This window comes from Papaver somniferum, chromosome 7 (assembly GCF_003573695.1).
Source record: "Papaver somniferum cultivar HN1 chromosome 7, ASM357369v1, whole genome shotgun sequence".
NCBI lineage: Eukaryota > Viridiplantae > Streptophyta > Magnoliopsida > Ranunculales > Papaveraceae > Papaver > Papaver somniferum.
Window position 1 is genome coordinate 51,558,328 of NC_039364.1, and position 71,283 is coordinate 51,629,610.

At 38.0% G+C, this 71,283-nt stretch overlaps 7 protein-coding genes and 1 long non-coding RNA gene across 9 annotated transcripts; 3 read left to right on the plus strand and 5 right to left on the minus strand.

Moving 5' to 3' along the window:
- Positions 1–11,135: 11,135 nt before the first annotated feature.
- On the minus strand, positions 11,136–11,714 carry LOC113294630 (trigger factor-like). The gene is made up of 2 exons (XM_026543014.1): positions 11,504–11,714; positions 11,136–11,398 (listed from the first exon to the last, which is right to left on the minus strand). Exons 1-2 carry the CDS (start codon positions 11,712–11,714, stop codon positions 11,136–11,138), a joined length of 474 nt encoding a protein of 157 aa, XP_026398799.1.
- Positions 11,715–25,938: 14,224 nt separating this feature from the next.
- On the minus strand, positions 25,939–30,259 carry LOC113297281 (ATP-dependent Clp protease proteolytic subunit-related protein 4, chloroplastic-like). The gene is made up of 7 exons (XM_026545715.1): positions 29,939–30,259; positions 29,128–29,331; positions 28,545–28,600; positions 28,146–28,272; positions 27,930–28,007; positions 26,545–26,658; positions 25,939–26,424 (listed from the first exon to the last, which is right to left on the minus strand). The coding sequence occupies exons 1-7, from the start codon at positions 30,188–30,190 to the stop codon at positions 26,353–26,355; spliced, it is 903 nt and encodes a 300-aa protein (XP_026401500.1). The 5' UTR covers positions 30,191–30,259; the 3' UTR covers positions 25,939–26,352.
- Positions 30,260–30,378: 119 nt separating this feature from the next.
- On the plus strand, positions 30,379–32,627 carry LOC113297280 (U6 snRNA phosphodiesterase-like). Its single transcript, XM_026545714.1, has 6 exons — positions 30,379–30,655; positions 30,766–30,849; positions 31,645–31,894; positions 31,990–32,086; positions 32,168–32,233; positions 32,381–32,627. Exons 1-6 carry the CDS (start codon positions 30,433–30,435, stop codon positions 32,567–32,569), a joined length of 909 nt encoding a protein of 302 aa, XP_026401499.1. The 5' UTR covers positions 30,379–30,432; the 3' UTR covers positions 32,570–32,627.
- A 529-nt stretch (positions 32,628–33,156) lies between these two features.
- Positions 33,157–35,278, minus strand: LOC113294631 (ankyrin repeat-containing protein BDA1-like). The gene is made up of 3 exons (XM_026543016.1): positions 34,426–35,278; positions 34,302–34,315; positions 33,157–34,177 (listed from the first exon to the last, which is right to left on the minus strand). Exons 1-3 carry the CDS (start codon positions 34,990–34,992, stop codon positions 33,589–33,591), a joined length of 1,170 nt encoding a protein of 389 aa, XP_026398801.1. The 5' UTR covers positions 34,993–35,278; the 3' UTR covers positions 33,157–33,588.
- Positions 35,279–35,398: 120 nt separating this feature from the next.
- On the minus strand, positions 35,399–37,546 carry LOC113297284 (ankyrin repeat-containing protein BDA1-like). 2 transcript variants are annotated; one of them, XM_026545718.1, is made up of 3 exons: positions 36,421–37,546; positions 35,755–36,247; positions 35,399–35,638 (listed from the first exon to the last, which is right to left on the minus strand). In XM_026545718.1, exons 1-3 carry the CDS (start codon positions 36,871–36,873, stop codon positions 35,574–35,576), a joined length of 1,011 nt encoding a protein of 336 aa, XP_026401503.1. In that variant the 5' UTR covers positions 36,874–37,546; the 3' UTR covers positions 35,399–35,573. The 2 variants fall into 2 exon arrangements, with proteins under 2 accessions (XP_026401503.1, XP_026401502.1); XM_026545717.1 differs by having other exon boundaries at positions 35,399–36,247.
- Positions 37,547–37,772: 226 nt separating this feature from the next.
- On the minus strand, positions 37,773–41,933 carry LOC113297282. Its single transcript, XM_026545716.1, has 8 exons — positions 41,391–41,933; positions 40,722–40,861; positions 40,482–40,581; positions 40,290–40,388; positions 39,569–39,916; positions 38,983–39,075; positions 38,701–38,907; positions 37,773–38,323 (listed from the first exon to the last, which is right to left on the minus strand). Exons 1-8 carry the CDS (start codon positions 41,760–41,762, stop codon positions 38,057–38,059), a joined length of 1,626 nt encoding a protein of 541 aa, XP_026401501.1. The 5' UTR covers positions 41,763–41,933; the 3' UTR covers positions 37,773–38,056.
- Positions 41,934–50,979: 9,046 nt separating this feature from the next.
- On the plus strand, positions 50,980–53,268 carry LOC113292661. The gene is made up of 3 exons (XR_003331815.1): positions 50,980–52,168; positions 52,359–52,443; positions 52,846–53,268. It is a non-coding gene; the product is annotated as an uncharacterized LOC113292661 (long non-coding RNA).
- Positions 53,269–53,340: 72 nt separating this feature from the next.
- LOC113292662 lies at positions 53,341–56,121 on the plus strand. Its single transcript, XM_026541543.1, has 4 exons — positions 53,341–53,572; positions 53,686–54,846; positions 54,936–55,057; positions 55,551–56,121. Exons 1-4 carry the CDS (start codon positions 53,386–53,388, stop codon positions 55,989–55,991), a joined length of 1,911 nt encoding a protein of 636 aa, XP_026397328.1. The 5' UTR covers positions 53,341–53,385; the 3' UTR covers positions 55,992–56,121.
- Positions 56,122–71,283: the final 15,162 nt, after the last annotated feature.

Consider the following 71,283-nt stretch of genomic DNA (forward strand, 5'->3'; position numbering starts at 1 on the left):
TCAGATCCATACATATGGGTATGCATACATCGATTTGAAGGTAGGGCCTATTCAGTCAAAAGTCAAGTTCCATGTGATCGAACAAGAGTCCGATTATCACATGATACTTGTGCTCCCATGGCTACATGATAACAAGGTTGTCCCTTCCACGTACCATCAATGCATGAAGGCACTACTCAACAACAAGATCGTTCGCATCCCAGCTTCGTCATCTCCTTATGCTCCTGTATACGATGCTGAGTTCCTTGAATCTCAAATGCGCATCCCGGAGCCTCCAAGAAAGGTTTGCAGCATCCCACTTCCATGTTGGAAGGCTATTGAAAAGGTCGCTGACAAGCCATCATCCTCAGATGCTAAGGCGATTAAGTCATCTACTACATCGGTTAAATGCTGTAATGATCAGGTTTCAACTCCAGGATCAAACTTCATAACCAGCCGTGATACGGAGGGGAGGATCGTTTATCGCCGATGGGAAGATTAGCAATTAATCGGGAGAACAATGAAAAGTCTCCCCACCCTGAAGAATTATGTCAGAACGAACCGTCACTCGAAGAAGAGGTTCAAGACTCCCCACGACAATTACAAGACGACACTGACTCTACCATCGATGATCTCGAGACAATCAATATTGGGACTGAGGATGATCCAAGGCCGATCCTGATTAGTTCAGCACTGTCATCAGAGGAGCGGGCGGAGTTGATAAAGCTGTTGAAAGAATATCAAGATGTTTTTGCCTGGACGTATGAGGAAATGCCCAGTCTAGACGACAAACTGGTCACCCACCACCTGCACATTGTTCCTGGCTCCAAATCTGTCAAACAACCTCCTAGGCAATTTAGACACGAAGTCGAGGAGCAAATCAAAGTCGAGATCCAGAAAATACTAGCAGCAGGATTCATCAAGCCTATTCAACATCCAACGTGGATGGCAAATGTTGTTCCTGTCAAGAAGAAAAATGGTCAAATCAGATGTTGCGTCGATTTCAGGAACCTGAATAATGTTGTCCAAAGGATGATTTTCCTCTACCCAACATTGATATGCTCGTCGACGCAACTAGTGGCCACGGTATGTTCTCATTCATGGATGGTTACATAGGATACAACCATATCAAGATGTATGAGCATGACGCCAACAAGATTGCATTCCGTACTCCCATTGGGAACTTCCACTACACTGTGATGCCCTTTGGATTAAAGAATGCAGGTGCCACTTATCAACGAGCCATGACTGCCATATTCCACGACATGATGCACCAACAAGTGGAAGACTACGTCGATGATGTGGTGGTAAAATCGAAGACTCGAACGTCCCATCTCGAAGTCGTGAGACAAGTATTCGAGAGATGCAGAGAATACAAATTAAAGATGAATCCTTTGAAGTGCGCTTTTGGTGTTTCCTCTGGAAAGTTTTTAGGATTCCTAGTCAAAGCCGAAGGAATCAAAGTCGATCCGGACAAGACGAAAGCTATCACCACCATGCCTCCTCCACGCACCGTGAAGGAACTACAGAGTTTTATGGGAAAGGTAAATTATATTCGACGCTTTATTCCTGGATTGTCTCAACTCATTGCCTCATTCACCCCTCTACTGAAGAAAGGAGCAAGTTTCACCTGGACAGCCGTTCAACAAGAAGCCTTCCATAAGATACAGCAGATACTATTGTAACCTGATGTCATGAAGTCTCCAGTACAGGGAAGACCCCTGATTTTTTACACAGCCTCCAGTGACGTTGCTATCGGAGCACTCCTTGCTCAAGAAGACGACGAAGGCATCGAACGACCAATCTACTACTTCAGCCGCACAATGAGAGACGCTCAACTCCGATATCCAAAGGCTGAAAGGGCATGTCTAGCATTAGTACATGCAATTCAGAAGTTCTGGAACTATTTACTGTCCAACCGGGGCGTACTCGTTTCCAAAGCTGATCCTATAAAGTTCTTGCTATCAAAACCAGCCTTGATAGGGAGACCAGAGAAGTGGCTACTCCATATGTCATAATTTGACGTAGCTTGCACGCCACCTAAACCGATCAAAGGCCAAGCAGTTGCATACTTGCTCGTTGTTTTTCCAGGAGAAGATACGACAACATTACACGAGGATGTACCCGGTGAATTTCCATATATCTTAGTTATCAAAGAAGAAACATGGCTTTTATACTTTGATGGATCCTCCATCCCTAGCAATGTCACCGGAGGAGCGGGCATAGTGCTGGTGTCCCCATCTGGTGAAGTTTTCTCACATTCGTTCAAGTTGGATTTCCACTGCACCAACAATTCAGCAGAATATGAAGCCTTCTTATTAGGATTGTCCTTGGCCAAGCAAGAAGGAGCGACACACCTTGAAATAAGAGGAGATTCAAAGTTACTGGTCAATCAGATGAATGGAGCATACTCTCTCAAGGAAATCACGCTCGCTCTATTCCGAACCGAAGATCAGCTACTATTAACTCATTTTGTTGATGCCACGATCGTCCATACTGGACGGACCAACAACAGGCATGCCGACTGCCTAGCAACTCTCGCTTCTAAGCTGCAGTTCGAAGGGGAAAAGAAAAAAAATCACTGTACATAGGCGTACTGTGTCGTCTACCTGGCTCACTCAAGTCGAAGACATTTCAACAGACGATTGGCGAGCACCTATCATTCATGAATTGAGAAGCTCTATTTAAGAAGGCAAAATCAGCCTCAAAGAATTGAAGAATTATTTCTTGCTTTACGGGGCGATGTATTACCGAAACCCTGATGGATCCCTATCACGGTGCCTTGGAAACGACGAAGCGGAAGAACAACTCAAGCGCATACATGAAAAAATTTGTGGACAAACACTAGTAGTAACACTTTACAGAAGGCTTCAGAGGGAAGGATACTATTGGCCTTCCATGGAAGCTCAAGCAAGGGCTCTACAAGGATCTTGTCCCAATTGTTAGACACCTCCCAATCACTTAGAGGTTTTGACAGTCCATAACACTGGGGACTGGAGGTAGCCTTACATCAAACATCTCCGGGACAATGAACTACCAACAAAAAAGAAGCAAGCAGTCAAACTCATTCAGAGATCTAAGAGATTTGTCTTTCTTGACGGGATCTTATACCGCAAAAGCTTTGGTGGGAATTTACTGAGATGTTTAACTGAACATGAAATCCCAACAATTTTGAAGGAAATGTACGATGGAGAACATCAAGGAAAGAGAAAATTATTTCTTCAAGTCCATGAGAAATATTACTGGCCGACCATGGAAGACGATGCAGCTGCATACGTTCAGAGGTGACACCAATGCCAAATCCATGATAATCTTATCCACACTCCTTGTCTCCCGTTGAATTCTGTGAATAGTCCATGGCCCTTCTACAGCTGGGGACTAGATATCATCGGGAAGATCAATCCATAATCTTCAAAGAAACATGAATACATCATCACTGCAACTGAGTATTTAACCAAGTGGGTTGAAGCGATTCCTCTTCGAAGCACCACCAGAGTCACGATTGCAGCCTTCATCAAAGAGCACATGATATGTAGATTCGGTGTTCCTAAACACATTCTTACTGATAATGAAACTCCTTTCTCCAATAAACATGTGACTGAACTGCTCGAGGAATACGACATCAAAAAAATCTTCTCCACATCATATTATCCCCAAGGAAACGGACAAGCGGAGAGCACCAACAAAACTTTGATCTGAATTCTCAGTCGGACAATTCATGACAATCCTCGAACGTGGCATGAACAGCTGTTTATGGCTCTATGGGCTTATCGAACCGCACCAAGGAGCTCAATCGGAACTTCGCCATATTCCCTCGTCTACGGAGCAGACGCCATACTTCCAGCAGAAATCAAAATTCCTTCAGCAAGGATTGCAACATCCAGTGGAGTACAATGGGATGAGGCTGAAGTATCCAAGTCAAGAATCGCTGAACTAGACATGCTCGAGTCAAGGAGGGATAAGGTGGAAAAATACATAGAAACCTACAAACAAAGGATCTCCAGGGCCTACAACAAAATGGTAAGACCTCGAACATTTCAAGTAGGAGATCTGGTATTAAAGACAACAAAGCACATTCAACAAGATATGTCCGCTCACAAGTTCTCTCCGAAATGGGAGGGACCATATGTAGTCATCAAGGCAGTATCCAGTAGGTACTACAGGATCTTAGCTGTGGATGGAGGAGTGGAAGGGAATATAATCAATGGCAAATGGCTCAAAGCCTATTACGCCTGATTCATGAAAGCAATTACCTTTTCATCATTTCAAGCATTTTCAAAAACGTAATTTTCATTCCTCAAAAGAGCGTGCAAATGCTCCTTTGTTCATTAAACATTTCATAAATGAGCAAAATTCCTTCATATCATGATCAGTTATTCCACCTAACCAGAAGCTTAAACCTATTCAAAAACAACAATCATAAATGCTCACTCAGAGCAAACCATCCAACAATGGGTAATCTCTGTAAGCAACCCTGTTAAGCTTCTTCTGAAAACTTTTGGTTTTCGTCCTCAATTCCTGCACCGCCTTCTCAACCCGGGCCGACTCCAAAGCGAGCATCTTATCCTCCTCCGTTTTAAGCAGTGGTCAGAGAAATCGCATCAGCAGCCTCCGCCGCCTTATGAATCTTGATTATCTCGAGCCGATGACGAAGCCATCCTACATTGAACCGAAATGTCTCGCAGTTCGAAATCATCTCATCCCACCTGTGCAATTCCTGATTCTTGACATCTCGCAGGCGTATCTGGTCCATCTCCTCAATGATCGGTAAAAGCCCTGCAACTATAGTTATGAGGGTTGGTAGAAAACCCTTCCACACCGCGGTCGTAGCAATATGTCCATATCTTTTCCAGATCTTGGTGTAAAGAGGCGTGTGACACTTGGGGATGACGGATCCACCAACCACCTCATTGTCCGGGAAATTATTGATTATAGGAGCTTCAAATGATAGTCCAGCTGTTGGATATTCACGAGCGTGAACCTTGTGTTCAATCTCTACGGATTCTGAAGAGTCTTCACCAACTCGGGTACTGTTGTCTTCAACCTCAACCACGGTAATAGACTTTCCACTCCTTCTCTTTCTGGCATCAACGACGACACGAACATCCGCATGTGAAGAAAAGGAAAAGTATTTAATTTTACCGAAATCGAGCATAGTGGAACTGCAAGGGTTGTAAGGGTGCTTACAGATGATCTAGCCTCAGCATAAGATGACATGTACCGGGAAGGAGCTCTAACAGTCCGCTTGGGCCTCGAGTTATGAGATGAAGAATTCTTCTGGTTATCTTGCAACAAATCATTTTCTTATGATCAGATAATCTCGATCAGGCATAGACGAAAAAGGTATACAACTTACTAGGATGAACGCTTCTATTTCACGTTTCGACTGAGGATCATCTCGAGAAGAAATACTACTGCTCGACATAGCGATAACAAGGTATGATCAGAATTTCTCTGCACGATGAAACTGACTCATGAATGGAGGAAATATTCACATAGACGATAGATTCAAAGTCTCGAAGATATATATTAGACACGGTGGAGGTTTATCTTCTACGAACAGTCAGTTCAGTTACGGGATTCGCGGAAACCCTAAGCTTCAAACGAGATCAATACTGAAGACGCGGAGGAAAATAACACACCAGGGACTGACAACGGCATAGTCAGAGAATGGCCACGCAGCTCTCTACACGTCCCGTGTCTCTTAACCGTATTTTGGTACTTCTCACAAGACGAAAATCATCAAAAGAGAGTATGATGGATTCAGGCACATGGACATTGGTCCGTTTCATTCGATCAGAAGGAACCAACATTAATTGTAGTTGCAGGAAATCCTACAACACACCCCTTGTATTATCATGACTAGGATTTCTAGATCTAAACTTATTTGATATGAAAATAAAGATAAAGATAATGAAAATAGAAAATAAGACACAAGATTTACGTGGTTCGATCAATTTGATCTACATCCATGGGGTTAAGTTTTACTATGATTATTTGTAATTACATCTTGATTACATGGAGACTCCATTAATGAGTATTTGGAGCTCTAGGTTCTTGAAGGAGGAAGAAGAAGGAGATAATAATAATAATACAACCAATTCTACTTTCCCTCTCTACAGAATGTATCCTCTCCTAAAGTGTGTCTCTCTTTCTGATTATCTATCCCCTTTCTCTCTCTTGCCTTTCTCTTTATATAGGTGTTTACATAGTGGATGACAGCTAATGTACAGCTAAGATTTCCCCTAATTTCGGATCTGGCTTGCGATGATATCGCAAGCTTACAAATGTTAATTTCGCAGATCTTCTAATCTTCGCAAAGTTATTACATTTTGCTTATGTTTAAGCTAATATCACCTATTGTATCGTTTCTCAAAGGGATCTGCGACATTTTTGTAATGCGTTGTTAAGAATCTCGCGAGCGTATCGTTGTCGCGAAATTCTGATCCTACATCTTGCCTCTTTTTTCTCGAATATTGCTTGAAGAGCGATCTTCGGGAAAAAAAATCCATTGTTGTAGTTGTTGGACAGAGATACGTGTTGTTGGAGTAGTCTTTGATCTTTGTTGATGAAGGAACGAGCGAAAGAATATTAGATTTGAAAAATACGTACTTGCCTCTATTCTTTTGTGAAGTTCCGGAATGTTTCGAAGTAAATAAGAAGTATCATCTTTTGAAGTATGCGAAGTATGAAGTATCCTTGAAGAAGTATAAGAAGCATGAAGTATCCTTGATGAAGTATAAGAAATATTCAATTCTCGAAATGTACGAAGTATCCGTTCTTGAATGAGAATAATAAGTATTGCCTCTATTCATGCGAAATTATTACTCCATTTTTGGTGATTCTTGCCGAGAAGATAAACAACATAAAAAATTTTCTTGGTAATCCATAGTTGCCTCTGTTCTTTATCTATGAGGGTAGAATCTTTGAGAAAATGTTGAATGTGCACATTGTTTCTTCATTCTCATCTTTCCTCTGTTTTATGTTTTGTGCTCATGCGATAGTATAATCTCTTCAAGTTGCTTATAATTGTGCGAAATAATTGAGCGAAATGATCATATCGTTCGGAATAATCACATTCTGCGAGATAATCACATTCTGTAAAATTCTGACATATTCTGTGAAATTCTGACATATTCTGAATAATCCTACGAAATTCTGACACATTCTGCGAAATTCTGAATAATACTGCGAAATTCTGACACATTCTGCGAAATTCTGAATAATCCTGCGAAATTCTGAATAATTCTGCGAAATTTTGAATAATTCTGCGAAATTCTGCGATATTATTGCGAAGTTCTGCAATATTATTCCGTACAGTTTTGTAAAGTACTTGTGCGAATATAATGCTTATTTGATGATTATGTTATGAAATGTGTATGTGATGTTTATGTTATGAAATGCTTATGCAATGCTTTTATGATGTGAGTATGATGTTTCTATGATGAGAATGCTTATCTATTGCAATGTATAGCTAATGTTTGTGTTACTTAGCTCATTTTGCACGCTATAATTGATGTAGCTTTAAATTGCCTCCATTCTCCATTTCTCTGGATTTTTTCTTTAGTTTATGCATTCCTCTTCGTGTAGTTATTGTTCCTCACAAGTTCTTACTTGTGTTTCACCTTTCCTTTTTCCAGCACTATTAGTATCTCATAACAGTATGATCATAGTATCAAGTCTGCGGCATTTCCACTGCCTCAGTTTCATTTCCATATACATATTCGCAAGCTTATTTGCTTACATATAATCATTTTTGCAAGCTTATTTGCTTACTCATCTTCTTATGTGGTCTTATTTTTCCTTCCTAGTTAAAGGTCTTATTTTGCCACCTCTTGTCATTGCGACAAAATCGCAGGACGTTCTTGCACTTTCATGCAAAAACCCATTGATCTTGCCTTAACTTTTTCTTTTGTATTATGGCCTCTTCAGGAATGTTGCGACAATATGATAGGCCTAAATATTCTTGCAAAAATAAAGCCCCATGACATTGCCGTCCTGCGACGAAATTGCAGGACGTCTTGGCACTTTCATGCGAAAACCCATTGATCTCGTATTATCTTTTTCTTTTGTATTATTGCCTCTTCAGGATTGTTGCACAAATATGACAAGCCTTAATACCATTGCGAGTAAAAGGCCTCATGACATTTGCGTCTTAAGACACTTATCAGCTCCCTAATGGAGGGTGCCGTCCTTATCTCCCCCCTGGTTTCCCCTTCAAGGAGGCGTACTTCTACCATACAAGGTTAGCTCATCCCATCCGGTCTTAACAACAACCAGTTGTTTTCGCAGCCTCTTATCCCTTTTACCTATAAGGCTTATGGTTACGAGACTGCACCCTAAGTGGGTTTTTCTTCGGGTCGAGTGCAGTATAAGCCAAAACTTTTCAAGAATGGCAAGGACGCTTCAAACGCCCCTAGCACTCTTGACTCAACCGTGTACCTCGGCGCCTTCATCAGATTCTGCACTCCTTGGGAGAGTCCTTATTACCTTAGTCGCCCAACCTAAGTCATATGCTTAGGCTGAGAATCCAAGGTGCCTCTCCCAGATGGGCTTTATTGACCCCAAATATCCATGACTCAGGTTCCAGGGGCGGTGTAACCTTTTCCCTGAGTCATGCTACAGGTACCCCCTTCTATGACGTACTTTAGGTCTTACATTTGCCTCTTGCGAAATTTTATTCGCGAACTAGGGTGTACGCCATAAAGGTTCGCCCCATTCTAATCTTAGATTTTTATGGATCTTAGATTGTCTCTTGCGAAATTTTTGCGTTTCTTTGTTCTTTTATTCTTTCATTCTCATAATATCATATCATTTGAAGCAAAGTAAATATTCAAGAGAAATTCTAATACATTATAATTCTGAAATCTTTGTAATTCTGCGATTGTTTCGCATTTTGTAAATCAAATCAAAAATCTTTTTATTCTCTACAAAAGAAATATTCTAGAGAAACATATAAATTAAATTTTCTCAGTTTTCTGTAATTTTGAAATCTCGCAATCTTTGTAATTTTGAAGTCTTTGTAATCTTGAAATCTTAGTAATCTTTATAATCTTTGAAATCTTGAAATCTTTGTAATCGTGCGATTGAATCGCTTTTTGTAAATAAAATCAAAAATATTTTTATTCGTTCTTAGTATAAAGTAAAATGTTCAAGGAAGTGGTACTTATCTTTCATGCGAGTCGTTGTTGTTGTCAAAGAAGTGAATAAATGCCTTGAATGTATGAATTTCACGCAGCAAAAAGAAGTGTGAGAAGTGAGACTTGAACCCTTGACCTGCTTCTTGGATTTTTCGCACCATACCAACTGTGCTAAGCCTCTCTTGCGAAATAATCAAAGGTCTTGCGAAGTAATCAAATTCCAACTGTGTAAGAGGAAATTCTGCATAAATTTCGCATAATAGAAATAAACATGCGAGAAGCAAGAATTGATCCCGCGACCTGCTGCTTGCATTCATGCCTCCTGACCAACTGTGCTAACCCTCTCTTGCGAAATAATCAAAGAATGTGCGAAGTAATCGAATATCAACTCTGCGAAATGAATATTTGCGAAGCAAAAATTATTTGGTCACAGGGAGAATCGAACCCATGTCCTCTAGTTGCATACTCCTTCTCTGACCATCTGCGCTACTTGTTGCTTGCGAAAGAAACAAATAATGCTATACTTTATTCCATTTCTTCGCCTTTAGGATTTCAAAAATGTGCGAAAAATTAAGCTTGATGAGGGATTCGAACTCGAGTCTTACAACTCACTCTAGCGAAGCTTGACCAACTGTGCTACCTCTTGTTTGCGCACTAATGAAACAATATTGCGAAATTATTCATTTTTTCGCTATCTGTAAAAAGAAGAAAACTATGCTCGCAGAGAAGTTCGAACTTGCGACCACGAACGTACATATTGTTCTCTTGACCAACTATTCAAGAATCTCTTTGCGAAATAAACGCACAATGTTTTTCTCTTATTCTTTTATTCTCCCATGCAAATGAGAAGAAAATGAAAAATATGTGTCTCTGCGAAATTCGAACTCGTGACCTATTGCTTACTCGCTCCAGCTAAAACCATCTGTGCGAATTTCTGTTTGTGATAAAATTGCAGCATCTGCCTCTTATCTTTTCTTCGTCTTTCCTTAACTTCTTTCACATTTGCCTTCTTCTCCTGAACATGAAAATCTTCCACTGAAACTTCCATTTTCTCCTTAAATTTCACCACAACAACTAATTTTTTCTCTCACTCTTTTCATGTCTTTGAATTGTTGATGATGTTTATTCCCTGAAAGTGTGATTTCTTCCATAAAATTTCCATTTTTGAACCTAAATTTTGTAGATCTAGAAAAATATGAACAGTAGCTAATCTTCATGAAAATTTATTGAATCAACAAGTTACAGGAAGGATAAATCCTTTACTCGTTCCCTGTTTCTAGCGCCAAAAATGTAGTTGCAGGAAATCCTACAACACACCCCTTGTATTATCATGACTAGGATTTCTATATCTAATCTTATTTGATATGAAAATAAAGATAAAGATAATGAAAATAGAAAATAAGACACAAGATTTACGTGGTTCGATCAATTTGATCTACATCCACGGGGTTAAGTTTTACTATGATTATTTGTAATTACATCTTGATTACATGGAGACTCCATTAATGAGTATTTGGATCTCTAGGTTCTTGAAGGAGGAAGAAGAATGAGATAATAATAATACAACCAATTCTACTTTCTCTCTCTACAGAATGTATCCTCTCCTAAAGCGTGTCTCTCTTTCTGATTATCTATCCCCTTTCTCTCTCTTGCCTTTCTCTTTATATAGGTGTTTACATAGTGGATGACAGCTAATGTACAACTAAGATTTCCCCTAAGTTCGGATCTGGCTTGCGATGATATCGCAAGCTTACAAATGTTAATTTCGCAGATCTTCTAATCTTCGTAAAGTTATTACATTTTTCTTATGTTTAAGCTAATATCACCTATTGTATTGTTTCTCAAAGTGCTCTGCGACATTTTTGTAATGCGTTGTTAAGAATTTCGCGAGCGTATCGTTGTCGCGAAATTCTGATCCTACATTAATAAAATATTTATTGTTCAAAAGAAAGTCCTAGAAATGTCTACTACGAAGGATAAAGAACATTTAAATGTTTAAAGAAGATAGAAGTAAATCTACTCGTCAGACTCATCTGAATTGTAAGATTCGTCATCACTGTCCTTCTCGTCATCCGAGTCATCAGATTTGTCATCGATATCTTCCTCTTCATCGGAATCAGCGTCAGGGATGAAGTCTGGACGAGCCTCAGGATCATCATCTGAGTCCGAGTCTTCTTCTGCTTCAGCTTCGGCTTCAATTTGCTTCATGGTCCTCCGAAACTCTCTTTCGTATCGGTCAGGCTTGATATTGCGCTCTGTAAATACCCACGCAGTCTCCTCTTCAGAAACATCAGCATCAGAGTCAGAGGGTACCCCATCAAGGAATTGACGTCTCTCCTCAGCCGCTTGTACTCAGTGCCGGATTCGATCCCTTCTGCGTTGACGATTCTCGGCTTCATCATCTTCAGCCTTCCTCTTCATAAGTTCAGCATAAGTGACCCTGCGATCATTCACGGGTACGCTAGACTTCGCTTCCTCATCATGAGTTGTCTTAGCTTTCGATTTGGCTACAGAAGCTTTGGAATCCTCATCAGAGGAGCTGGAGGAGGAAGAGGAGTAATAATAATCGTAATTGTTGCCGCTGGAAGTTGACATTTTCTGAAACCAGGAGCATAAAATTATCAACATGCAAGTGAATCCATCTGCAAAAATGGTAATTCTTAACTCTTACCTCTTTACGATTCCACTAACGACAGTGATAGTGGTAATCCAAGAGTTAAACACCTCAAAACTCGTTCATTTTTTCAAAACCTGCAAAAGACGAACGAATCTTAGATTTTCATAAAATCATGAACATTTCTACTGCGTGAACATTCACCATGGAATTATGAAAAGCTAAAACAATATCTCATCATAAATAATTGTTTACTTTGAACATTATTCAAAAATCAGTTTTGAAAATATATGTTTACAAAACATGAAATAATAACTCACGTTTTATTTTTAGTGAGTAACAACTCACGCAAAAAAAAAAACTTTTTTCCTTCGTATCGTCGTTCGTCTTTAAAACGAAGGTTTATTTCAATTTTGTGAGAGATCACACCTTATAATATAAAGTTTTGATTTACATGAAATCTCATAAACAAAATTTTATCACTGGACACAAGTTCATGTATAAAAAAAAATTCCTTCATACTATCGCCATTCTCTAAAACGAAGGTTTATTTCGGTTTTGTGAAAACTCACTTCTTTTATGATAAAACTTTGGTTCTTATGAAATCTCATAAACTAAACTTTATCACTGGACCTAGGTCTACATATATTAAAAATATCTCCTAAATCAGGGATTATTGTTATTTTTCAAAACTAACGATCATACGAACATACGTTTTCAAAAAACAAGGGTTTTTCAACAAAACTCCTACTCACCTACACACATATATGATTTCAACATGATCACTTCATGAAACTCATATAAACATCAGCAAAAAAAATCCACACCTGGTCGGCGCCGGCCGGAAGTTGTCCGGCGTGAAATCTTTCTCCTCCTGTTGCTGGCGTGAAGGTGGTGGAGAGGTGATGAAGTTGCTGGTCGTGGAAAAAAAAGGGATTAATTCCCTTTTATATCAATTTTTATTTCCAAAACCTAATTTTACAAGGATTTCCTTATTTGGGTCCGACTCGCGAATCCTAAACGACCAAGGTTCCATCGTCCAAAACAGCGGTTCAACGCCACTTTATGCTCATCAAACGATGCTCTATCATGCCACTGAGAACTTCATTCAAGTCATGGTATGCTCGCACTATCAAAATCCGGTAACGTCTTAACTTACGACTAAGCTCAATTACTTATATTTTTTATGACCGGAAAATCACCATTCAATGCTGACTGGGGAACACGACTTTCCTCACTAAGCAGGGGACTTAATGTAGATGGTGGATTTTCGACAAAGGCTAAAATCGTAAACCCATAATTATACGAACTCCTAATCCAGCAATCAGATGTGAGTATTGAGACACGGGTCTCTCATCGAATCCTCTGACTGAGAATACTTTCTCTCAGAGTACATGCAAATATGTAGTCTGTCGGATGGACAACGGCATATCTCATGAATACTGAACACTTCAGTAATTATTTCTATACAGAATCACGAGATTGACGGCTCCTAGACAGCTTGCTCTGCTAGTATAGAGCGATAACGTCTTCAGGATACAAACAACGAGTTTCCCTAACTATATAAAAGATATGAAGCTCCAGCAAGCTCATGTCAGAATAATTAATGCTCCTAGACAGCTTGCTCTGCTAGTATAGAGCCATAAGTTAATTATTCCTAAATTCTTGGATTCATCCACTGAATTTCCGAAAATATTCAAATATTTTCGCAGTATTTCGTTACTTCAATCTATGGTTCTTCCCAGCAGAATTCCATGGGTAAGTAATAACTATTCAACGCACGGGCATCTGAGCTACCTCTGAGTAAGCTCCGACTCAAAAGGTGCAAGTGTATTCAACGATGATACACTAACAATCACCGCACGAACGAGTATTTCAAAATACGCCGAAACGATGAATCTATGCAAAATAGGAAATAAAATAATAAATAATTAAAATATTGACCAAGGCGCCAAGGGATTGGGCTCATCGACCGGCCGGCCGTGCCGTGGCCAATCCCACGCCAGTTTTATATTTTATCATATTTTTTGTTATTTTCCTTGATCTTATGAAAATCCTTTCATTTGAACAAATATCCTTCGTTTTGAGGAAACTCCTCAGTTTCATGGTGTTTCCTTCGCATCAAGGAAATAATATAAAATTGGGAAAAACATTGTGGGGCCTTGATTACTGGCAAACCGGCCAAGCCTTGATCCCGGCCGGCCCCACACCTCATGGTTTCTCATTATTTTATTATTATTTTCCTAATCTCATGAAAACTCCTTAATCTCATGGTATTTTCACAAAACCATGAAAAATATAATATAAAATTATGGAAACTCGTGGGACCGGCCCCATCCGTCCGGCCATGCCCTAGCCGGCCCCACACGTCCTTATTTTATTATTATTATTATTATTTTAAGGTTTCCTTGATCCCATGAAATTCCTTGATTTCATGGTATTTCTTTCAAATTATGAAAATTCCTTCAAATCAAGGAAAATAATACACAAAAATTACATAAAATTAGGGAAACTTGTGGGACTGGGCCCAAGCCGGCCGGCCATGCCCTAACCGGCCCCACACGCCTTTATTTTATTATTTTAATATTATTTGCTTCCTTGATCCCATGGAAACTCTTTCACTTTAAGGAAACTCCTTAATTTTAACAAACTTCCTTGATTTCATGATATTTTCATAAAATCATGAAAAATATTATAAAATTAGGAAAGGCACCATGGGACCGTGGTCACTAGACGGCAGGCCATGCCTTGGCTCCAGAGGTCCCACGCCTCATATTCCTTCATTTTATAATTATTTTCCTTCATCTCATGAAGTTTCCTCAGTTTCAGCAAAACCCTGATTTCATTGTATTTTCTCAAATGGTTGCTCAAACGCACGCCAGAAAATATCAAAATTCTCAAGACTGAGACGCGGACGTGAGCATGTTACCTTGACCGACCAAGGTTGGCTCTTTGGTTCGCAATGATCCGGTCCCACGTATTTTCATGGTTTGACCTAATTTGCGCAATTGCACGTATTAGGTCCAAGACTCTTACAAATAATTTAAGAATTTCATGAAGTGGTCAGCATTCGATCCAACGACCATCCATGGTTGGTTTCATGACCCCTTGGTTGGTCTCTCACCTCTCCATAATTAATTAGGTTTATCACCTAAGGCTCAGACGAGCATTATATGAAAAATGATTGAACCAGCATTTGATCATCTTTTCACCAACTCTTCAAGGGGTCTTGGTATTTGCTCACGCGAGCATATGGACGCTACATGGTCGACCCACTGTCTCATGTAGCCGTTCCTCCTTCATTCCATGGTTAAATTTTTAATAAACTATCACTCGGTCATCAATTGATCAAATTAAGGTTTCTGAGTCCAAGGATCATAATTCCATATTCGAACGCTAATAATTTTACGACGATCTCATGATCACCATTTTATTATACTCGGTTCAACTACCAGTATTCTAATTAATGTTTTATTTCGGTCACGCTGCCAATAATTCATCAGACGAGCAACACTTGCTCAGATGAGAAATATTTGCTCAAACCAAGGAATATTGGTTCAACTATCAATATTCAACAATTCGTCAAGTGAGCAATACTTGCTCACCTCAACGTGAGAATTATACCTATGTCTCAATAGACACGTTCAATTCATGAGTCTCGGAACATTTTGCAAAATCATGTTCAACTCAGCAAATACATGGACTCATCGTCCCATAAAGTCATGAAGTCAACAACTGGCTAATTAACCACGAGACATCAATCTTGTCACTTGGGGGGATATCAACTAGGGTTTTGGTCTGGCGGTCTACGGCACGTGTGTTCATACACACGATAGAATGTGAGCAAGTCGTGCAATCAGTTGAAGGAGTTAACAAAGTAGTGGATGGAAAATCGATCAAGTCTTCGCACGATGAGCAACTGGTTTCAAACACGATTTCCATTTCCCCACTCTTTGATTCCATCAACTGTCACACTTCATGGGATCATGGTGTCTACAATTCCAGCAATATAAACAAGTCTCTGAAATCATGATTGAATATACAAGAATCTCACGTCAAACAGACAACACGAGATTAACAACTCAACATCTGAGTAATCACTCTCAACAGAGATTCAATCATTCAGAACTTATCTTATTCAGAATACATAACACACCTACAATCTTTGATTACCATTGATTCCACACATTTCTCAGCTTCCCTCTTACAGATCGACCCATCCTCTCTTGTGACCGAATTTACTCTGGAATGGCCATTGTCTTGGTTTAGGCCGGAGTACTACAGATTGATCTCTCGAATTCAAAGCACTCCCTTCTTGTAGTGCATCTGTGTGAGGTTGAACATTTCGCTCGGTTCAAGGAGCCTCCTCCGTACGGTCGTCTCCTTAATTCCGTAAAAACCAGCAAATCGTTTTGCCCCATCTACACCTATCAAATCACCAATTATGGGTTTCACGGTTCTACCAAAACAAGTTCGGTTCTACCTCCATGTGAGTATTGTGCATAGTTACCCTAGTTATCAAAATTTGGTTGACTAGGTACTAGGATCGGTTTCCCACAATATATGGTAACTACATGTATTCGGTTGCACATGTCCATAGGATAGGTTCCCCCAAAACTACAAACTTGTTGCACATGTTCATAGGATCGGTTCCCCCATCTACTAAAAACGTGTTGCACCTATTACAAGGATCGATTCCCTCTTGTAAATTTGTTGCACCTCTTACTAGGATCGGTTCCCCAATGACTAGATAAAAGTTGATATTTACAAGTCATAGATCATACCATCTTGAGTGATTACTTAAGATCGGTTTCACTTATAAAAGTCATACCAATACATAAGTCAGGCCTTGTGAATAGTTTTACCAAGATATATAAACAAGTTTATGAGCGGTTATACTAAACACACATATTGGTAATTCAAAATGGATTTGCAATGAATAACAATACCAATAAGCCTAGCGATTTCCCTTTCGATTCACAAAACAAGTTTATGAACTTACTTCCTTTAAACGAATGTAAAACATTGTTTCCTATGATGAAATCTTCACTCATACCCATACATAATCACAATAGCATTCATATGATCATGTCGATGTCTTATATACAAAGTTTAATGGTTAAGCAATAAACCTCGTATTGTATTCCTTAATACTATGTCTAACTAGAGTATCATACACAACTTCGCAGTTATGTTTTCAATATGCACGACTTGAAAGATACGTTAGGGAAAGAAACAGTCCAAGTCAAATATTACTAACCTCAAGAGGAAGGATGATGTTATCATTGTAGCTTCATACTTCTTCACATTCTTCAAGTCTTCATGCAATACTTGTAAGTCTCATATCCTAACACTTTCAAGCTAACCTATACGAAGTTGACTCTAGTATATAATCGAGCAACTCTTTAAATGAGTTTTGATTCACTAACATATGACAACCAAACTTGACATACCAACGCTTGGTGGGTTCAACCGAGATATGCTCTAACAATCTCCCCATTTGTCAATTTTAGTGACAAAACTCTTATATCAAATGGATAAACAAATTACAAAAGTTCATTATACTCATGCGCTTGATTCCAAGTTCAACATCACAAAACCTGCATTAAATTCAATCCTTAAATGTCGCTGCTGACATTATAATAACAAAGCTAATACTCCCCCGAAAGGTAAGATAAGTAGATTTTCAATCCGCACGTCTTTGTTATATCCATGTAGTTCCTCATAACTATATATCATATGGTATGTGACTCCCCCTTAGTCTATGCTTTCACTCTTTTCGTTAGAATAAACGTTTTAGCACAAATGTCCTTTCCCTTAGTGATATCATCTCACAACAAGTCAATATCACTTGTTTACTCCATATATTTCTCCCCCTTTTGTCACAAAATGACAAAGAAACGAAGAAAAAAAAGGACAAACCGAAAGGATCTTACAAATCTCACAAAGAGAATTTGCAAACCTATAAGAGTTGAGCACGAGGGTTTTACACACCATTTTAGATAACCAATATCAAAACCTAAACTACAAGTAATTTGGTTTTAACATGTTATCTAGGAAACAATTGCCCCAAGAAATTTTCCCTAATAGTTTAGCATATCAAAAATCGACTAAGCACCTTAGTTCTTTTGCTAAACTGATTGTACAAATACAATCGCTTGTTCCATAAGACCAAAATAAAGATCAGAATAAACTTTATTTTTCTCATCAGGCATCTAATTATTCTCAAAAAAAACTTAGACCTTTCACTTTTAAACAAGACAAATACTAGGTTAGTTAACTAGTAATTCTTGTTAAGGCATCCGGTTAGACTTGAATAACCGAAACCTTTACATTTGATAAGTCTAACTAAGATCCGGAAAACTTAGTTTCTCTTATCCGGAAATCAGTTGGACTAAACAAATGATCCTGCAACACTTATGTTAAGCCATAAACAATCCATACAAACCAAATAAATCAACTTGCATAATCATTTATCTTAACCGGAAGCAATTGAAACAAACATAGACATTATAGTACCGGAATTGCACCGAAATTTTGTAAGCCTAAACAATTGATACCAAACAATAACGAAAGATAACAATAGTTTTTCTTAACCGGAAACAATTGAATCACACTGAAACATCCATACACACATAATGGAATCAACATAAATTGTACCGAAATTTTGTTAAGCAAAAGCAATAAGGATAAGAAATAAAATCATGCTTTTCTTAAACAGGAAAACAATTAAACTAACAAGATTGTTACCTCAAATTCCGCATCCTCTTCTCCTTTTTTTCATATCTTTCCGGGGAGAATATCATCATGTTGTCGTCCTCTAGCAAAACAAAAGAACAACAACAACCAACCTTTACCAGAGAAAGGTACGAAAACTAGTGGGATCCTAATAAAATTTCCAAAGAGACACTTCATGACCAAAAGAAAGCACATATCAACTTTTTAGATGCAATCATATAGCCGAAACTAAATGCATTCTTCAAGGAGTTTATAAAGATACAACATAAGCTCTAAAATATTCCACAGCCGCACTCCCCACAAAGATTTGGCAATTAAGCACAAGTTCAATTAAGAACTCTCCCCCATAAAATGTCATTCCCGAGAGAACAACAAGAGCGACCTTACTTTCATAAGAAAATAAGGATTTCTTTGGACATTAACAAATCACATGAAACATGAATTTGTATCCAAAAATCTCAATTAAATTAACCACAAGATAGCCTATGATTAATTTAATCGGAAATGCTCACATAACAGAACTTATGGAGCCGCATAGTATATACATAAAAAAATATGGATCAGGGAAGATCAATACTGCAGAATAAACAAAGATTCATTCTATTATTCATCACTATTTGCACAATGACGTATAATAGACATAATCTTTGTACACAATGGTTCATCCTATCTTCCATCAATATTTGCATAATGACATAATAGGCTTAACTTTTATTTATCAAAATTTCATTCAATCTTTTATCAATACTTGCATATCGACATATGAAAAACTTAACTTTTGACCACGTATGGGACAGTCATCGTTCACAGACGCAAACACATATATCCCATAAAAAGTTGCAATATATAAAACCATAAAGATTAGTACTGCAAAATCATCTTCCAAATGAACTTTAAAATTTAAATAAATAAATCTAAAAAAATTGAAGATGAAAAACGTTGGAGATAGCTATGTATACTCACAAAAATGGCTATTCCAAACCCTAGTTATCCTTCTTAAAACACAAGAATAAATTCTCATAAGAAGTTTCCTAGATATATCAAAAAAAACTCCTATGAAATATTTCACTTACTTTGAATACTCTTCTCATATTCCCTATATTCATCAAGCTCATCTTTGATCAGATCAATCCTGGATTCAAGATTATCCATCTTTTATTCAAGTCTCTTGGAAGAAGATTCAAGTTCACTCTTCAGGGCACGCACCTGTTACAAGATGAGATTCATGGTTAAAGAGAGCTTATCAAAATGAGAGACAGAGGGATTCCCATCAGGGGAGGAATCACGCTTGTCAGAGCACGTCTTACTATCAGAAGAATCAAAGCGAACCTTCTTATAGGGAAAGAGAACAGTCCACACATCATTTTCCTTGATTGAAAGACTTTATGAGGACATGATAGAAGAGAATAATGAAATGTTCACAACAAGGGGAAATCTTCATCTTAAGAAGGAATGAAGATAGGGAATAAAATTTCCAAAAAGACCTTTGACTAAAACCTTAACAGAATTTGGTTATTCCAAGAAAAGGTCTTATAGGGAAAAAACTGTTCATGTATATAAACGACTCTTGACTAAACAAAAAGAAACAAAACCATATTAGGGAAAAAAACAGAAATATTTCATCACAACCTTCTTGAAGATTATGATTCTTGCCCAAGAGAGAAGGACAAGAATCATCTTAAACAAATTACAGATTGTAATTCTCCCAATCCAAAACCGGACTAGGTGACTTCTTACGAGGGGATGATATATTTGTTATTCCTTGTTTGTGTTTTGCCTTCAAGAAAGAAGAGTTACACACATCATTCTTTTCCCTTTTTGTACAGTATCGAATACCTTGTTTGTTGATTTTCGCAAACTATGAATAGCTTTGGAAATCTCTTTTGAAAAGAATGAATATTTCATAGGAGATTTCCTTTGCAACTTGTGAAAACAAGGTTTAACATAGGAGACATATTCTTGATCTTTATTGCATGCAATTTCAAGATGATCCCGATCTTCACACAAGGAGACCAAACTATTTGGTAAGTCCTTGTAGCTCTCCATATCATCCTTTTCAGAGTGATTTAAGAATGACATAGAGTCAAGAGTAATTTGCTGATAATGCGTAAAAGAATTAATCGAAGAAGTTCGATGTTTCTTATTAGTATCACAATTACGAGTGATAGCAACCTCTTGTCTTAAATTAAGCAGTTGACATTCCAGATCTTCAATCTTTTTAATCAAGGCTTTCTTTTCTAGTTGAAACACTTTTGGAGAAGTAATACTGTACATCGTGGAATAATCAGGACTGTTAGGAGGACAAGTGTGATTATCAACAAAGAGGTTAAGAGAACTTTCATAGATATCATCCTCAGGACAGTAGTCAAGAGTAGCCATCCATGCTTTAGTTAACTCACTTAACTCCTCATCAGAACATTTGGAAGTATCATGGATAATTCTATAACACTTGGAACAAGTTTCAAATTCATAGTTTCTCTGAACTTTTTTATCCCTTTTTCTCACTGACTGGGCATTCTTTTGAGACTTTCTTTTATTCTGTCTAAGAGTTCTCTTACGTTGTTGTATAAACAGTGATAGAGTTGAATTAAAGCAATTATCATCCCTTTTATCAATCAATTTAGGACGTCGAGACTTTTTATCAGATGTAACAACATGGTTGCTTAACAAGTGACGTTTTTCTCTTTGGCAAAGTTTAAGATCGAAACTTTTAAGCTTTCCAACAAGAGTATTTCTGGAAAGTGTATCAAGGTTATTTCCCTCAACGATGGCATGCTTCTTAGAACCATATCTATATGGCAGTGATCTGAGAATCTTCATCACAATGTCCTTTTCAGGAATAGTCTTACCCAATGCAAAAGATGCATTAACAATTTCAGACACTTTGTGATTAAACTCATCAAATAAATCTTTATCTACCATACGAAGGTTTTCCAATCAGAATTTAGGTTTTGAAGCCTAGCTTCTTTTTCACAGGTATTCCCTTCAAATACAGTTTTTAAGATATCCCATGCTTCTTTAGACTTTGTGAACGTAGTCACATGATGCTGAAGATCTGGGGTAATGGCATGTATGATAGCATTGAAGCCGTCAGAATTTTGCTTCGCAACAAGGATTTCTTCTGGACTATATCTACCAATATCCTTAGGTATAGATACACCGCCTTTTGTATTGACCGGAGGATCATAAACATTAACAACACGTACCCATGTTTGAAAATCACGAGCTTGAAGAAAAGCACGTACAACGATTTTCCACCACAAGTAGTTTGAGCCATCGAAGACTGGTGGTACGTTTATGGAGGTAGAATTTCTGTCCATAGAGTCAAATCGCTACAAACACAGACTTATAAGGTCTTTAAACGTGTTTGCCTTCTCTGATACCAATTGAAAAAGTGGGGGTCTAACAACCTCACCCAATATTTCGTTTAGCAATCTGTATGGACTAACTCCAATATACTTACAAGAGAATCAACTGGACAGTTAGACTCAATCTTATAGAAAGTATATCAAGGAGTTATATCTCAATCTCTCAATTGAATCCGCAATCAAACAAATAATAATTTGTGAGCCCGATTGAATATAAGAGAGATAACTTGATCCAACCCTTGGTTGTTGATTGAAATTAATTGATCCTTGAACATAAGAGAGATAACTTGAACGGTACCAAAGACCAATGTTCAAGGATCAATCAATTTCAATCAACAACCAAGGTTGGATTTCCAATTGATTGATTCAACGCACAACCTGTGATATTTGAATTATATATCAAAATATAATGCTGAAAAGAAATAATACAGACACCAGAAGTTTTGTTAACGAGTAAACCGCAAATGCAAAAAAATAAACCCCGGGACCTAGTCCAGATTGAACACCACACTGTATTAAGCCGCTATAGACACTAGCCTACTACAAACTAACTTCGGTTTGGGCTATAGATGAACCCCAATCAAGCTGTTGCGCTCCTTATGTCTCTGATCCCATCAAGATACACATACTTGGTTCCCTTAGATGATCTCACCCACAACTAAGAGTTGCTACGACCCAAAGTCGAAGACTTTAATAAACAAATCTGTCTCACACAGAAAAGTCTATAGGAATAGATAAATCTGTCTCCCACAAAAGTACCTACGAGTTTTATTCTGTCTTTTGATAAATCAAGGTGAACAGGAACCAATTGATATACCAGACTTACATTCCCGAAGAACAGCCTAGAAATATCAATCACCTCACAATAATGTTAATCAACTAGCGAAACAAGATATTGTGGAATCACAAACGATGAGACGAAGGTGTTTGTGACTACTTTTCTATCTTGCCTATCGGAGATATAAATCTCAAGACAATCTTATGATTGTACTCAATCACGATAGAAACAGCAAGATCAGATCACGCAACTACAGAGAAAATAGTTGGGTCTGGCTTCACAATCCCAATGAAGTCTTTAAGTCGTTGACCTACAGGGTCTCGAGAGAAACCTAAAGTTAAAGGAGAATCGTCTATAGCTTATACAACTAGTATCACACAGAAGGTGTGGGAATTAGGTTTCCTAGTTTCTAGAGTTCTCCATTATATAGTCTCCAAATCAGGGTTTGCAATCTAAGTTACCTTGGTAACAAAGCATTCAATATTCACTGTTAGATGAAAACATGATTAGATTCAAGGTAATATCTCTCTACCATTAGATCGAACTTAGCTTGTTATACACAAATGAAATGTAACTCCATTTAGGTTTGAGTGACCGTACCTAAACGTGTACACTTAGTTGGTTTAACAATAGTTAACCAATGGTTAGCCATATGAGCACTTTCATATCAACCTTATTCATCTTCATCATAACTAGTTCAAATGACTCAAATGAACTAGTTAGAGAGTTGTTCAATTGTTTAGATCTCATAGAAGTATACAAGACACAATCGAAGCAAAATCGATTTTGATTCACTCGAATCGATTCATGAACATTATAGCCACGGTTTGCAAAGATTGCATTCCTTATTGTATAAATGTTTTAGTTCATGAACAAACCGATTTTAGAAAGTAACCTACCTAAGTATGCGAACAGGTACGCGTACTTAAGTAACCAGATTGAGTTTGGTTTCACTTTCAAACTCCAGCAGAAATTCACGGACGTGAACTTTCCGCTAGTACGCGTACGGGTACGCATACTCTCCTGGATTTCCAACAACCGCCAGTACGCGTACGGGTACGCATACTTTGGGTTCCCGGTTTTGGACTTTTACACAAATGTGAAAACACACTATGTTTATATCCAAAGATGGTTCTAAACTCTCATTTCAATCATTGAAACTTTCTTAGAGAATGTTATATAGTTGTTATTCACAAACTATTTTTCATCAAAGCGATTTTCAAGTTATTGAAATAATTAACATGACTTTCGTCACGAAACTTGGCCAAAGCAAAAGCTTACCAATACATATTTCGAGAAATAGATAAGCGAGATAAACTCGGCTCGAAATACCAAATGTGTATAATCGAAGTCTATATAGCAATACGACTTTTGTCTCAAGATAGGAGATAGAATAGATAGACTTTTGAGTGATAGATAAGTTCAAGTCTCCACATACCTTTTTGTCGATGAAGTTCCACCAGTTCCTTGAGTAGTTCTTCGTCTTTGCATGATGACGCCGTGGAGTCTAGAGCTCAACTACACTTACTATCCTAGTCCGAGACTTAGCTATAAGTAGATTAGAAATCAAAACTTATAGTTTTGGCAACTAAACTTGACATACAAGCTTGAGATAGCAAAGCTTGCAAGTTCGACGGAGCAGTGCTCTAACAGTTAGTATTATTTGGTAGTCTTTGTTATGCAACTGATTATACTAGACCAGACATTGTATATGTTGTTGTATTTCTTCGACGATAAAAAAGACTTCCGGCGGGAATTAGATTTTACTTTCAGTCCTCTCTCTTCACCGAAAATAGAAAAATGGGGGTTGTGCAGGTTCGCCAATAATATTCCTTGCTTGGAACATTATGTTATCATTGAAAGGGTTACGTGGTATCTGAATAGAACCACAAAGCTATGATTATACTACCAAATGAGGTTGAGTTTGTAACTTATAACGAATATTGCTCTTAATTTTAAAACGAGATATTTAGCTACATGAACATTGTGAAGTTTGTAACTTATAATGAATATAGCTCTTTATTTTAAAACGAGATATTTAGTTACATGAATACTGTGAAGGCATGATTATCTTCTTTAAGAAGTAAATAAACAATATTTTAGCAATTAATGACTAATTTTTCGATTATATAAATCACAATAAATTATTAAACTCTGATGGTACGTTGTTCAAATTAATAATCATTGTTGTTCTTTCTCCTTATGCACCCACGGTGTGTCTGCTGGGATGATTTGTCTTTGGTGCTCGTGTTTCCCTTGTCTTAATTGGCTTGAGTTGTTAGTTCTACTTGAGATGATTGTTGGTTGTTCGGCAATACATAATGGCGTATAAATGGTGTTTGGTTCTTGTATGCTGGCTGGCTCTCCACTTTATGCGGCAAAAGGTAAGCCCCGGATACCTCCTTCCTGGACGGCCACAACATGTGAACCCACGCCGGTTGGAAAGTGGCTAACATACTTCCCCATGTCGAAAAAAGTAAACCCAGATTTCACAAAACGTCAAGGATTAACTCTGCTTGTGTCCAGCACAACCTGTACTTATCCAGGATAAAAGGAGAAGTCGTGACAGACTTAGCAAGCCAACGTAAAAACTTAGCCATATCATCATGAGATGAAACCCAAGAGATATTATGATAGGCGTTATCCTCTTTACGTCGCGTAATGCTGGGAAAAAAAACACCCGGAGGCGATCGATCCTCTTGTGCATCTTGGTTTTCATTTCTAGCCTACCCCAACATGTTTGGGGCAAAAAGGTCGCAATTTCCGTTTTCCGGGTTCTACTCCCATCAGGCCAACCTAACGCAGGCAACAAGTAGGTTCAAGTTTCCAACTACGTTTCAAATACGTATACACCGCATATTGAAACACATTTACTTTCATATCTCTCCCTTATTTTGGATTTTGGTAAGGTAGAGAGGGAGACAATTAGTGGTGGGGTTAAAAGTTAAAACTTATCATAACACTACCAGTAAACAGCAACAACCAAAACACCATGAGAAGAGGTTTTCGTTTTCATCATCTCCAAAACTCAACAACAACACTATGGCCAGAAAAGGGAAGTGCAAAGGTGTAATGCGAAGTAAACCCTAAGCAGTAGAAACCAACCACTACTCTGCACTAATTAACAGATGTCACTTTGCCCTTGTTTTTGCGGCAAAATGTTACTTCAATAACCAATTTTTGATTGGGGAGAGTCATCATAGCCATAAAAAGCACATTCGATATATATTTAACTCTCAACATGCAGCTGGATATCACAATGAACGATCCGGGTTAGCTAAGAAGAAAAAAAGGAAGTTGCAAGTAATGGGAGCCAAATGATTAAGAAATTAAGATTGATGTCAAAGTTCATTCAAAATATGAAACATGTCAGCTAGTTACGATATCTTTCTCGGACACGACACACTTTAATGATTATAAGCACACATTGCATTCAAAACTTCCATACAGTATCGTTGAAACTAGAAAGATACTGGATGAGAAAAATGGACAATTTTTTTTTCTAAACACAAGTTGGTTTATTAGAATGTAACATCTCATCTCGAGGTAGTATAAACTTTATCATACATGGAAACAATTTTTACCCTTTGAATCAATTTCACAATGAGGACAAGTATAGAGCACAACATCAACCACCTTGTTACTCATCAACAGTATCACCTCGCTGCGGTGCACGTTCTAGGTGAGACGTCAGTCAACAGTATCCATGGTCTATTTTCTGGTAGTGTAATACCCTTAAATAAGCTGAGCCTTTTTTAGGTCAGAAATGACTCCACGGTCTTCGCGGCCTCTTTCGTTGTACAATACCTGCAGGGAACAAGGATACATAATGTCATTGGATTTTACAACCACAGCAATCTAAGTCTTTTTTTTTTTTTGCACAATCAGCTGGACACAGCAACTTAAGTTTATTGTCCCTCCTAATACCTTATCGATGAGACCGTATTCAACGGCTTCAGTAGGACTGAAATATTTTGGTCGCTGGATATCCTCTTCAATCTGTTCAGCTGTTTTGCCTGTATGTCTTGCATAGAGTTTGACCTGAAAAATGAAGATGAAAACAAAATAAGTTGGGGGGAAACAACTAAATATATGAATCTATATCGAGGTTTATTGAATTGGCTACCATCGTTAAACCAAGGTTTCCTATTGGTGTCTGAGAGCAGAACTGTTGAGTCATTCTTTCTAGATTGACTAAAATGGGTGTAGACATTCATGTAAAATCTCATATTGTGATTATTCTCAAATGTTTGTAGATAGAACTACAATGTTTATAGATTGCTTTCCCTAACTGTCAGTTTGTTGAGAAGTTTGGTGCATGGGTTCAATCAGCATAAGAAGATGCATCAATGGATGATATCGTTCAACAGAATCAGAGAAAAGAAATATATAGCTTAGCTGACCAAAAATATAAAGAGTGAGGACGAGGCTTGAAAGAGGCAGCAATTGTGATGATCCGGCTAATATCGAAAAAGATTCAACTTAACTCGTGTCTTTCCAATGTTTATCGAATATAGCAAGCAGATTACAAAAGATAAAAAAGATGAGTAAAATACGACCCAATCAATCTATGTAGCCCTGTAAAGAATGTTCGTTACTAAAAAGATAAGCTCAAAAGTAAACTTATCTAAATCTATCTATCTCAACTGTAGAGCACTTTTCAGATCAAAGATACCATAACTGATTTTAATACCCGGACCTCAGAGTTTCTAAAGATGTTCTTTGGTTTTATTGCATTGCTCAATAGAATTTTTCTGCCTTGAGAAAACCAGGATCCAAACAAAGAGTGTTGATACTAGCTATGGACCCTTTATCTGCTTGGGATCTGCTAGAATATCCTCTTGATTGATAAGATTCAATGGCAGGGAAGATGTTGGTGATCAAGTGATATTCATTCAAGTAAGACACAAGCCATTATTGCTGCATTTCTAATGATGATGACAAATGAGTATGGTCCACTTCCTCTCTCATTCAGATCTCTAGATGTTTCCGGGGTACATCTGAGAATGTATTAAACGTCGGACGTACCAGCCTACTAAAGTAAAAGAGTAGTGCTATTACGTGCACTTGTATCCATCTATTCCTTCTGCGGGTATTTACTAGGACTCGCTTGAACTTTCCTTTGTTTCTGATTATAAGCTTTCTAGCTTGACAAATGTATGTAGAGGTGGCATTCATAAATTTCTACAGGATAACTAAAGGGTGTAATAATAAGATCTTCCGGAAAGATTGGTGTTTCCAGAAAAAATCATATCTAGAAATCAGTGGCCAGTAAATAAGCTGTGATTATATAAGTGATGTGGATGTCTTACCAACTCTGTCTTAACGTTTTTTACTTCCTTTCTTGCAAGCTCAATGTCTGATGCCTGACCTTGAAACCTTGCAATTGGCTGAACAAAAAAAGGATGTTACAATTAATAACAGATTGTTAAGTAGGAACAGAACTTAAATTATCTGTTAATATGCAATCGCAAAGACCAAAGACATACAAGAATTTAGGATTTTAACAGGTAATAGATAGAAGAGACCTGTTTCATCATAATTGTTGATGAAGGAAGAGCAGAACGGTTTCCTTTGGCACCTGCAGCTAAAAGCAGTGCAGCTTCTCCCCATGCATTACCAACACAAAGTGTAAAAATAGGTGGTTTAACATATCTGAAAAGAGGAACACGATCAGTCTCCATCGCAGATCGGTGTATAACAAAAAGAAAGAAAAAAACACAAAAAGTGGGCATATCCTAGAGGACCTAGACAAACTATTAATCTGAGTAATTTCACATAAAACTTCTCAAGGAAGTTGTAAGCAGAGAGTTTAGTGGAAAAATATTTCATTGTACCACATATATAAAAAAAATTCTCGAGCACAATTATCAAGAGCTAAGGCAAAGTGAATGATTAAAAAGAACAAAAGGCAAGCTGGTATTGACCTCATAACATCGTAGATTGCAAATGCCTCTGTCTCATAACCTAACTTTTCTCCCCCCTGGATTAAAATGAAGAAAAGAACATAAATAACTGTCCAGAATACTAACACTAACTATATAAAATCGAATAACAAATGATGTCACATAGCATCTCACACTTACTGAAGCAATATGTAGGAAATGTAAAAGAAGTGATCCGGTGAAATTAACTAATATTTTTCTCAGGAATTTAAGCATTTCTAATAAAAACACCATCTTCGTACCACTGACTTGTAATTTGTAAAAGGGTAGTTTAGAAAAAGCTTATTCTAGTAGTTCATTAAACGAAATACGGTTTCAAAATGACTAAATCATGTTTAGAGAGCTTGAATCATGATGCTTCAATTGGCTCATAAAACCTCATTTGAGTTTTAGATATAGGTAGTTACTGCAAAAGAATGAGCACATAAGTACAAGTTGCGGTTAATTTGTTCCACAGATACCAAAAAGCTTTCTGATCTTCAACACTTGCCATTTCTCTATACAAAATGCATACTTAAACTCTACTACAACACAGAAAACTCTAATGTTAAGTAGACAAGAATACCTTGGTTGTACCAGTTGAGTTTATGTAAAGGTATATTGGCTTCTTATCATCCTCATACTGAAGATACAGAAATTCTGCAAGAATCAACTCAGTCACAGAAGGAACAAGCGACATGCCCATGTACACAATTCGATTCTTGTACAAGTACGATGCTAGATCTGGAGGTGGTTGTTCCCATGCATTTCCTCTAAGAAATGGAATAACCTGTTAAAAGGATAACAAAGAAAAAAGCCTGTGTAAGATTGTAGTAACTACTGGCTAATTTTAAAGCTGCTATAGCTTCTGTGTTCAGAAAACCACAGAGTTACTATCATCATTGCTTATGCTTCGTCGATATAGAAGCCGTCAAGTCATAAATCCCGTGGTGAATAAATACCCCCACAAAGTAATAGGGCCTGTACATACATAAATATATATGCTTAAAGGCCCCAATTACAAGACACCAAGCATAATCGTGTGAAATAGCTTTGCAGCTCCATACAAGCTCAAATTATTGTACATACATCAAAACAGAAATATTTCATTTTCTATCTACACACTTAGATTCAGGGCTCAGAAAAGTAGAGAGCTATAAGCTATGATCATTCTTTCAGTTGGCAGTACACTATGCTGTTTATGAATCTTCCACATAATCAAGAGAAATTGCTCATGGCTGTCAAGTTTCACTGATTCACTAACAAGAGGTTATATTATACATCCAGAACATTCATTCTATATAAAATATTAGCTAAGATGCAAAAGCAATACCTCAATATCAAATTCAAAACCCTAGAAAAAAAAATTATATATCAAAACAAATGATTATTATTACCATGGTGACAACACCTCTTTTCCCACGAGAACCAGTAGATAATGGATTAAGAGAAACAGGACGAATTTTCTGACCAGAGAAATCAGTAGAAATACTTCCTCCAACAAATGGGACACTGAAATTGCTCTTTAAAGAAGTAGCTTTTGCTGAGATTCTGTTAGAGAAATTTAGGCTTCTTCTTGTTGAAACGGGTTTTACTACCATTCGTGTATCAATCGCAAATCTTGAAGAAGACATTGTTGATATCTCCATGGTTTGAGAGAAGAAAGGATTTTACAGCATCAGCTAAAAATAAACAAACTGAATAGAGCTTGGGGTGAATGATAAGAAGAGGAGGGCCAATTTCCTCACTTTCACTTTCACCAGACCTGGTTGCCTTGGGCAATTTTGTGGTGCCCTTTATAATAACGGGGTGTACTTAGAAAAGTCCCACACACAGGGTTCTCCGATCTTCATATACCCCTTGGGCACAGGCACACTCACTACCTAAGTAGATGAATAAACCAGAGAGGGAAGCAGAATTTAGGGTGACAAGGATGGAAGCTCTGATAGCAAGCTATGGCGATGATTCATCTTCTTCGTCGGACGGGGATGTCTCACCTCCAACAAGCCCTAGTTCTCTTCATAATTCAAATTCTGAAGAATCACAAGCAAAATCGGAACCAGTGCGTCTTCCGCCACCTCCACTTGCTCTACTCAACTCTCCAAACCCTCTAGGTAAACCCCAAGTCATTAATAAGTCATACCCATTGTTTTTTTCTGGACCTAATTAATGGTTTTGCCTTTTATGTGTTAATTTCTCTGAAATTTTGTTTATTGATTTTCAGATTATATGGAGATTGGTCAAGGAAGTCGAGTTAGGAATTTTCCACATATTGAAGGGAATTATGCTCTTCATATTTTTATCCCAGGTTTTCTTTCTGTACTGCTTAAACTTATCATTCTTGTCTTTAGTACCGTTCTTGATTCAATTCTAGTCAAAATTTACACCTGTTTTACGAAACGACAATGTATGATTTTTTTTAAAGGCTATTTATGGTGCCATACATAAGGATTCCACTGTTTACTTGGTCTTTTAATTAACCTTGGATTCTTCAGTAGGTGGTGTTGTTCACTTTATTGTTGAATCTTGTTGCTTTCCTAGTAACCTATTATTTGTTGTTGTGGAGGTGTTGTTGGCTGATTCTACTGAATCAACAGATGTTATTAAGCATGCTATGTCTTGTTTGAGCTCAGCTTTCTGATGAAGTCCTGTACTATCCTGATTCTGACTTTAATAATAGATAAAAATACGGTGCTAAAACCGTCCACAAACTAAAAAAAAGGATCATAGGGTTTGAACCATGTTGGGACAATATCAGTTCACACTCGGTAGGGTTATATGCTGCACTGAGTGTACCAATTTTTCGTTTTAATGGGATGAAAGAGCTTACTTAGATGCATCTTTAATGAGTATAGGATAAACTGCAGCAGACATAACATATTGATGACCTTAAACTTTCTTTCTGCGGTTGAGCTCTTATAAACAAAGTTTTCCCGGCTGGGGTATACTTTAAACTACAGAGATATCATATTGCTTATTGTTTGTGTAGCCGTGTGGGTGTTTACCCTTTTTTCCTCTGACACCTGCATGCTGTATAATTCTTTCAAACTCATTACTTCTACCTTTATCATGCATTCAGTAACCTAAATAATTGGTTTCGCAGTATATATACCACCTACAACAATGAAAAACCTAGCACTATTCTTGAAGAGAATTGTGAAAGTGGTTCCTGACCTCCATGTTGTTGACGTTGACATCCCACTTAGCAACCTATGCAAAGACGATCAAAAGCTTGAACAGGTTGCTCTTGGAAGGGAGTTCCACATAAGTTTGGGAAGAACTGTTCCTGTCCGAGTTCACCAAATAGATTCCATTTTGACAATGCTGCGTCAGAAATTTTCATCTCCAAAGCAGTAAGGTCCTCGCTTGCATGTTATTTCAATTTTGTAGGTTTATACCACTTGTACTGGTTCTATAGCATGGTTTCTTTGTTTTTAATCGTTCACAGGTATTGGATAGATTTTAGCAAGTGGGAGGTTTTTGTCAATGACGAACAAACAAGGTCCTTCCTTGCAATGGAAGTCGTTGCAGGAGGTTTAGCCGAGGTATGGAGTACAATTAGTGCATTTAAATATTCCTTTTTTTCCCTGTTTAAGCGATAACTTACAAGTTTCAGTTGCTTTCAGGTAACTAGGCAAATTCAGTCCGTCAATGAGATTTATAGGTTTCACAATCTTCCAGAATTCTATAAGGTTAAGACTTTTCTATCATCTTTTCTTCTTCCTGAACCTGGTCTGCAGAACCTTATTCTCATGAAATCACAAATAGTCAATATTTTCGTGCTTGATTTGTCTTCTTTGATTGTAACAAATAAATAAAGTATTGATTGTTGATTGCAGGATCCTCGCCCACATATCTCACTGTTATGGGCTTCAGGTAATGTCAGTGATCTACTCAAGAGAAGGGTAACAGAAGTTCTCTCAGCAGGTACAATGTCCCAAAGTAAACGTATATTTACTTGCAAATTCAAAGGTATCAAATGTAGGATTGGTCATAAGCAGTATAAAATTTGTAATGGAAAACCCTAAATTCTAGTCTTCTGTAACATCCAACTTGCATTATATTTCAATATATTATTTGAGTCCATATTACTTGCATTTTGGGCCATGACTTTCAAATAGCTCTGTTGATTAGTTGTGAGACAGCCAAGCTGCTGCTCTTTGTTCTCAATCCTGAGATCAAAGCTCATTTTAGGCAAGTTTTGAAGAAAAAAACAATAGAAGTACGTACGGTAAATCCGTGTTTGTGGTTAAAAGGGGACTAGCATTGTGTGGCTGGATTTAGAACAAATAGTAAGTGTTGAAAAATTGCCGTCTTTGCGTCAAAGCTTGATTTGTATGTTTTAGCTTTGATATGCAAGGCATCTTTATATCTGTGATCCAAATGAATTCGTATTCACTGTCACACGAAACGAAGGACAAAAACCTTCTCTCTCTATTTCTCCCAAGAAACGCGTTCATTTTGAAAACATAGTTTCCGAGTGCAATCTTTGACATCGCTTCAGTATCCTAAAAGAACCGGTGATTTGCATGGTTCTCAGAGAAATGACTTTTCTAGATTGGAAAATAAAAATTCAAGACTTTTCCAAGAAAATTTTAACATATGTACCTTTTACTTTGAGTTTGATTTTCCCTAACAAATACAGTATAAATAAAACCATAATTTAGTGATTAAGCTGAAAGTTCTAAGAATATAGTGAGAACATTTTAGTATCGACATATCTGTATAATCACAGAACTGACATATCTGTATAATGGCCTGAATATGTAGTTTCAGATGATGGTACATTACTACATAACTGTAAAGTTAAAATGAAAAAAGACATGTATATTCATGGTGTCATCTGGTTTGAACCTCGTCCTGGACTGCATTGTTCGGCCTGAATGAATGAGATGCTATGAATTGAACAACCCGCTGAACATAGTTCCCGTTCTCTGAGTTGTTCAACCTTCTCAGAGCGACTAACGCAATTTTTTCAATCCACCAATAATACCAACCAAGAACAGCACTACAGAAGAACAGTAAAAGAAATATCTTTACACACCCGCTAAATGATGCAATAAAGCACACACCACACCCAAAGGCGGTTGCCATTGATATAGCAGCGAGTCGAAGCCAAGCTTTGAGAGGAAATATACTCGTGAGCAGTGAGATTATGGTTAGAGAAGTAAAAAAACCCTACTGTGTTGAACACCATGAACAGTGTGAAGCAAAGATGCTCATACACCATAACGGCTTTTCCTGCGTGGTGCATCGTATTTCCTAAGGCAGTACCGTCTGTAGTAATAGTGCTATTATTGTCATGTTTGTGATCTTGCCAAACACCACCTGGTGGGTTCATCCCACCTTGGTAAGTGATAGTGGCTATGAGAACAGCAACAACCATTAAAGCATTTCGTGTTTCACTGGTCGAGTTTTCAATTTCTCCAAAGATCTCCTTGGAGAAATCTTTCAGTACTTTTGTTGCCCGAGACATAATCGGTTCTTGTCTTATAGGAATGATAACATGATCTTGATGAACCGTGGTTACATCTTGACTGGAAATTACCGGCGTAGGAGGTATGGCTCCACCAACTTGTTGATCATTAAGGATGATGTCTCGGGATCTCTCAGCACCGGCGTTACGAAGAGTTTCTCTGATTTATATCATGTGTCTCACATGAACTGCTAAGCAAGAGATCGAATATATCCAAGGCCGTCAGGATGAGGGAGTTTTTTGCATTGACTTGGAGCCGATTAACAGTTGCTTGGTTTAGCAACAAGTATTCTATGATCTGAAACATATCGTTTGAAACTAATGTCAGGTTAAAAAAACTTTTAATGAAAAAGAATTACCAAATGTTATTATATCAAGTAGTACTACTGTACCTAATAATGCCTTTTAGAGATAGCCAAATGCAACAGTGTTACCACCCCGATCTTTGGCATTCAAGAGTGCATCATCGACACTCTCCAACAAGACTTTCAGTGCTTCGAACTGGTTGTTCTTTATGCAAAGATGAAGAACAGTTTCGTTTCTTGCAGTCACTTGTCGAACACAATCGGAAGAACAAGCAGAATTTAACAACTCATGGATAACACCAATTCTTCCTTTGATGACTGCACAATGAAGAGCAGTTCTTCCTTCTATATCTTTATGACAACATAAATTACAGGAGCCAACAACTTGATTATTTGTTAACATTAACAGTTCTTTTACAATCTCAACGTATCCATTAGCTGAAGCTACATGAATCGGACTAGACCCGTCTTTATTCACTTCTGTTGCAAATTTCGGCTTCAGTCTTATAACCTCTTTCGCAAATTCGGATTTTCCCGCTAGCACTGCTATATCTAGTGGCGTCTCCGAACACAAGGGAACCTTTTCGAGGATTAGTCGATCTTCGATGAGTAATTCTTTTAAAAGCTCTAAGTTCCCTGTTTGAGCTGCATCAAACAATCTTTGATCCATTTGGGAGTGAAGAAGATATGATGCTGAGGCAACGAGGGAAGTTTATATAGAACATATATGAAGCTAAAAAGGGTTGACAATTAGCTGGTAATACTGCCCCAATGAGCTAAAACTGACAGAGACAAAGGAAGTTTACATAGTGGAAAAGTAAACTAGTTATTTTTAGGTTGTGTAAGACCTTTGTGTTTGAAGTGTACTCAAAGAATCTTGGAGAAATGAAAGGTCATTCTTATTTTAAATTAGTTGTATAATAGTCTTTCTCTATCTTCGTCACCGCCCATTTAACTTCCTGGAAATTACTAGCTATGGGTTCCCAAAATGCTTGCTAAATGTCGTCTGTTTGAAGATCATAACAAAAAGCCATACATGTTTAAGTATTTTACAGATACCATATACATAGAAAAGCTGATCAATAACTCGGATACTTGATGGCTTAGTATAGAGTACAATAGCGTCCGAAATTAATTCTATTAACTAGACATTTCCACGGCTTCTTCTCTTTTACAACTCGAATCCATTTTGACATAAATGGAATTCCAATAGGGAAGAGAACCACAATCACATTAAACATAATCCCTAACTTACCATTTGGTGTAATTGTAAACATCGTAATACTGTAAGTAAAACCCATTGCCCAGATGCATATCTGCAACTCAAATCTCAAAGGAAAACCACAAGTGAGAATGTGAATCATGAAAAGAGAAACATAGAACCCAGCTGAATTGAAAAACAGAAATATCCCAAATGATATTGCATCACTACCACTCAAAATCGATACCCCTGGTGCATATCCACTCGTATTCGTACTGACGTAATTGCTGCTGCCAATAGCGGTTTGATTAGTACTGGCATTCCCAGAGTCTTGCCAAACACCTCCTGGAGGACTAAGACCAGCTTGGTATGTTGCGGTTGCGATTAATACGACTATAACTAATAAAGCATTTCTCGCGTCACTTGGAGAATCTCTTCCTCTTCGAAACTTGAAGAATCCAACCAAACGATCTACTGGAGATTCGGCCACTGTTATTTCTGCCTGATTGTTAGTATAATTTTCAAGAATCTGAAGATCGAGGACTTGACCTATCTCCTGAGCTCTCTTTGCTCCTGCTTGACGAAGCATTGCTTCTATATCTCTATCATTTGGTTCCATGGGAAGAATAAGTAGATAGTCAAGAGCTGTGAGATTGCTTTTGTTCATCAAGTTCACCTCCAATGGCGTAGAACTAGGAGCCTTCATAAGCAACAATTCTACTGCCTACATAAAATTATATTGGTTTCATTTCAATAATTTGATTACGCAAACAAGACATCAAACTCACTCAGCCAATAATCCAATCACCAATTGCTGACACTCTTTATATAAGCAAACTTAGATTATGAGCCTACAACAAACATATATAGCAATTCTACTGCAGCGTAAATACTTGCCTCTCGTTGTTTCGATGATGTTGCAAGGTGTAGAACCGTGTTCCCTTCTTGATCCTTCTTATTCAATATTTCCCCTTTGTTCAGTTGCCTGAGCATGTCCACCATAATTTTTAAAGCTTCAAACTGGTTGTTCTTTACTGCGAGATGGAGAGCTGTTTCGTCTCGAATCGTAACATCTTCAAAGGATTCTTCACAACACGAAATCAGTTCATTTATAACTCCAATTCTGCCTTCCACAGTTGCATAATGAAGAGGTGTGCTTCTATCTCGACCCTTCAAACGACAATGATGCCGGTTGACCATCAGTAGCTCCTTCACTATCTCAACATGCCCATTTGCCGAAGCCAAGTGAACTGGACCAAATCCGTTCTGGTTTAGTTCTCCAGCGAATTCAGGTTTCAATCTTATCATCTCTTTTACATAACTGAAGATTCCCACATATGGAGGCAACATGTAAAGGTGTCTCTGCAGAAGCCAAAGCAGCAGAGCGGAGCATAAGAGGGTCTTCGTTGAGCAATTGATGCAGGTGAACTACATTACCGGTCAGAGCAGCCGTAAACAATCTCTCGTCCATGACTCCTACACGGCGGTTGAGAGCCGCGAGCTACTGGCTCTTCACAAATTCTGTAAGATAGAGGGAGAGAGAGAGGCACAAAGTTGAATGAAACATTCAAACTTCAAAGTCTTCCACTTTAGTTTTTGTATTAAAATCTGCTGGCAATTTTACCAGTAGAAATGATAATGTTTTTAATCATCAGAGATAATTTTATTATTGGTTTATTTGACTTTGATGCCAAAACTCAAACGAAACAAGAATGAGTGGAAAAAATCATTCAAGGCGGCAACGCCAATCAAGGTGCTCCATCTAATCAAGAATTGTATAAAAAAGGCAATGTTCAAAGAGAATATCTAGTTAAAAACTCCCCAAAGATGAACCAAAGTTACAGTGAAAGCGAAAAGACTACACATTCCATGACCAAATCTTGTATGTACTTTGACATTTATAACTTCATACCCACTGCATCCGAGTTGCAACTCTAACTGATAAAAATCATCGTCTGTTTTAGCCATAAATACCACTGGGATAAGTTATCAAGGACGACCTGCATCAGAAACATACCGCACCAAGAAAACAAAAAAGCACTTTGAACAATTAAAAAACCAAGTTAAGAGTTGATTAACAAATAAATCTATCTAATACAAATTCACCTTCTAGTTCCAGTAGAATTAGAACGTCCTTTATCATAACAAATACTCCTGAGAGACGCATAATCGAAACTTTTGTGAAGTATGAAGAGTATACTTCACTGAGACAAATTTTATTCATAAAAAATAAGAAGACTAATAAATAACTGAAACAAGAACCACTAATTATTTCTTCCAAACCATCTACTTAACTAATCAAACTCTGATAAAGTATAGAACTGCCAGAAATCACTTCTAAGAGAAAATAGTTTATAGCTGGAAAATAATCTATAATAATCAGTTCATATTCGAATTGCTGCGCAAGAAGGCACAGAATAGCTAGCTTTTAAGTTTTACCCTGTGATTTTTAAAAAAAAATGGTACGAAGAAAAATCAGACAGTCCTAAGCTTCATCTCCTTGAACTATATAATGTAATCAAAGTTTAAGTGCTTATAGTCCTGGAATAGATTCAAGGTTTAACTTCTCAGAAGCCGGAACTTCGGTGCCATTACTACTATCCAGTAATTTGGGTTTTTCCGCGGCTTCGAGACTTTGCAAGTACAAGTAGGATGCAGTTCGGTTTGCAGAAGGCGGAGGGTTAGTTATCCTACTTGCCAAGAAACGACGAATTATGCCTCTGAGGAATGGAGCCATGGTGTCAGGTTCATGTTCCAGGTAATACATGATTCCTCCCATACATAAACAGAAAAGTGCCACCTGCAGAGATCAAGAAGCCATCAGATTCCAGAGATTTTTTTTTGTTTGTTTGTTTGTTCGTTCATAGATCTCATGTTTATTCAACACCAGAACACATGGACATAGAAGATTACTTGGTCTGTGATTTCAGAGACCAAACATGCAATGTTTAGGTTTCAGTTAGGTCTTTGGATATATATACACTTCAAGCCTAAATTTTCTTGCCATTTTATTACAACTTGAGTGGTAACTGTGTAAGTCCTAAGTAAATTTAAGAAATGAATGTGAGGACATTTCAGCCTTTCAGGTGTCTTGTAACAGGTTAAGAGTTGCAACATAATACTGTGATTTCAAAGACCAATGCAAGTATGATTTCCGAAGAAGGTTATTGTAATTACCTCAGCGTTCTTGATATCTGGGAGGAAATGCCTATTCACTAAGATATACCATAATGAGTCACCAGCTCTTGGAAGAACATATAGAGCCAGTTCTCCACGTCTAGCTTTTTTCTCTAAGAGTACAGAAAGGGCGGCAAAACCACCGGCCAACCAGTACACAAGTTTGTGGTCCTTCGCCGCAACCTTTCTATGCAGACATATGACTCCCTGCATATACAAATAATTCATTAGGAACACAACTAAAGAAAAACAGCATGTAAGAGATAATAACTAGCTGTTCACCTGGAAGATTCCAACAAAACTAGACAAGAATGTGGTGGAGCGAACAGCGCCTTTCACAGCAAGCCAGCAGGTTCGAGCAGGGGAGTCCATGAACTAGGCACGAAACACAAGAAGTATAATTCAGAAGCATGGAGCTTTTAATGAAAGAAGAAGGCCTAATATGCATCCATGACTTAATCATGCAACAAGGTGGCTTTGGTTGAAACGGATGTAACAAATTAACCGTGTCTAATTGTCTTAAACTTCCTGGCTTCCTGCTAAACTTCCTGGCTTCCTGCTAACTAGAATGAAAACGCAAATCCCATCCAGTATACCAAACAATTTGTGCCAGTCTAATTGAATTGTTGAACCAGATATAAGGAATAATATGTAGAGATGAACTCTCTCTATGTTTGATAATCACCGTGGAAACATGGATATAATTTGCTTCCTAAGATTTGATGAAGGACACCAGTGACATTTAAAAGCGCTACCAAAACCTTGCATTTCAAGTTGTCAGGGCTACTTTTTCAACTCAATAAAGAATTCATGGATAAAGAAAGAGAAGAAGCAACAGATATTGAGAGGTCCGACATATACGAAGTACCTTTTGCAGGCGGAGAACAACAAAGGGCACAAATGTCAATGAAAAATAAAGTGGAAACGTTTTTCTAAAAGTCGCTGATGCAGCTCTAGCATTGTGCTGTAAACAAGAATTTGCATCTGGATGGATCATCGAACAAGGGATAATTGAGGGGAACTCCTGTATCTTCAAAGAGCTAGATGCCTTGCTGTTAAATAAGTAAGCAGAGAGAGAAACAACATCTATGGGGGAACCTCTACAGCTGTCTCTAACGGCCTTATAAATAGGCTTTGCAACAGGCCCAGTCTTTTGAATGAAATCTTGATATGATTTTGGCAGGCTCTCCGGACGCATTACAAAGGCATACATGACCTGAAAGGAATTTGTTAGTCAACAACTACAATTACCACTATCTACTAACAAAACAGAAACCTATGTTGCACAAAATATCCTCACGATAAATCTATACACTTTTCAATAAATCAAATGCAGCATACACTTGACTCAAGAATGAGTGTAATGCGCACCAAACATATGTGTACATAAGTGATCCAGGTTGCGGTTAACACATGGTGTTTGATAAATTTGTATGCTTCTCAACCCATTCTACAACTCCAGTGAAATACAAAACAGCGGAAATAGATGCTTCTTATTCATGGTTCGCGGAAATCATAAGACTGAACCTATATACTATGTCAACTTTATCACACAGCAAAACATACTAAAGCTTTTTGAGTTTTTTCACCTGGCCACATGCTAAAGCAAACAGTAATGAATCCCCATGACTCCAGTGGCTTCCCCAAAGATGGAACTTATTTTTAGATTTTGCAGAGTTATACGCGCACTGAGGACGAAAATATATATCTTATTAGAATAGATAAAGAGGATACTCAACTTAGACCTTTGCTATCAACTAAGTTGGAAAAATATATTTTACCTGTCCAAGCCTGGCTAAAAGATATAAAGCAAGGGTACGCCTCCTGCTTGGATCATCTAACGCTAGAATAGACAATCCTGCAACTGAACCTGCTAAAATTCTGCTCCATCATGCCCTTTAACTAAGTCATGCATATCGAAGAGGAAACATCATGCAAGAATTGTAAAAAAGCAATTCTGTAGAATTTTGGGACACATGAGAATAGCGAGAGAGAATTCTGAAGCATAAATGAACACTTACGCATTGAAAGGCGTCTCTTTCTTTCTGAACTTTCTCAATAAACATCTAAGAAGATGATAAGATCCAGTAAACCCACCAAACAATAACCCAATGCGACATGCTTCTTCTCTTACTATCAAATCTTTCTCCGACACGAGTTGCTGCAATTAGAAGTTATAAGAATCGGATGCTAATGGAATGATGCAAAACTTCCCCTCAGTTATAGACTCATACATGCTTATTAAGTTAAGTTAAACAATGACTGAAATAAACTTCTATAGTGAATGGTAACTAAAACGACTCTAGGCATTAGGCAGCCATCATAAAGGCGAATGGGGAATTTAGTCTTGTTTGTCATTTTAACCCAGTTAAAATATGCCTCCAAAATGGGACAACAATTTTCCTGAAAACAGAAAGTCAGTGTTTTTTGTGCAACCTTACTGAGCCCTTACAAAGAATCTTAACTATATCCACATCTGATTTCTTCCTAGTTCTAAATTGGTTAGATGATTGTCTAGTGAAGTTGTTCGAGCTATCTTTGAGAATCATCACCAACAAATTTTAGGTGTTTTTTTGCCGTATTTATCCTTTAGAATCTACCTTAAAACCCCAATCGAGACAAACCTTAAGATCACGAAATAGAATCAATGAAATTACAGAAGGGAATGAGTAAACGAAAGGCAGACAAACCTTAAGATCAAGAAGAGAAGAATAAGATTGTCTTCTAGCAAGTTTAAAAGCCCTAAGAAGAATACCAATACCAACTCTAACACCATAAGATAACAGAAAAGTCTGACAAAGATTTCCAATAGCATGAGCTATACAAGATTCATCGGCATGTTCACATGGCGGTGCACATTCATGTAATCCACGATTTCTTCTTTGTCTTCTCTGTAACTCTTCAATTGCTTCTCGTAATCGATCTTCTGCTTCACGAAGACGATCTTCAGCTGAGATATTATTATTATTACTATTATTATCTGGTGGTGTTGCTTCTGGAGATGGAGATGGGGGGTCTGATTTTGCGAATGAAGAGAAAGCTGATTTTGAGAGAAACGCCATTGATTTTCAGTAATATGTTTTGATGTCTAGGGTTTCTCTCTCATTTCTGCTGCATCCAATTGAGGATGGATGAAGAAGAAAATGAACAAAAATGGAAAAATGAAGAAAGAGAGGAAATCGTAATAAATGCGTTATCAGGTAAAGAAGAAGAACATTGAAAACTGACTAGAGGGTCCACACCCACTGTCCTCACCATCTATGCCTCACTTTAAAGATGTAATTTAGTTTTGGGGGTGGGAATAGACATCCAAATAGCCAATGGTATTACGATGGAAAAACAATAATCGAGCCAAATCTATGGTCTTTTTATTACGATGGAAAACGCTAATCGAGCCAAATCTATAGTCTTTTTTGATCCGTAAATAATTTGGTGTCTACAAGATAATTTTTGGGTAAAGAGCTGAAATGCTCCGATTTGGGAGGGCCTCTTCAAAAATGCCCCGAATTTTTGAAAGAAGTTAAACCCCCAATCCGTCGACTTTTCCATCCAAAACAGTTAAGTAGTAAATTTGGCACACATATGACTTCTCATATGTGGAAAAAAAGACATTTCTAGCTCCAAAATTAATGGAAGTGATTAGTCATCACCGCCGCCACAATCATCACCGATATCCCGTGGCTGCCACCACCTGAACCTCCACCGACAACAACAGCAATAACAACCACCGCTGGTACCACTATTTCCGCCACCACTGCCACCGTTGTTGCAGCCATCACCATGGCCACCGCAGCTGCCATTTTTACCATCGCCTCTGCCACCACCATCGTCATCGTCAGCGGCGCTGCCACCACAACCGCCGCCCCCTGAACCCCTAAAATCTTGAACCCTTGATCTTGAACACTAAAACCCTTAACCCTGAAGGAATATCATTGACTTTTCCTCACATGTATGCCAAATTTCACTACTTAACTTGCTTGGATGGAAAAGCTAAAGAATCGAGACATTTAAACCTTTTATGAAAATTCGCGGCATTTCCGCAACCATGCCTCCCAAATTGGGGCATTTTGGCTATTTTTCCATAATTTTACCATTGTGCTATAAGTAATTGTGTATGTTTTTCGTGTGAAATCCATCATTCTCAAAATGATTTGTCGTTTTTAAATTTAAAGTTTAGATTGTGTTCATGTCCCACCAATAATAGCTTGGTGTTTTAATACTCATTGGCTTCCATATCATGATCAGGATTGGGTAGAATTGATGCGGACACGATGACGCAGATGCGACGTGAACACGAATAAATTTTCAAAAAATTAATACGAGGACATGTAGTCAGATTGATACAAACACAGATTTATGAGGTCGTAGCATGTTTGCCTGCTCTGATACCAATTGAAAACGCGGGGTACAACAACCATACCCAATTATTTTGTTCGGAAATCTGTATGGACTAAACTCCAATATAATTCCGAGAGCAACAACTTAATGAAACTCACACAGGAAAGATATCAAAGAACTTTATCTCTTTCTCAGCACAATCAGTAAATGTAACCGATAGAAATATGTGAACCTGATTGCTATGAGAATAACTCGGATGGTACCAAAGACCAATGTCCCAGTGTCAATCAAGTTATATCCAACAACAAGGTCGGATTTATCAACTGCGATTGAACAACTCATAACCTGTGATATTTTAATTATATATGAAGAAAATATAATGCGGAAAAGAAATAACACAGACACCAGAAATTTTGTTAACGAGGAAACCGCAAATGCATAAAAACCCCGGGACCTAGTCCAGATTCGAACACAACATTGTATTAAGCCGCTACAGACTTTATCCTACTACAAGTTAACTTCAGACTGGAATGTAATTGATCCCTAACCAAGTCTCACACCGATTAAGGTACAGTCGTGTTCCTTGTGCCTCTTGAATCCCAGCAGGACTCTGCGCATGTGATTCCCTTAGCTGATCTCACCCACAACTAAGAGTTTCTACCACCCAAAGTCGAAGACTTATAAACAAATTTGTCTCCCACAGATATATTTATTCTGGTTGTTGTTTCCGTCTTTAGATAAATCAAGGTGACACAAGAAACTCAACTAATAATCCAGTTTATACTCCCGAAGAGCAGCCTAGAAATATTAGTCATCTCACAATAACCTAACTGATTAACATAAGAAGTTATTGTGGAATCACAAGAGTCTGAGACAAAGAACTGTTGTGATTACTTTTTATATCTTACCTATCGGAGAAAAATCTCTCGTAAATCTTAAAGAAGATAAAACTCAATATGATAGAAAAACTAAGATCACAATATGCAACTACAGAGAAAATAGTTGGATCTGGCTTCACGAATCCCAAATGAAGTCTTCAAGTCGTTAACCTAATAATGGTTTTGGAAAACCCTAGGTTAATAGAGAATCGACTCTAGTTTGCGACTAGGACACACAGGAGTGTTGGGATTAGGTTTCCCAGATGCTAGCGTTCTCCCTTATATAGTCTTTCAAATCAGGGTTGCTTACAATCAAAGCTAAGATAGCTTAGTAACAAAACAACTTATATTCACCATTAGATGAACTCCAGATTTAAGATTCAAGCTAAATCTTCTTAGAAACTAAGCAATCAATCTCCACCATTATATGGTATTAGCTTGATACACACAAATGAAATATCTAAATATATTTATATATGGATGAACCGTACCTAAACTTGTATAACTGTTGGCTCAATAATAGTTAACCGAAGTTAGCCACATGAACACTTATAGTTTAGCCATATTGATCTAACACTTTCTAGATCAAATATGATGATCAATCAATCATGATAGATAATAAAATGAATCTAAATATGCTTTAAGAGAGTTGTTCAAATGTTCACTATCTCATATAAATATCCACGAACAATTTGAAACATATTCGGTTTGGTTTATAGTTGTACAAAGTACTTAAGAACCAATTCAAGAACATAATGTCACGTTTTGTAAAACAATTTCGCATATCTTATTTCATCAAAGTTCCAAGGACTTTAGTTCGCAAACGAACCTGACATGAGTATGAAAAGTCATACTTACCGATTTTAGAACCTAACCACTGTGTTTGCAAACAGAGTAGACGAACCACAGTTTCGAACTTTGGCCCATGATCACTGTCGTATGCGTCAAAAATAAATTACTTTCTCACTACTCAAAATATAAAATATAGCAAGGGCAAGAAAGGATCGTTCCCACAGAGAGGACTAGGTTGTCAATAAGTTTCGGTTTCCTATATAAAACAATGGGGGTTTTTATGATTTTTATATGAACTAAATAAAATAAAAGCAAAACAATGAAAAGTAAACACGCAAATCAATGATGTCAAATATTGGGTAAAGGTTTCATCTTCAATTGTAAACAAGTATTTAATGTATGATTAGAATTCGTATTTAATCTCGTTATCATCAAAAGCCCTAGAATACCTTATTGTAAGAATACTCCGTCAATTTCCTAAATTCATCAACAAACACATTAGAGCTGCGAGTGTGAATTCTACCTAAAGAATAACCTAACGCCTTGCGCTAATTAAGTTCAATTCCTAGGAGCATTAAGTTTAAGAAATAGGCTAATCAATGCAATTGTCATACATTGCGCATAACAATTCGAACAAAGGTCAATTTCTACATATAACTACAAGGATATATCACTACAAACCATAATCATATCATGCTACTCGTATTCAAGGTTATCGCTCGATGATGAACCCTAAAATAGCTATAGATATGGAAGTATGTTCAATCAATTCTAGACTTAAATAAACAAACATTCAATCATATTGCAATACATCAATCATGCAATTATTATACGCAGTAGAAATCAAACGATAAAATTGAGAGAAAACTAATTCATAAAATCAATAACTTGTTTTCAAAATCCAACTACATCTTTAGCCAATAAAATAAATCAACTACTTGTGTTTATGGAAATCATCATAGAAAGCAAAGAAGAACTATCATGTGAAACCCTAGAAACAAAAGTAGAAGCCTCCCTAATGGAGATATATAGGTTTAGAGAAAGACTTTTCTATTTATATGCTTCTCCCATTCCAAAAGGATACTCTTTCCGATATTAGGTCTTCCCAAAACCCATCTCCAAGTGGTCCACCAAGCCCATAGTGCGTTAAAACCCATGTGAAAATCTCTGCCAGAATTGCTCGACGGAATTGTTGACATCATCACCGGAACCCGGTCACCGTCGGTCACTTGAGTAATGCCGCCGTTGACAGAATATTATGTCAAGATTCTGTTAAAGTTAATTGTCAGACTAACGGTCTTCGGTTAGTCAATGGGTCAAAGAAGGGAAGTCAGCTGCTCTGACTCTGTCTTACTAGGCTGACACAACTGAGTTGCATCTGGAATCGCCTAGTCGACTCACCAGAATGGAGAATCATACAGAGTTTCCTCTATTTTTACGACTATTCTCAGGCCGATTTCAGGCCATTCTTCTCCCCTGTAACAAGCCTAAACATTCATCTATTCATTCAGGCATTCACTCTTGCACATTGTTGCATTCTCACCTGCAACATCAACTCAGCACCATAAACAGCTCACTGCATCTTCTACATTTACTCCTTCATGGCTGTAAATTCAGTGTCTCTAAACTTCAACAACATCAACATCTCCTTGTTGATGCTTCAATCAGTAGCTGCAACCACATTTACTTTGTCACAAGCTTTGAACCCTTCTAGCAACTCCAATCTCTTCCTGTAACATCAACAACACAAGCTCAAGCACTCCGATCCATTCTCTTATACAGATCGAAGCCTAACCCATCTTAATTGCATCTCAATAAAACCCCTGATTCCTTTTTCTTCTCGATCTCGAACTTATCTATATCTCGATTTGTCTCAAACCCATCTTCAATTTCTGCTCAATTTGACTCAACAACATCGATGCTTCATGTAAAGTTCAATAACACAGCACTGAGATTAAAACTAAAAATCCATTTAATTCACGACAGATATTGAATGTTCTTCATATCACAACCTTTCATCTTCCCTCATTTCTTCTTCGCTGCTTAATCCACAGCGACTTCAACCCATCGATCTGTTGATCTCAATCTTCAATTACTGTAAATCTCAGATCCCCTTTTATCTTTGTCTCAATCCACCAAAATAACTCAAACCCCCAATTATTTCTTCAACAGCAACATCAAATCATCATCTTCTTCTTCTTTGTCTCAATTCTGACCCATTTCTCTATATCTCTCGGTTTTAGTAGCAGAGGCTGCTGGTTTTATTTCTCAATTTCTGTTTCAGGTGAATGAAATGACTGAGAGAATAATTCTCTCGATTAGGTTAAAGAAGCTGAGTTGGATAATTACACCCCAGGGACAAGGACCACCTCAGTTTGGGTGCTAACAGTACACACATCCTCTGGATAAGGGCTACCCAAATTGGCAGCCCCTTAACATAAACTGGTTGTCTTTAATACTCCTCCGATAGAGTTTCCCCTTAACCATTGCTCGGCTCCCAATATTATTTTCCTCTTAAATGACTATTTGGCCCTTTTGGCTCAAAGTGATTGATTTCTCTTTCTTTTGCTCATAATGACTCCATTACACCTGATAAACTCAAAAGCAAACATAAGATACATAATTTAAAAAAAACCTCGCAAAGAAAGCATAAATACTAGATATAAAAGTAGGTGCTTTAGACACCTATCAAATTCCCCCACACTTAGACTTTGCTAGTCCTCGAGCAAATCAAATAAAACAATTCTAAAACATACATACAACTCCGTCTCGTCGAGGCTACGGTTACTCTTAGAATGAATAACAGGCCTTTGAACCGCTAGGTGTCCCTAGTGAACGAGTTATAGTCTCGTGAGGGCTTACTAGAGATATACCCACAAAACCTACTTTACCAACTTACTAGTTCTCCGTAATGATAGCATCCAACGCGCTAAGAAGACCTAGAGATTCTGCACACTAGTCATAAGAAGTTAGACACATAAATGAACACAATCTCATCCTTAAAAGTTGAGAGAGAAATAACCATCCCTTATCGAAAGAAATTCGGGTTCGAAGTGATCAAAAGTCTCGACTCTGCCTCACAAGAAAGGGTTTTATGAAGTTGCTCTCAATAATAAACAGCTCTTTATGGGTCATACATGTGTCCAGGTAGGAATGAAGACATAATCCTGCGACACGTTGAATGGTAGGAAGGCAAAACCCTCCGAATTGTTTTGAAAACCCACATCTTTTAATCATTTTGAAAACCCATTTTTCTGACGATCTCTAAGAAAGGAAATCAACCACTTAACGAAGGTGGGTATATGCTTACTTACCTCGTCATCCGTTCGGCGTGCAGTTAGCACCACTTTAACAGCATCCGTAGAAACATCATCGGTCTTCAATCCTTGTCTTCATATTCGTCTTCGGTCTTCAACTCTTGATGGTGAAATCTTGAACTTCGTAGAATCTTGACAATGTGATTCTTTCGTCTAATTCCTTGTTGTTTGAAACTTCATTATGGATATTTCTTCTTCCATTGGCTTTATTGAAAGAATATAAAACTAAAAACGAACTAAAACAAACCAAAATATGACACAATGGATTTTTCTTGTCTTTTTTTCTTTTTTTTTTTCTCTTTTTTTTCTTTTCTTTTTATTTATGAGACAAGAAAAATAATACAAATACACAATGAAAACAAAACAAAATAATAAACCTAAAGAAATTTCTCTTGTCTTTTTTTTTCAATATCTTTTTTTTTTTGACAAATAGTGATGACCATGTCCCAAGTTTTTTTTTGTTGACAAGAGAAAATGAAATACAAATAAAGATAAAATAAAAATGCAAGTACAAAGACCATGGTTTAAGTACTTTACCGCTTGATTCTTCACAACTTGTATATCTCGATATCATAAATTCTTAAACTCTCATCTTGATAATTTTCACTCTTGTACAATAGTCTTCAACTTGTAAAAATTCTGCTCTTTGTCTTGTTGCTCTACTTGAATCTGAAATCTGCTCATTTCTGTATGGTTGCTTGTAAACCTTGAACGTCTTCAACTTTCCTTCGAATTTGTGATGCTTCTCTTTTTGATGATGATGGTGTTTCTATGGACCTGTTGATGTAGAGAGAGATAAAGTGGATGGTGCTAACTGCGAACAAGATTACAAGTGGTATGTATGTTAGAAATTCGATGTCACCATCATGATTGATAAAAATAGCACTCAAGAGATCAAAGTAGTGCTTCTATGGTGGGAGGTTGGGCAGCTCACCATTCTGCCCGGAGTTAACGTACGGTGACACACACTCTAAAAGCACAATTTAGACAGGTACAAAGAATTGAAGGTCGACCCCTCTCATGATGTAACATGGGTAGTCTCCACTATAGGGGATCACAACTCTACTACCGAATTCAGTCTGCACCTCATTTGCCACTGGGATGGTTAAACCCAACTTTAACTCTCATACAAGTAAGAAACCCGATCATGTTCTCTGTCATCTCTAAGTTCAGTCACTCTTATGAGAATCTCGATGTAATCTTAGCGACATGTATACTATGTGACTCTAAACTAACTACAAGTTGGAGTTTCTTTTATTCACTAATTTACAAAAAAGTTGAAAATTTTGAAAATTTTACAATGCAAATGCTTAACCACTCCCCCACACTTAAACTTTACATTGTCCTCAATGTAAATTGAAGCGTCCAAAGAAAGTCAAGGTGGGAAATATTATAATGATATGCGACAAGAAATCAAAAAAAAAAAAAAAGAAAAAAGAAAAAAAAAAAAAAAAAAACTTGGGACATGGTCATCATTATTTGTCAAAAAAAAAGATATCGAAAAAAAAAAAGATATCGAAAAAAAAAAGACAAGAGAAAATTTCTTTAGGTTTATTATTTTGTTTTGTTTTCATTGTGTATTTGTTTTATTTTTCTTGTCTCATAAAGAAAAAAAAACAAAGAGAAAAAAAAAGAAAAGAAAAATCCATTGTATCATATTTTGGTTTGTTTTAGTTCGTTTTTAGTTTTATATTCTTTCAATAAAGCCAATGAAAGAAGAAATATCCATAATGAAGTTTCAAACAACAAGGAATTAGACGAAAGAATCACATTGTCAAGATTCTACGAAGTTCAAGATTTCATCATCAAGAGTTGAAGACCGAAGACGAAGATGAAGACAAGGATTGAAGACCGATGACGTTTCTATGGATGTTGTGAGAGTGGTGCTAACTGCACGCCGAACGGATGAAGAGGTAAGTAAGTATATTCCCACCTTCGTTAAGTGGTTGATTTCCTTTCTTAGAGATCGTCATAAAAATGGGTTTTCAAAATGATTAAAAGATGTGGGTTTTCAAAACAATTCGGAGGGTTTTTCCTTCCTACCATTCAACGTGTCGCAGGATTATGTCTTCATTCCTACCTGGACATATGTATGACCCATAAAGAGCTGTTTATTATTGAGAGAAAATTCATAAAACCCTTTCTTATGAGGCAGAGTCGAGACTTTTGATCACTTCGAACCCGAATTTCCTTCGATAAGGGATGGTTATTTCTCTCTCAACTTTTAAGGATGAGATTGTGTTCATTTATGTGTCTAACTTCTTATGACTAGTGTGCAGAATCTCTATGTCTTCTTAGCGCGTTGGATACTATCATTACGGAGAACTAGTAAGTTGGTAAAGTAGGTTTTGTGGGTATATCTCTAGTAAGCCCTCACGAGACTATAACTCGTCCACTAGGGACACCTAGCGGTTCAAAGGCCTGTTATTCATGCTAAGAGTAACTGTAGCCTCGACGAGACGGAGTTGTATGTAGGTTTTAGAATTGTTTTATTTGATTTGCTCGAGGACTAGCAAAGTCTAAGTGTGGGGGAATTTGATAGGTGTCTAAAGCACCTACTTTTATATCTAGAATTTATGTTTTTTTGCGAGTTTTCTTGTAAATTATGTATCTTATGTTTGCTTTTGAGTTTATCAGGTGTAATGGAGTCATTATGAGCAAAAGAAAGAGAAATCAATCCCTTTGAGACAAAAGGGCCAAATAGTCATTTAAGAGGAAAATAATATTGGGAGCCGAGCAATGGTTAAGGGGCAACTCTATCAGAGGAGTATTAAAGACAGCCAGTTTATGTTAAGGGGCTGCCAATTTGGGTAGCCCTTATCCAGAGGATGTGTGTGCTGTTAGCACCCAAGCTGAGGTGGTCCATATCCCTGGGGTGTAATTATCCAACTCAGCTTCTTTAACCTAATCGAGAGAATTCTTCTCTCAGTCATTTCATTCACCTGAAACAAAAGTTGAGAAATAAAACCAGCAGGCTCTGCTACTGAAACCGAGAGATATAGAGAAATGGATCAGAATTGAGACAAAGAAGATGATGATTTGATGTTGTTGTTGAAGAAAGAATTGGGGGTTTGAGTTATTTTGGTGGGTTGAGACAAGGATAAAAGGGGATATGAGATTTACAGTAATTGAAGATTGAGATCAACAGATCGATGGGTTGAAGTCGCTGTGGATTAAGCAGCGAAGAAGAAATGAGGGAAGATGAAAGGTTGTGATATGAAGAACATTCAATATCTGTCGTGAATTAAATGGATTTTTAGTTTGAATCTCAGTGCTGTGTTCTTGAACTTTACATGAAGCATCGATGTTGTTGAGTCAAATTGAGCAGAAATTGAAGATGGGTCTGAGACAAATCGAGACAGAGATGAGTTCGAGACGAAAATGGAATCAAGGGTTTTATTGAGCTGCAATTGAGATGGGTTAGGCTTCGATATGTATAAGAGAATGGATCGGAGTAGTTGAGTTTATGTTGTTGATGTTACAGGAAGAGATTGGAGTTGATAGAAGGGTTCAAAGCTTGTGACGAAGTAAATATGGTTGCAGCTACTGATTGAAGCATCAGCAAGGAGATGTTGATGCTGTTGAAGTTTAGAGACACTGAATTTACAGCCGTGAAGGAGTAAATGTAGAAGATGCAGTGAGTTGTTTATGGTGCTGAGTTGATGTTGCAGGTGAGAATGCAATAGTGTGCAAGAGTGAATGCCTGAATGAATAGATGAATGTTTAGGCTTGTTACAGGGGAGAAGAATGGCATGAAATCGGCCTGAGAATAGTCGTAAAAACAGAGGAAACTCTGTATGATTCAATGTAGTCAATTTCGTCCATACCGGCCGAAATATCGGCGATATTACCGGTATCGGACACTGAGCGATACGGAAATCCCGATATCGCAAAACGATTTTTGTGCCGATAATACCGTCCGATACGGTAAATACAGTACACCGATAATATCGTATTATCGGCGATATTTGTCATTTGCTGTAATTTCTGAGGGCATTTTCGGGATTATAAGAGAAGGGAAGAGATTTAATCCCTAAATCCCATCGATACGCAAAGGGTAGAGAGTTGATTTTACAAATTTCGTTGCAGGTTCTTCTTCTCTATTTTAATGGCGAGATTCAGTTGATTCTATCTTAACAAGAGGTTAGTTTTGATCATTAATCGATTATGTCAATCTATGTCAACTATTTCAAATGGATTATGTCAATCTTTGTTCATATTTTGGTGTATTTTAGGGTTTTTAAGAAGACTATTGGAATGTAATTTGGTTTTGATCATTAACAAATACTGGTAGTCTGGTACCCAAAACTGATGCTAGATTTTTGCAATTTAGGTCCAAGGGAAGATACATCTTATATGCATATCCAGCAAAGGCAAAGTCGCTGAAGAAACATCAAAACAGTTCATCTAGCAACTGGGTATTAAAATAGATAGCTCCATGTCTTTACAGATTACAACGATTTTAATTTTTGTGTACTGATTTTCACTGCTTATATATTAATCCCAAAGAAGCTACAGTTGTGTGATAATATTCTTTCTATATTGTCTTTCTTGCTTGGTTCAGGTCTATTTACATACTTATTGCACTTTTGTTTTGTTTGTTTCTGTTTTAGGGATTTGGATTTGAATTTTCTGTTTTACTTATTGCTACTGATTTCCTTAAGATTGGTTGTTGATGGAAATGTTGAGGTTTAATCTATTGTGTTGTTGATGGAAATGTTGAGGTTTAATTTGTTGTGTTGTTGATGATAGTATTAGTATGTAGTTGCATACATTATCAGTCTGTTCCTGGGATTTAATTTGTTTTATTTCTGTTGTAGGTTGTGATTATGGATTCTTCTAATGCATCAAATTCAAATACGGCAAACACTACCTGTGATTTATTGCCCTCTTCTTCGGCTACTCAAACTAAAGATCCAGCATGGGAATGGGGTGAACGCCAAGACCTAGCAAATCAAAATATAATTACTTGTTTGTTATGTAAGAAATTAATTCGTGGTGGTGGAATTACTAGGCTTAAGGAGCATCTTTTACATATTAAAGGGAATGTTTCTTCATGTCCAAATGTGTCCATTGATATTATGAACAAAGTTGGTCTGGTGAATTCTGTAAAGAGGACCAAAAAAGCTCATAAGGATAACATTGATTTAGCGTATCGGCGTGCAAACAACTCAGATGAAGCCTCTGATGCTGATACCGATGTTGAAGAACAAGAAGTTGAAATTGATGGCAATATGGGCAGTCGTGGTGCTGGTGCTGGTGCTAGTGCTGGTGTGGGTGCTAGTCAACTAGTTTCTCAGAATCAGATAAAGAGAAAGAGGATAAGCCAAAGTAATAGTAGAGGTCCAATTGATTTATATATGAAGACAGACCACAAAAAAACTCAACAGGCCACTCTTGAAAGAGACTCAGCTGTGAAAGAGAAGTTAATGAAGACTGCATGGAAATGCATTTCAGCTTGGATGACTGAGAATTCAGTATCATTTAACACTGTTCGTTGCCCAAGTTTCAAAGAAATGATATATGCAATAGGCGACTATGGGAAAGGTAAGCAGTTGTGATATGCTCAGTTGATTTTAGCTATAATACGTGCTTTAATCTGTTCTTCTTATCGTATATTCATTTGGTTTACTTTTGCTTTTTATGTTGTTTTTTGTTAGCTATGCCCCCACCATCTTACCATCAGATTCGTACGAATCTTTTCAAGGACCGGTTAGTAGAAATGAAGAAATTTGTTGATACATTTAGGGAACATTGGAAGAGGTTTGGATGTTCTATCATGTCTGATGGCTGGACAGATGGGAAAAAGCGACATCTTATTAACTTTTTGGTGAATTGTCCGAAAGGGACAGTTTTTTTGAAGTCTGTGGATGCGTCAAACAGAACCAATGATGCTGATTTTATACGTGGGCTTGTAAAGGAGGTAATTAACGATGTTGGGGAAGAAAATATAGTTCAGTTCATTACCGATAATGGTTCAAATTTTAAAAAGGCAGGGAAAGATTTAATGCTTGAATACCCAAATATGTTTTGGACTCCTTGTGGTGCTCATTGTGTTCAGTTGATGCTAGAAGAACTTGGTGGCAAGCTTCCACGAATCAAGACAGCCGTCATTCTAGGTAAGAGACTCGTTACATATATTTATGCTCATTTTCAAGTATTAAGCTTAATGAGGGAGATGATCGGTGGTGAATTACATAGGTCTACAAAGACTAGATTTGCAACTCAGTACTACACACTAGAAAGTCTTGCAAAGTATAAAACCCATTTGCAAATAATGTTCGTGAATGATAAGTGGTTGAAAATGAGGTTTGCAAAAGAAACTATGGGAATTAATGTACTTAAAATTGTCACAAGCAGTACATTTTGGGAAGATGTTGATTATTCTTGTAGAGTGCTAAAGCCTTTGGTTAAGGTTGTAAGGTTAGTGGATATCGAGCGCAAACCTACAATGCCTTGTTTTTATGAAGCAATGAGGATAGCAAGGGAGAAACTCGAGGAGAATTTCAGTCAAGATGATAGTACTTGGGCTGTAATTAAGGCTATCTTTGATAAAAGATGGAAGAATAACTTCAATCATGCTCTACATTGTGCTGCATATTATTTAAATCCTTCCATATTCTACAAAGTCCCTGCTCATCTAATGGATAATGATCTTAAGTACATAGAAATCAAAAGGGGACTTCATACAGCAATGCAAAGGCTTATTCCCAATGAAGAAGATCTTGAGAAAGCTACAACTGAATTGAGAGACTACAGTGATGCTAACGGGATCTTGGGAACTCCGGTTTGCAAAAAAAGAAGATATAAAGATCAACCTCGTAAGTTTGTTTGTTATGTAAGTTGAAGGTTTGATTACATCTGTGTTACCTATGCATTTGTATAATTATTTTGTCCGTGTTTATGACAGATGATTGGTGGATTACATATGGAGGAATCGATACCCCAAACCTACAAAAATTTGCAATAAGGGTATTGAGTCTTACTTGTTCTGCTTCCCCGTGTGAGCGAAACTGGAGCACATTTCAGAATGTAAGTATTCTAATCTTGTTGAGTCTTACTTGCACTGATTATTTTTCATGTATTACCATTTTCCTGTAAGGGTATTTAGACCATATGTATGCCTGTAATTCAGTTTCCTGAGGTGCCGCGACACACCAAGTTGTAGTTAATGTGTAATGTGTTAACATTGTATACCACTATATGAGCAAGAGTAGGGCATTTTTCATTGTTCCATATGATGTCATGTGCTAATGATCCAAATCAGTCTATGACCCAAAATCAAAATGATCATGGTATTGTTCTCTGTGCTGCCATCGCTACCTTTGATGGACCGGTGGTGAGTCAATCTAAACCTGTCTTCTCCTTTTCCCTGCATTTAGGGTCGCTAAATACTAAGTTATGTTCCAACACACTTGATTTATATTTGGCTTTTCTATTTGGTTCAATTTATAATGATGAACATCAAGATTAAATCTGTTTGATGTGTTTCATTTCATTTACTTATTATCCTTTCGTCTTTCAGTTGCATTCAAAGAAGCGAAATCGCATAAAGCAACAAAAATTGAATGATAGCGTCTTTATTCAATACAACAAGAAATTGGAACGTCGATACAAAGAAATCAGTCAATATAATGATGATCCGAAAGCTCATGATCCCATTTTTCTGGATGAGCATGATGACAATGATGAATGGTTGGCTTTAGAGAATTTGGATGACTTGGTTGTACAAGGAGATAATGTTATTTTGGATGATTTGCAAGATATTGTTGGTGAAAAAGGTATGCCAGTTGTTGGTAAAAGTGCTTGTATCTCCCGACGCAAATCTACTTATCCAACTGACTCTGAATATAGTGGATATGATATTGATGACTTGATGTTGGACTCTAATTATGGACTACTTGGTGGAGATGATGGAGCTACGGAAGATTATGATATCTATGATGAATCGAATGATTTTGATTAAAATTGTAATGTCCATGTTTAATTATGTTTCCAGATTGTGAACTTTAAAGTTGTGAATTCTCCCATTTTTCCAATTTGAACTTCATACGACGACTCTTATGTTTTGAATGAACTTGTTTGTTTTTCTAAAATTGATGCATTTTAATGTTGTATAATTTTGTGTGAAACAATATAAATTATAGATATAAATTTAGAACCGATATCTCCCCGATATTTGAAACCGAGATCTCCCCGATACAATGTTGTACCAGTGTACCGGTCCTCAGCCGAGACAAACCGGTATCCGATATTGACTACATTGGTATGATTCTCCATTCTGGTGAGTCGACTCGGAGATTCCAGATGCAACTCAGTTGTGTCAGCCCAGTAAGACAGAGTCAGAGCAGCTGACTTCCCTTATTTGACCCATTGACTAACCAAAGACCGTTAGTCTGACAGTTAACTTTAACAGAATCTTGACATAATATTCTATCAACGGCGGCAGTACTCAGGTGACCGACAGTGACCGGGTTCCGGTGATGATGTCAACAATTGCGTCAAACAATTCTGGCAGAGATTTTCGCATGGGCTTTAACACACTATGGGCTTGGTGGACCACTTGGAGATGGGTTTTGAGAAGACCTAATATCGGAAAGAGTATCCTTTTGGAATGGGAGAAGCATATAAATAGAAAATTCTTTCTCTAAACCTATATATCTCCATTAGGGAGGCTTCTACTTTTGTTTCTAGGGTTTCACATGATAGTTCTTCTTTGCTTTCTATGTTTCAGGTGATTGAAATGACTGAGACAAGAATTCTCTCGATTAGGTTAAAGAAGCTGAGTTGGATATCAGGGATAGGGACCACCTCAATTTGGGTGCTAACAGCACACACATCCTCTGGATAAGGGCTACCCAAACTGGCAGCTTCTTAACATAAACTGGCTGTCTTTAATACTCCTCTGATAGAGTTGTCCCTTAACCATTTCTCGGCTTCCAATATTATTTGCCTATTAAATGACTATTTGGCCCTTTTGGCTCAAAGTGATTGATTTCTCTTTTTTTTGCTCATAATGACTCCATTACACCTGATAAACTCAAAAGAAAACATAAGATACATAATTTACAAGAAAACTCGAAAAGAAAGCATAATACTAGATATAAAAGTAGGTGCTTTAGGCACCTATCAGCCCATTCTTGTCGTCCGCAAATATAGTACGCGAACCACAGTTCCAGACTTAGACTTGTCTAGTCGTTCGCAAATAGAGTACGCGAACCACAGTTTCGGACCTTTCATAAGTAAACCCGTTCGCAAACATAGTTCGCAAACAAAAGTTCTGGAACTGAACTAGAACTTCACAGTTAGCATACAAAGTATATAACCTGTGTTATATCCAGACATTGGTAGTAGTTTTAAACTCTCATTTAATCATTGAAACATCTTTTGAGGACAACAATGATAGTCTTACACATACCACTAGCTTCAAATAATTTTCAAGTGATTAATTGATCAATGTGAAACTTCCCAAGTTAACATAAAATGATTTTCTCACACAAATCATGTAAGATGTTCAAGGTAATTTTCACATGGTCATCTTAACTTAATATTTAGTTACCAATAGATATTAAAGGTAAACTCGTCAAGTAGATGATGAACTTAGCTAAAGCTAAAAGCTTCCAACACGTATTTCAATAAATATATAAACGAGATAAACTCGACTCGAAATCAAATATGCATAATGTAAAAGTTTATATAGCTATACGACTTAGTCTATTTAGAAGATAAAATAGAATAGATATTTGAGTAATAGATAAGTTTTAGTCTCCACATACCTTTTGTTGATAAAGTTCCTCCAAGTTCTTCAATAAATCTTCTTCTTCAATTGGTGAACGTCGTGAAGTCTAAAGCTCAACTATACATTTTTATCCTAATCCGGCACATAGCTATAAGTATACTAGAAATCAAGTATATAGTTTTGATCAACTAAACTTGACAAACAAGCATGAGATAGAAATGATTGCGAGTTCGACCGAGCAGTGCTCTAACAAAATGCTTATCAAACTTCATAAACCATTTATTGATATCTCGTCACTTAGCGGATCTTTGGTGTGGAAGTACTTCGTTTGCAAAATTATAACCCATAATGTATTATTCTCTGTAATTATTCTCTAAGCCACTTATGCCAATAGATCTTCGTTTAATTGAAAAGTATCTTTGAATCCAGAAACACCAAGTTTTTTTGGCTTACAAATGAACCTCTAAGACTTTAAGAAAATCCTTATTCCTTGTTTTTTTAATCCACTAAAAATCTTCAATAGTTTTTCTTGGCATTTTGAAGCAGCTCATATGACAATTTTCCATTGTACCCATCGCAACCTGAATTTGTGTGACTTTTCCTACTTGATTTACAAGATTTTATTTCCGATTTCCAGTCTATTATGAACTTTTTCAACAAACAATCTGTTGCTTTCATTCTTGTTTCTTCCTAGAAATAGAGGCAGTCCAATGTATTTTTTTCGTTTGAAGTACGCTTATCAATCAATTACTTGTTTGTCTTGGCCTACACTTGTTGATAAAAATACTTGACTTGTGAAATATAACTTGTCCAGAGGCTGCATTGAAATATTGAATAATCTGCATAGGGTTTGTCACTTGCTGCATGTTAGCTCTGTAGAAAGTAAGTAGTCATCCGCAAATAAAAGATGATTTACATGAGAAATTTTTTCATGGTTGAATTCCTTGAATCATTTTCATATTTTTTGATTAATTTATATAACATTATTGAGAATCCCTCTATACACAAAGTATGGTGAAATAAGATCTCCTTGGCATAAGCCTCTAGATGGAATAAAGATTTACAAAGAAATCCATTTAGGAGTATTGCAATAAAACAGAACCATAAGAATGAGAACTTCACTTACAATGTCCCAACAATTCTGATTAGTAATTTAATTGGATATATTATACTTGGAGGAGAAATTTTTGATTCAGATACTGATAGTTTCTAACTTAGGTTTTTTGTTTTCAAACACCCGGAGTGCATCCACGTTTCCTAATTTTCCATAAAATTATGGTTGCAGGTAATACAAAATTATTATTATGTTATTTTGTTCCTCATTCCATCTCCTCATCTATTGTTGCAGGAAGTTAGCTTGTTGCAGAGATTGTAAAGCTTCAGGATGTAGAGCAAAATTCACATCCAGAATGTTTGTTCTTCACTATTCAAATTGTAATTTTCTTGAGCTCTCTAAGTAGATTGAACATAGAATTTTCCATTTCTTGTTAAAGTCTAGTAGATTCTACCTTGACCCTCCTTAAGAATTATGATATCTTGAATACTGGTAGCTTCTGTTGGTCTAAATGATTTTAAATTTCATTGAGATTCCAGTGGGAAGTATTGCTAATCAGTAGATAATTTACAGTGAAGTTGTCTTGTTAATCTTCTTGTACATTACTTAGTTGTCTTGGACTTATGCTAATTGATCCAGTTGTGTTTCCATATTTTTATTTGCTTACCATCTCTAATACTCCAAATGTGGTACTTTTGCAGAATTTGACCCTTATGAATGTGAAAACGCGGGGGTATAACAACCACACCCAATATTTTGTTCAGAAATCTGTATGGACTAAACTCCAATATAATTTTGTGAGCACCAACTTAAAAGTGAGACTCAATCAAGAAAGATATCAAAGAGCTTTATCTCTTTCTCAGTACAATCAGTAAATCAACTAGATAGAAATCCATGAGACTGATTGATATGATAATAATTCGGATGGTACCAAAGACCAATGTCCGAGTGTCAATCAAGTTTTATTCAACAAACAAGGTCGGATTTATCAACTGTGATTGAACTATACATGACCTGTGATAATTCAATTATATAAAAAAAATATAATGCGGAAAAGAAATAACCCCGGGACCTAGTCTAGATTTGAACACCACACTGTATTAAGCCGCTACAGAGTCTAGCTTACTACAAGTTAACTTCAGACTGGAATGTAGTTGTGCCTAACCAAATGTCACACCGATTAAGGTACAGTCGCGTTCCTTACGCCTCTTGAATCTTGCAAGACTCCACACACTTGATTCCCCTATCTGATGTCCTTTACATCCTAGAAGTTGTTACGGCCCAAAGTCAAAGACTTATACACAAATCTATCTCCCACAGATAAGTTTATTTTATTTGTTGTTTCCGTCTTAAGATAAAGATCAAGGTGAAAAAGAAACTCAACTAATAATCCGGTCTTATACTCTTGAATAACAGCCTAGAAATATTAGTCACCTCACAATAACCTAACTGATTAACATAAGAAGTTATTACGGACTCACAAGAGTCTGAGACGAAGAAACTGTTGTGGTTACTTTTTATATCCTACCTATCGGATATAAATCTCGAGAAAATCTTAGAGAAGATTAAACTCAATACGATTAAAATCAGGATACACAACTACAAAGAAAATAGTTGGACCTGGCTTCACGAATTCGACGAACATTTGGAATATGAAGTTGATCAGACTTGTTTTGAAGGATGATGCCATCCGCGTATGCAAATCTCCACTAGCGCTTCCTCATTGATATCCTCGTAGTAGTCCAGCGCGATACGTCGGAATCGAAAGATGTATTTCCCGATTTCTTCTCCTACTCGTTGGTTGCACCCGCTCTGGTCTATTGATGTGATCTTTCTTTTAGATGAATAAAATTTCCTAAGGAAAAGAGCAGACATGGTTTGCCACGAGTCCACGCTCTCTGCTTTTAAGTTACCATACCAGGTGAACGTTGTTCCCGTGACTGATTTGGGGAACTCTCTCAAGCATAACTTTAGAGGCCTTGTTGTTCATTGCTGAAAAAAGTCGACTAAGATGTTCTCGCGCGTTTCCTTGCCCATCGTATGCTTTGAACTTTAGTGATGTGTAGTCTTCCGAGTATTGATACTCGTTGACGTTCGCCGGGTAGGGGATGCTCATAGCGTCATAATTGTCTTGTTTCACCACGCTGTGATTTTAATTTAAATACCTTTCCACTTATTCTTTTGTCATTGTCATAGGCTCGTTGTCCTTGTACCCATCATTCGCTGCCATTACCTCGATGACATCTTGATTTGTCATTGTAGCTTGTTCCATCCACTCCCTAAGCTTTTGTTTCCTTTGAGCGCGTGCTTCTAACTCCTTTCGTATGTCTTGTAGTTTCGAAGGAGAGGGCTTTGGTGGTTGTGTCATTTGTTGCTCGCCTTTTACTTGCGTTACTCCTGCCTCTCTATTCTGGGGTTTATGTGTTATCCTTTTTCCATCCGCGTCTTGTGCTGGCACTTCTTCTTCGTTTTCTTCGTCTTCTTCTTCTATTAATACCTGGTCGAGGTCGTCGGGCTGGTTACGATTTCTTAGCACGCTTGTGCTAGTGCTTCCCGGGTGCGTCATGGTGAGATAGGCACGAGCCTTCGGGTGTGGTCGCCAAATGTTGAGGGGTGATTCCTATTTTGGTCCTACCTGCCCTAGCTACACCAAATAGCTACACTTTCTAGGAATGGTATGAGAGGGAATGCCTCCTCTATTGTACTATGTACCTTCTTTTATAGACTTTCCCAAAATCCCTTCCTTTTATGACATCATGCCACATGTCCTAAACTCCTTTAATTACTACTAATGCCACTCCTTCTCTAATACAACCTCCTCCTCTTCCTTTAATCCCTTCCTTGTCCTTTCCTCTTCATGGGTATTCCTTAGTGAACTTGGGCCTTAGTCCCCAAGTCCCCTTTTATTCATGTTGGGCCTGACACCCCCTAAAGGGCTCCTAACCCTGTTAACGGGTGATATTTTTCATGTATCAACAAGCAACGCTTGCGAGTTCGACCGAGCAGTGCTATAACAAATCTAGGATTTGGTAGATTTTAATCTGAGACCGTATATCGACACTAGTAGGTCGAAATATAGATTAGAAAGAAAACTTCATATACAATGTCTCACATATTTCTTAATAAGTTTTATAAGATGAAAATGCGGGGTTCTAACAACCACACCCAACAATTCGTTTGGCAATCTGAGAGGACTTACTCCAATATACTTTCTAGAGAATCAACTAGACAGTCAGACTCAATCTAGAGAAAAGTATATCAAAGAGTTTATATATTTGTTTCACAAAGAAATCAGCAAATCAAACAGATAGAAATCCGCGAGCCTGATTATTATGTGAGACAACTTGAACGGTACCAAAGACCAATGTTCAAGTGTCAATCAATATAATCAACAACCAAAGGTTGGATTATCTAATTGATTGAACTATGTACAACCTGTGATATTTCTATTATATAACAAAATATAATGCGGAAAACAAATAACACAGATACCAGAAATTTTGTTAACGAGGAAACCGCAAATGCATAAAAATCCCGGGACCTAGTCCAGATTGAACACCACACTGTATTAAGCCGCTGCAGACACTAGCCTACTACCAATGAACTTCGGACTGGACTGTAGTTGAAACCTAATCAATCTCACACTAATTCAAGGTACAGCTGCGTTCCTTACGTCTCTGATCCCAGCAGGATACTACGTACTTGATTCCCTTAGCTGATCTCACCTACAACCAAGAGTTGCTACGACCTAAAGTCGAAGACTTGATAAACAAATCTGTCTCACACAGAAAAGTCTATTGGAATAGATAAATCTGTCTCCCACAGAAATACCTATGAGTTTTGTTCCGTCTTTTGATAAATCAAGGTCAACAGGAACCAATTGATAAACCGGACTTATATTCCCGAAGAACAGCCTAGTATTATCAATTGCCTCACAATAATCTAAATCGTATGATGGAGAAACTAGATATTGTGGAATCACAAACGATGAGACGAAGGTGTTTGTGATTACTTTTTATCTTGCCTATCGGAGATTAAATCTCGAGCAAATCTTAGAGAAGATAGTACTCAAACGATAGAATCGGGCAAGATCAGAACACGCAACTACAAAGAAAATAGTTGGGTCTGGCTTCACAATCCCAATGAAGTCTTTGAAGTCGTTAACCTGCAGGGTCTCGATAGAAACCTAAGGTTAAAGGAGAATCGACTCTAGTTGATGCAACTAGTAACACACAAGAGGTGTGGGGATTAGGTTTCCCAGTTGCTAGAATTCTCCTTTATATAGTTTTCAGATCAGGGTTTGCAATCCAAGTTACCTTGGTAACAAAGCATTCAATATTCACCGTTAGATGAAAAACCTGATTCAACCAAGCTAATATCTTTCAACCGTTAGATCGAACTTAGCTTGTTACATACAAGTGAAATGTACCCTCATTTAGGTTTATGTAACCGTACCCGATCGTGTACATTATTGAAAAAGTGGGCGTCTAACAACCTCACCCAATATTTCGCTTAACAATCTGTATGGACCAACTCCAATATACTTTCAAGAGAATCAACTAGACAGTTAGACTCAATCTTAAGAAAAGCATATCAAGGAGTTATATCTCAATTTCTCGATTCAATACTTACTCAAGCAAATAGCAGTTTGCGAGTCTAATTGAATAAAAAAGAAATTCACTTGAACGGTACCAAAGACCAATGTTCAAGGATCAATCAACAACCAAAGGCTGGATTTACCAATTGATCGATTCAACGCACAACCTGTGATATTTCAATTATATAACAAAATACAATGCGGAAAAGAAATAACACAGACACCAGAAGTTTTGTTAATGAGGAAACTGTAAATGCAGAAAAACCCCGGGACCTAGTCCAAACTGAACACACACTGTATTAAGCCGCTACAGACTCTAGCCTACTAAAAACTAACTTCGGTCTGGACTGTAGTTGAACCCCAATCAATCTCACACTGATCCAAGGCACAGTTGTGCTCCTTACGTCTCTGATCCCAACAGGATACTACGTACTTGATTCCCTTAGTTGATCTCACCCACAACTAAGAGTTGCTACGACCCAAAGTCGAAGACTTTAATAAACAAATATGTATCACACAGAAAAGTCTACAATAATAGATAAATCTGTCTCCCACAGAAATACCTACGAATTTTGTTCCGTCTTTTGATAAATCAAGGTGAACGTGAACCAATTGATATACCAGACTTATATTCCCGAAGAACAACCTAGAAATATCAATCACCTCACAATAACCTTAATCGACCAGCGAAACAAGATATTGTGGAATCACAAACGATGAGACGAAGATGTTTGTGACTACTTTTTTATCTTGCCTATCGGAGAAATTAATCTCGAGCCAATTTTACAGTTGTACTCAATACGATAGAATCATCAAGACCAGATCACGCAACTACAGAGAAAATAGTTGGGCCAGGCTTCACAATCCCAATGAAGTCTTCAAGTCGTTAACCTACAGGTTCTCGGTAGAAACCTAAGGTTAAAGGAGAATCGACTCTAACTTATACAACTAGTATCACACAGGAGGTGTGGGGATTAGGTTTCCTAGTTGCTAGAGTTCTCCTATATATAGTCTTCAAATCAGGGTTTGCAATCAATGCTACCTTGATAACAAAGCATTCAATATTCACCGTTAGATGAAAACCTGATTAGATTCAAGCTTATATCTTTCAACCGTTAGATCGAATCGTAGCTTGTTATACACAAATGAAATACACGTTCATTTAGGTTTGTGTAACCGTACCTAAACGTGTACACCTAGTTGGTTCAACAGTAGTTAACCAAATGGTTAGCCATATGAGCACTTTCATATCAACCTTATTCATCTTCACCATAACTAGTCCAAATGACTCAAACGAACTAGTTCGATAGTGGTTCGATTGCTTAGATCTTTGTTGATGGTGGATTTTCATTTAAGGATAAAATTGTAAAGGCCAAAACTATGCGCTAACATCCTGCAAAGGATAAAGCCACTGATAAAGTGGAGAATAATTCTTCACTATAAACTTATAGCATTACCAATTAATGCATGACCAGCCTTGTATTTCCTGTACTACTCCATTCTCATTATTGGTGCGGCATGACGACTGAGTGATCGCTCTCAACAGAGCAACACGAATCTCCAAGTATTAAATAAGGAGGCATGTACGAAATACCCGTACAGGGTAAAACTCTCGGAGTGTTATACTAGCCCGATCGAGCATCTGGATTGTCTGTATCAGTCTAAGAAACGATCACGACCATCCAACTTCACCAGCATGATTGGATGGCTTAGATCGGATCCATAACCCCAGGCAGGTATTGGAGTATTCACCACCGACCCATTGCGGGCCCCGCATGGTCAGCCTCCCCAAAAGGGTAGCATGGCTTGCCAAATCGTCCAGCCAAAGCAGCGCGGACGTGAAACCTTAATTTAGGGTCTGCGACACATTACATGTGTCACAAAGCAGTCTCAACCATCCATCTTCGCAGGCATAGATGGAGGGTGTAGATGTAGATTCAAAGGGCCCAGAGCATGTCAACACAATCACCGTGGGCCCACCTACACACATGACCGATCGGTCAGGACCAACTACAGTTGATCGTTCCAGTTCGTGCGCCCAAACAAGGCATGACGCACGGCCGGTGAAACCCTAATTAGGGTTTGAACATCACGAGCGTCCATTTTCTCCTGCATGAACGAAGGGTCCAAGAATAGACTAGGCAGGTCCGGTGCGCATCAACATGATCACCGTGGGCCTATCTATCTCCACACCCGATCGGCCAAGGCATATCATGCCTGGTCGCCTCGAAATGCGCGCCCAAAGTTGGCTTGACGCGCGGCCTTTGCGGCACAAAATCTCTGTCACAAATCAATCCTAGCCGCTCCTCTTTGCCGGAAAAATTGAGCGATCTGGATTACACTTTCACGAGACAATGAGGTATGGACATGTACACCGGCATGCCTTCTACACACATGCCCAATTGGCCTTGCTAAAATCGTGTCCCAAGATTGGATTAGACCAAGCTGAAGAGTGATGCTTGCGCACCTCTTCATAAACCCTAATTCCACTAACGGTCGCAGATGAGTGTCTCAAAGATCATGTCGTCCGTTCAACTTCACCTGCTTGGTTATACAACCCTGGTCAGGAGTTAACTGGTCAATGAGGTGTCGTGGTGATTACCATCCGTCACTTTACCACACCAAGTGATCGGCCAAGTCAGGAATTACCTGTATAACCCCAAACGATCACTTGAAGATGGCTATACATGCATCTATTTTAAGACACTTAATCGTGACTTACTCCATTAAGCCTTAAAACAGCGATGCTTCACTCATTCTAAATACATTCGATGCATTACATGCATAGGATTCACACGATATTTCATAAATATCGACTTCCTAAATAACTTAGTTATTTAATCTAGCATTACATGCTACTTTATGTGGGTCCCACGATCCACATACTCGAGACATCAATCATGTAACAAACTGGGGATACATACTGGGGTATTGGTCTGGCGGTTTAAAACGTGCAGCGCACAACGCGCCATCACAAGAACGTGTCAGGAAGTCATGGACGGTTAGTGATGATGGGAGAAGTGGGCAAGACTGATCGTGTAACACTAACACACTCAACTCCACTACTCATCACTCCACTTTCTCCACTTCCCATGAGAGACGTGGGTTAGGATCAATGACTTGTATAAATAGGTTCTCCTCCCTATTTTCAAAAAAGACAAGAAAACAGAAGCAAGTGTTGATACAATCGTATTCCAACACCATAACTGATAGCTTTCATTCTGCAAGTCAGTTCAGCTTTCTGATACAAGTCATACATATACAGCCAACACCTTCACAATCTCAACACCTTCTTCGCTTCCCTCCCTAAGATCAACCCCATCTCCTTCACTTTGTGACCGAAGCAAGTCTGGAACGACCATTTCTTGGTTTAGGACAGAATTGTACAGATTGATTTCTCGAATCACAAATCACTCCCTGCAGTGCATTTGTTTAGGGTTTAGATTCATTCATCATCCACACACCCCAAATTACCAAATTCGGCAGGAATAGTTTTCACCCATAAACAATTGGCGACCACAGTGGGAGATTAATCTCTCGGTTGCAAAATTGGATTCTCAATATTCATTCCAACCTTCTGAATCTTGGGATAGATCTTGGATCCGATTCAATCATTAACCTATCCATTTTTGTTTTTTATCTCGGTCTTCATCTCACGATGTATCCTCGCACGCTAGATTCTCCGGAAACCATAGATGATTCAGGTATCATGGGAAGTGAGGCTAGAATGCTGGAGGATGTCCTGTCAAATCAAGCTGGTATCGCTAGAAGGAAGAGCGAAACATTTCGCCTTTTGAATGATATAGCAGCTCAATTACAAGAAGGTTCGGAAAGCTTTACCCAGACGGTGCAAGAAACGCTGAATCTTATCTAGAAGTCATGCCTTTACCAGCGGAGATGCAGAGAGAGCGCGTAGCAACAGGGGACTCAGGAGAGACGAAAAACATGGTCCAGCTGGCGACAGAGACTCGGGACAACTCCGTAGAAGAAAAGACTTTTCCGGGATGCCACATCTGCCGGATAAAGAAAGGGAGCCTGCAGCTTACGGAGCCTTGCTGGAAGATTTATATCTCAAGACTCTTGCCAAAGCTCAGAAAACTTCCCGATCCACGACGACCTTTCAGCCAAGTGAAGAAATGCTCGAGGAGGGAGAAATCAACCAAAGTACGCGTGAGTGTGGCGGATGGGAGCATTCAACTCATTCACTCAGCAGTGATATTACAATACCTTCCGCATTCCGTTACCCAGTCAAGCGAGCCGCGGATATGATGACACATGCTGGTTTACCAACTCTATCTCCGAAGCGTGCTCCATATCAAAACCACAGAGAGATGTCACGACGCCCACTAACGCAAGAGAATCTAGACTCAAGATATCCACGTTTCCCGCTTCCAATGGAGAAGATATTGGAATTGTTGGAGGCATGGGTACGAGACGGAGAAGTGCAACTGCCTTCTGTGTGGCGTCCACCGACTAATCAAGAAATGACAGACCCGAGGTATTGTCATTATCATCGATTCCTTCATCACCCTACCGGTGAATGCAACGCCTTGAAGCGCATCGTTCAGGAGAATCTTAATTCGGAGGAGTTACCTTCCCTCTCTGGAAATTAATGCGTACGGTTTTCTTGAAGAGGTTGCTCGGGAAGATTCAGTTTCGTACAAATGAGACTCCAAAGATCAAGTAAGTTCTATCAAACAATTTTACGAGAAAGATAGTTTTAGAATTTACTGGGGACTTGACATCCCACACATGAGAAAGAGATTTGATAACCAAACACCATGTTTGTTTCCCTTTCATACTTCTCTTTTCGTATGATATTTGCAATTTCATATGACATGTGCTATCATTCATAACCAAGATATAAATTCCATTTAGAATAAATCTCTTTCAGAAAATTCATTCACAAAACTATCTCAAAATAAACCAATTCAACCACCTATTAGTTCAAAACCTAAAATCAAATTGTGAAAGGAAATCCTCACAATCACTCAAAAACATCTAAAGAAAGAAAGCAAGTAGGAAGCACGAATCCTTCAAGGAAAGTCCTTCAACAACAACTCGTCTTTCTGAGCAAGAGAAGCTTTCATCTTATGGAGCGCGTCCTGTTTCAACTTCAACTCCTTAGACAACCTCTCAACCTCTTCTTCCTAGCGAGCAACGCATTCTGTGGAGGGAAATTCACCTTGCGGTTTCTGAAGCTCCTGGATTTCGGAAAACCCTTTGAAGAACCAAGGAGCGTTTAAGTCATACTGGACAAACACGTATCGATGACACTTCCAGTCTTCAATCACCTCCTCAGAAACGCTGCGACCGGTGGTGACGCTCATCTCGTGAATATAAAATAAAACTTCTTGGACACGATTGACCAATGCAAGACGACTCTTGAGCTTTGTGGTGGTAGCAATGTGGTCGTGCTTCTTCCGTATCACTGTGTATAACTCCTCGAACTGATCCGGCACACTGAAACCCCCAACCAACACATGACCTATATGAGGAACATCGAAGGGAGGATCGAAGATAGCCCCAGGAATAACAGGTTGCATTACCAATGCTTCACCAGTCACATGAGCCTTGTCAGTTGCAAGAAGCCTTTCAAAAGAAGTCACCGTGACAGCTGAAGCCCGCTCAGTATGGGGAACCGCCTCAATAGCAGATATTGCCTCTCCTACATTGCTCCTGATGTCTATTTCACTCTGAGTGCTGATTTCCGCCACGACCCCGTCTACAAGATCACTAAGGTTACCACTTGGGGAGGCACTCTTTTCAGTCGAGCTCGCACCATCTTTGTCATTATCTGGAAGAGGATCAGTGTCACCATACCTCTCATTAAAAGCATCGCCAGACTTCTCATGAAGACCAGTATCGCCAGACCTCTCGTTATGACTATGAGCCAGTCTTGCGAAAGCATTTTCTTTCGAGATTTCCTGATCGCAAACAAAGGATTACCTTTAGTGAAAGTTGTTCAGGAAGAACGAAACCAAGGGATCAAACATAAAGAAATTTAAATACCTGCATATTGGAGGAATTGAGGATCATCGAGCCACATGCCTGCTTCTTAGACTGCACTCCTGCTTGGGGACTGCAGTCGTTAGCTCTGGTTCGTTTACCTGGGAGTGGTTTCAACCGAGGATGCTCCTTCAAGACGTCAGAAGATGGCTCGCCGCGGGAATCTGACACAACCTCCTTCGAGAATTTATGGAAAGTTAACAATTTCTCCCTCCAAAATTCCTCATACCTGCTAGTTATTGTCGTATTTCTTCCGATAGGAAAGAAAGGAAGGCTCTGAACTGACGAAAACGTGTCAGCATTAAGAATGTTTGGGAAAAGTTCTTTTGGAGCCTTCGATGGATGAAGAAATGGAACACCCTGGTCAAATCTTATTTGCCGAGCAGCCCTGTCAATATTGTACGGAGTCACGGTAAATTCTTCGTCAAATAAAGACGGGACACATCCCGGAGTGCAGCTTCGCTAGTAAATAAGTTCCCCAAGACTCGCGGTTTCGGCATCAATACGCAACACAACATCAGGAACAGTAGTAAAAGTTTTTGGCTGAACAATGGAAGGGTGGATCGGCCCCCATGGACGAAAATTTATGGAGGACACATTGTCAAAGACATCCACAAGCTTCACACCGGTTTTTGGACGTCTCTTCTGCCAACGAAGTATTCTCGAACCACCATGCAAACTGCTGAGTGAAGTTGCAGGAACAGGAGCATAGCTTTTGAAATGTTCCCACAAAAACACCTGAAGAAAAGCAATGTGGATATGCGACTCCACCTTCTTATACCCATTGGAAGCATGCATGTCCATCACTAAGGTGTCCAGATGAGAATACAGTGATCCAAGAAACAAGGAACCTAGGGGAAGGACCTCACCTTTTACCAGCTTTATAGCAAACATGACGAGGTCACCTCTTATGGTCTTCCTTCTAGAACCGTCGTCAAATATGTCTCTGGATAACCACAAAGACAGGAATGCAATCACGCTGAGCTCGTCTTCCAACTCCTGACCGGGTTTCGGGTCTGCAGGAGACCACTCCGACACCCACCAAGTGTAAAAGAATTTCGTGTATTTCTTCTCCTTCTCCAGATCATCGAATTCTCTCACCTTTCGAAGTATAGCATTATAAGACTGACGTTCTGTATCAGTAAGTTTGTAAAAGAAGCTTCCAGCAACAGGCAGGTTCATCAACGCAGCCCCACTTTCCAGAGAAATGGTCATCTCTCCCCATCTGCATATAGATGTATGAGTTGAAGGACGCCACCAAGAAATGAAAGTGATCAAGCATGCAGCATCTTTATTAATCTGAAGATTGGCGGACGCCATGAGCGCATCAAGGATTTGCGCCTTAACTAAATTAGCCTTAATCCTTTTATTACTCAGCATGCGTCTCATCCATCCTTCGTAAGAGCCCAGCGGAGTGTGACAAATCTTGTAGTCAATAGGTGAAGGCGGATATTCATTTCTCCGAAGACAGAACCTCATCACAAGTACCGAAGAAGAGGATGGATCAGCTTCCATATTTTCTGAACCAGAGAGCAGGACTATCTTGTGAGAATGGTGTATTCTAATGTTCGGAAAAGGAACGGTGAACAACTCATCATCTATATTCGGCATATTTTTGAGGCTGTAAACACTCCCTGACTTGGCACCAGCATTATCCCTAGAAGACATTTCAACAGGAGTCTTTTTGTTTATCCTACAAAAGACAAGAGAGTCAATACTTGTATGAAAATACATGGGATGTATAGTCACACAGAACACACATTCACGTTGGAATACACAAGGCTGGGACAATCATACACGCAAGGCTGGTATTGAGCCACGTCAGCAAACGGTGTTAGTAAAGTCCACGAAGCCGGTCG

Excerpts from the sequence above, each read along its gene's own strand:
- LOC113294630 (XM_026543014.1), bottom strand. The coding sequence starts at position 11,714 with ATGTCAACTTCCAGCGGCAACAATTACGATTATTATTACTCCTCTTCC. Across the intron at positions 11,399-11,503 it reads AGATGATGAAGCCGAGAATC|AGGAGACTGCGTGGGTATTT; the intron begins GTCAACGCAGAA and ends ATGTTTCTGAAG.
- LOC113297281 (XM_026545715.1), bottom strand. The coding sequence starts at position 30,190 with ATGGAGATATCAACAATGTCTTCTTCAAGATTTGCGATTGATACACGA. Across the intron at positions 29,332-29,938 it reads AAAGAGGTGTTGTCACCATG|GTTATTCCATTTCTTAGAGG; the intron begins GTAATAATAATC and ends TCCTTTTAACAG. Across the intron at positions 28,273-28,544 it reads GCAATCTACGATGTTATGAG|ATATGTTAAACCACCTATTT; the intron begins GTCAATACCAGC and ends TCCTCTTTTCAG.
- LOC113297280 (XM_026545714.1), top strand. The coding sequence starts at position 30,433 with ATGAATAAACCAGAGAGGGAAGCAGAATTTAGGGTGACAAGGATGGAA. Across the intron at positions 30,850-31,644 it reads TCTTCATATTTTTATCCCAG|TATATATACCACCTACAACA; the intron begins GTTTTCTTTCTG and ends TTGGTTTCGCAG. Across the intron at positions 32,087-32,167 it reads TTGCAGGAGGTTTAGCCGAG|GTAACTAGGCAAATTCAGTC; the intron begins GTATGGAGTACA and ends AGTTGCTTTCAG.
- LOC113294631 (XM_026543016.1), bottom strand. The coding sequence starts at position 34,992 with ATGGATCAAAGATTGTTTGATGCAGCTCAAACAGGGAACTTAGAGCTT.
- LOC113297284 (XM_026545717.1), bottom strand. The coding sequence starts at position 36,873 with ATGTTGCCTCCATATGTGGGAATCTTCAGTTATGTAAAAGAGATGATA. Across the intron at positions 36,248-36,420 it reads CATCATCGAAACAACGAGAG|GCAGTAGAATTGTTGCTTAT; the intron begins GCAAGTATTTAC and ends AATTTTATGTAG.
- LOC113297282 (XM_026545716.1), bottom strand. The coding sequence starts at position 41,762 with ATGGCGTTTCTCTCAAAATCAGCTTTCTCTTCATTCGCAAAATCAGAC. Across the intron at positions 39,076-39,568 it reads TTGTTCTCCGCCTGCAAAAG|TTCATGGACTCCCCTGCTCG; the intron begins GTACTTCGTATA and ends TTTCGTGCCTAG. Across the intron at positions 38,324-38,700 it reads CAGATATCAAGAACGCTGAG|GTGGCACTTTTCTGTTTATG; the intron begins GTAATTACAATA and ends TGATCTCTGCAG.
- LOC113292662 (XM_026541543.1), top strand. The coding sequence starts at position 53,386 with ATGAAGACAGACCACAAAAAAACTCAACAGGCCACTCTTGAAAGAGAC. Across the intron at positions 53,573-53,685 it reads AATAGGCGACTATGGGAAAG|CTATGCCCCCACCATCTTAC; the intron begins GTAAGCAGTTGT and ends GTTTTTTGTTAG. Across the intron at positions 54,847-54,935 it reads AAGATATAAAGATCAACCTC|ATGATTGGTGGATTACATAT; the intron begins GTAAGTTTGTTT and ends TGTTTATGACAG.